Here is a 72,089-nt window from a genome sequence, read left to right as displayed (position 1 = left end):
AGTGTATAAGTCCTGCTAAGGTTTGCTTTGCCAAAATGCAGCACCTCACATTTGTGTAAAGTAAACTCCATCTGCCACTTCTCAGCCCATTGGCCCAAATGATCAAGATCCCATTGAAATCTGTGGTAACCTTCTTGCTGCCTATTGCTCCTCCAATTTTGGTGTCATCTGCAAACTTACTAACTATACTCTTATGCTCACATCCAAATCATTTATATAAATGATGAAAAGTAGTGGACCCAGCACCGATCCTTGTGGCACTCCATTGGTCACAGGCCTCCAGTCTGAAAAACAAGCCTCCACCACCTCCCACTGTTCTCTACCTTTGTGCCACTTCTGTATCCAAATGGCTAGTTCTCCCTGTATCCCATCAGGTCTAACCTTGGTAACCAGTCTCCCATGGGGAACCTTGTCGAACACCTTACTGAAGTCCATATAAATCACATCTACCACTCTGCCCTCATCAATCCTCTTTGTTACTTCTTCAAAAATCTCAATCAAGTTTGTGAGACATGATTTCCGATACACAAAGCCATGTTAAGTATCCCTAATTAGTCCTTGCCTTTCCAAATACATGTACATCCTGTCCCTCAGGATTCCCTCCAAAAACTTGCCCACCCCCAATGTCAGGCTCAGTGGTCAGTATATCTCTCCATGTTCCCAAATGTTTCTGCAATGCTGAACTCTCAACCTTGGGGCAGATTGACGAACATCTCTTGGAATGTTCAATTCATGAAACTCTCCTGGTGCTTGCAGCAGTGTCTCCAGCTGCCCCTCATGATAGGAACTCCTGAGGAGCAGCTGAAGCAGCCTGTGACACTTCCTACACTTGGAGTCTACCAAGACACATGACCTGTCCTGAGGGTTCCACACAGTACAGGAATTATTACATGTCTCCGCTGTCCAATCATAATGTTGGAAGTAACATCTCGATTCCATGACTCAATTTGAATCTAGCTAATACCTAAAATACATAAACTGTTGATTTTAATTCATATCTTTCAATCTGTTCTGTCGGAACACTCTTGGTATTTATTCCTTTCCTGTTCCATCTCCCTTATTAAATTTTAATTGGTAATTGAACTAGTTAAGCCAGAGATGCAGTGCAATAGTTTTCAATTTCTCAGTCGGAATTTAACACGAGCCTAAGTTTCGGAAACCAACTCCTAATACTCCCCAATCAATCACCTACTTCACTTTGTGTTGGCAGTTTTCCGTCATTTTAAAATTATAATCACTGTTCAGATGCACTATTGTTTGATTAAAATGGTGAATCCCTATTAGACTTATTAGTGTTTTACCAGAATTGACTGTAAAGTGATGTACAAATGAAGCAAGGGTGATATGAAAACCCTTTATCACACAGTGAGTAATGAGGGTATGGGATGCACTGCCTGGAAATATGATGAAGTGGGTTGAATTGAAACATTGAAAAGTGAATCGGATGATTATTTGGTGTATATGGATATGGGAAAAAGGCAGGAGATTGGTGCTGGGTAAGAGAAATGAGAGGCTGATTGGCTTCTGAACTGTTACAAATCTGTGATCCCTGTAAATAATTTGTAATTTTCAGTGTGATCACCTTTCAGTCGCTAAAACGTTTGGGAATACAGGCCTGCTTTGCACATTTCATCTTCATTGGATAGTCCCATCATCCACTTCAATGGGACATGCCAATCCTGCACTATTTTTAACCTTTCTTTTAAAGCCTCCCAAATATCAAATGTGGACTTGCCTGCAAACAGCTGTGTCGAATCCACATTTCCCAGCTCCTGCCTAATTTTGATATAATTGGCCTTGGCCGGGTTCAGTACTCTTCCCTCAGGATCACTCTTATCTTTGTCCAGAAGTATTCTGAAACTTACAGATTTGTGGTCACTGTTCCCAAAGAAATCCCCCATCGCAACTTCTACCACCTGGCCTGGTATTCCGAAGTACACCAGGATACGAACAAGATTACATAGAGAAAACAGATAGGAGCTGATCGCTAATTACACAGTTTGGCATGCTTTTAAGTTGGTACCAAATTAGAGGTTAGTCATTGAGTTCAAAACTAAAGCATTATTATGCATTCTCCAAGTGGACAGAACAAATAGTATCACCACCTGTGCTAGTTACACAGATTGCTAACTCTAAGCAGAGATATCCCTAATTAACTGAATAACCGTGAAGTGGCAATAACTTGTGAAGGAAGTGGGACTAATTGGAAAGTCTATGTCAGCTTTCTAACCCTGCGCTGATCATTTCGCAAAGGGAGGAAACACTGTCTTGGCACCTTAGGAAGATGAGGCCTACCGTTCACATTACCTCATAGTAAGGAATGCACAGCCAGCAAAGTTCTCGCTGGGGACACAAAATGGTTTCTCGGGCAGATTAGGAAAATGGCTTCCAGGCAAATAATGTCAACTTTTCCCCAACACTTCCAGCTTCTCATCGAGTCATAGAGATGTACAGCACAGAAACAGACCGTTCGGTCCAACCTGTCCATGCTGACCAGATATCCCAACCCAATCTAGTCCCATCTGCCAGCATCTGGCCCATATCCTTCCAAACTCTTCCTATTCATATACCCATCCAGGTGCCTTTTAAATTTTACAATTATACCAGCCTCACCACTTCCTCTGGCAGCTCATTCCATACATGTACCACCCTCTGTGTGAACATGTTGCCCCTTAGGTCCCTTTTATATCTTTCCCCTCTCACCCAAAACTTATGCCCTCCAGTTCTGGACTCCCCCACCCCAGGGAAAAGACTTTGTCTATTTATCCTATCCATGGCCCTCATGATTTTATAAACCTCTATAAGGTCACCTCTCAGCCCCCGATGCTCCTAGCCTATCCAACCTCACCCTAAGCTCAAATCCTCCAACCTTGGCAACATCCTTGTAAATCTTTTCTGAATCTTTTCGAGTTTCACAACATCTTTCCAATAGGGAGGAAATCAGAATTGAACGCCATATTCCAAAAATATTTTAAATTGCTGTACAGCCGCAACATGACCTCCCAACTCCTCAATACTCTGACCAATAAAGGAAAGCATACCAAATGCCGCCTTCACTATCCTATCTACCTGCGATTCTACTTTCAAGGAGCTATGAACCTGCATTCCAAGGTCTCTTTGCTCAGCAACACTCCTGAGGACCTTAGCATTAAGTGTATAAGTTCTGCTAAGAATTGCTTTCCCAAAATGCAGCACCTCTCTTTAATCTAAATTAAACTCCATCTGCCACTCCTGAGCCCATTGACTCATCTGATCGAGATCCTGTTGTAATCTGAGGTAACCTTTGCTGTCCACAACACCTCCAATTTTGCTGTCATCTACAAACTTACTAACTGTACCTCTAATGCTCGCATCCAAATCATTTATATAAATGATAAAAAGTAGTGGACACAGCACCAAACCTTGTGTTACTCCACTGGTCACAGGCCTCCAGTCTGAAAAACAACCCTTCACCATCACCCTTTGTCTTCTACCTTTGAGCCAGTTCTGTATCCAAACGGCTAGTTCTCCCTGTATTCCATGAGATCTAACCTTGCTAATCAGTCTTCCATGGGGAACCTTGTCGAACACCTTCCTGAAGTTCATATAGATCACATCTACCGCTCTGCCCTCATCAATACTCTTTGTTACTTCTTCAAAAAACTCAATCAAGTCATGATTTACCATGCACAAAGCCATGTTGACTATCCCTAATCAGTCCTTTCCTTTCCAAATACATTTACAAGATGTCCCTCAGGATTCCCTTGAACAACTTGCCCACCACCGACCTCCGGCTCACTGGTCTATACATCTCTCCATGTTCCCAGATGTTTCTGCAATGCTTAACTCTCTCGACCTTGGAGCAGATTGGTGAGCAACTCTTGGAATGTACAATTTGTGAAACAGTCCTGTTGCCTGCAGCAATGTTTCCAGCTTCCCCTCATGATAGGAACTCCTGAGGAGCAGCTGAAGCGGCCTGAGACACTTCCTACACTTAGAGTCTCCCAAGATACATGACCGGTCCTGAGGTTCCCACACAGTACAGGAATTACATGTCTCTGCTTTCTAATCATAATTTTGGAAATAAAATCCCGATTTCCGGACTCATTTTAAATATAGCCATACATAAACTGTTAATTTTAATTCATGTCTTTCAATCTGTTCTGTAGGAACACTCTTGGTATTTATTCCTTTCCTGAAACAGAAAGTAGTAGTGCATGATTGCATGTTCATAGTCATTATAATCTATATGCATGTCATAGAGTACTTACAGTTTAAGATGAAGGTCTCTTAACCTACTCCAACCCCTACACCCATAGAGCATTGAACATTACAGCGCAGTACAGCCTTTCAGCCCTCAATGTTGCGCCGACCTGTGGAACCAATCTGAAGCCTATCCAACCGACACTATTCCATTCTTGTCCATATGCCTATCCAATGACCATTTAAATGCCCTTAAGGATGGAGAGTCTACTACTGTTGCTGGCAGTACATTCCACTCCCTACTACTCTCTGAGTAAAGAAAACACCTCTGACATCTGTGCTATATCTATCACCCCTCGTTTTAAAGCTATGTCCCCTCATGCTAGCCATCACTGTGCAACCTATCTAACCCTCTGATTATCTTGTATATCTCAATTAAGTCACTTCTCAACCTTCTTCTCTCTAATGAAAACAGCGTCAAGTCCATCAGCCTTTCCTCGTAAGACCTTCCCTCCATATCAGGCAACATCTTAGTAAGTCTCCTCTCAGCCCTTTCCAAAGCTTTCACATCCTTCCTATAATGCGGTGACCAGAACTGTTCGCAAAACTCCAAGTGCAGCTGCACTACAGTTTGTACGGCTGCAGCATGATCTCATGGTCCTTTTATCAATAAAAGTTAACACACCATATGTCTTCTTAATAATCCTATCAACCTGGATGGCAACTTTCAAGGACCTGGACCCTGAGATCCCTCTGCCCATCTTACACTACCAAGAATCATACCATTAGCCCAGTACTCTGCATTCCTGTGACTCCTTCCAAAGTGAATCACCGCACATATTTTTGCATTAAACTCCATTTGCCACCTCTCAGCCCAGCTCTGCAGCTTATCTATGTCCCTCTGTAACCGACAACATTCTTCATCACTATCCACAACTCTACCAACCTTAGTGTCATCCACAAATTTATTAACCCATCCTTCTACACCCTCATCCAGGTCATTTATATAAATGACAAACCTGATTCCAGATCAGAAGGCTGTGTGTTCAAATCATGTCAGGTTCATGGTGCTTTATGAAAGCTGAACACCCTGGGTTTTTATGGGCAGCACGGAGGCTGTGGTTGGCACTGCTGCCTCACAGTGCCGGGGCCTAGGTTCGATTCCAGCCTCATGCGCTTGTGTGGAGTTTGCACATTCTCCCCGAGTCTGCGTGGATTTCCTCCCACAGTCCACAGATGTGCAGGTTAGGGTGGATTAGCCATGCTAAATTGCCCACAGTGTTCAGGGATGTGCAGGTTAGGTGCATTAGAGGGTCAGTATGGATTCGTTGGGCCGAAGGGCCAGTTTTCACATTGTCAGGATTCTCTGTAATCTCCTCCAGCCCGTACACTCCTCCCTAACTTTGTAACCTCCTCCAGCCCCTACTCCCCCTCCTGAGTCTATAACTCTCCAGCCTCCACAATGATTTCACATACTTTCTTTCTTAAATTAGCTCTGGCTAGTATCCTTGAGTGTTATTACTTCTTCACTGATGCCTCCCTAAATCTGTCTTTGACCCTCACCTCTGGCATTCCCTTCCTGTCTTTTCCTGGTTATCTACTACAGTCCTGATGGAAAGTTTGAACCTGACTCCCTTTCTCCTCTGATGCTGTCTGACCTGCTGTTCTTTTTCCATCTGAAGTCTTTTTCCACTCTGACGCACCAGCATCTGCAGCTTTCACGATCTCCATTTCCTACCTTTGCTCAGCATGTGACCTTGTCACAGGGAATTGAGATGGCGTGGTGTGGTCTGGCACACGTAGTTAACACCTGTGATACATTGTGGATGAATGATTGCAAGATTCCCCCATGGAACCCCAGTGCCTTGTGGAAGGATCTCACTGCATCAAAGTTCACTGCAGCTGTCACTTTGACAGTTACTTGGATAGTAACTCCTTCAGGGCTGAAATCCCATTCCAGCAGTAGCACCATTCTGTGATAGGGTCCCAGGATATCCTCAAACTGCACCATCACTGTACTTCACTCATGTGGAGGAACCAGTAATGGGAATGAGAGTTATCCACTTTGGAAGTAAAAATGGTAGATCAGAGTAATATTTAAATGCTGAAAGATTGCAGCATGCTGTTGTGCTGAGGGACTTAGGAGTGCTCGTACATGAAATGCTAAAAGTTGAGTTGCAGGTGCAACATGTAATCAGGGATGCAAAACGAATATTGACCTTCATTGCTATGGGGATTGAAGTTAAGAGCAGGGAAGTTCCGCTGCGATTGTACAAGGTATTGGTGAGGCCGTACCTGGGGTCTTGTGTGCAGTTCTGGTCTACATACTTGAAGAAGGATATATTGGCTATGGAGGCAGTGCAGAGGAGGGTCACCAGATTGATTCCAGAGATGAGGGAGTTACCCTGTGAGGAGAGGTTGAGCCGCCTGGGAATGTATTTGCTAGAATTTAGAAGAATGTGAGGGGAATCTAATAAAAACATATAAAATTATGAAAGGGATAGATAAGACAGAGGCAGGCAAGTTGTTTCCGCTGGTGGGTGAGACTACGGTTAGGGGACATGTTGTCAAGATTAGGGGGAGGAGATTTAGGAAAGCGATGAGGAGGAACTGCTTTTCCCAGAGAATAGTGAATCTATGGAATTTGCTGCCTCAGGAAGTAGTAGAGACAGCTTTATTCAATATATTCAAAACACAGTTGGAAGGGGTCTTGCATGTTAGGGTAATTAAGGGTTATGGGGATAATGCAGTGAGCAGGAGCTGAGACGATGGATGTGATCTTAATGAATAACTGAGCAGGCTTGATGGGCCAAATGGCCTACTCCTGCTTCTGTTACTATAAAATTCTGAAAGCTTCAGGTCCTTCTGTATATCTGAAGGGGGACCTACATCTGCGACCTTCCTATGTGGGTGCTGTCATCTGCTGAAGGTTATTGCTTGTCTAGATCTGTTCCTCTTCCATTTCTCTGCACCTTTGTTGTATCACACCAACAATGTCGATAAGCATTGCTGGATCCATCAGTCTTGCTCCCTGTGTGGGGAGTATGAGAAAGAGAACAGTTCCTAAGTAACATGAACAGTCAGCATTCATGTTACTACAAATGACAGTTTAGCAAACTCCTCCACACAAAGGGACATATGTGAATGATTTAGAGAGGCATAGAGTCCTACAGCAAGGAGACAGGCCCTTCGCCCCAAACTGGTCCATGCTGATCAAAATATCCATCTACGCTAACTCCATTTCCCTACACTGGGCCCATATCCTTCTAATCCTTTCCTATCCATGTATATGTCCAAATGCCTTTGAAATATTGTTAATGTACCCACCTCAATCACTTCCACTAGCAACTCATTCCATATGCATACCACCCTCTGTATAAAAAAAGTTGGGCCTCAGGTTCCCTTTTATTCTTTCCCCTCTAACCTTAAACTGATGCCCTCTAATCCCCAATTACTCAACCCTGGGATAAAGACTGAGTGCATTCACCCTACCCATGCCACTCATGATCTTAAATACTTCTATAAGATCCCCCCTCAGTCTCCTACACTCTAAAGAAAGTAGTCCAAGCTTGTCCAACCTCTCCCAACCTCCTTGACTCCTGGCAACATCCTTGTAAATTTCTTCTGCACTCTTTCCTGTTTAATGACATCCTTCCTATAGCAAGGTGAACAAAATGGAATACAATACTCCAAGTGTGGCCTCACAAATGTCCTGTACAACTGCAACATAACTTCCCAACTTCTGTACTCAATGCCCTGACTGATGAAGGACAGTGTGCCAAAAGCCATATTCACTGCCCTGTCTACCTGGAACTCCATTTTCAGAGAACTGTGCACCTGAACTCCAAGGTCCCTTTGTTCCACTATACTCCTTAAGGCTCTATCATTCACCATGAAACTCCTACCTTGATTTCACTTTCCAAAATACAGTACCTCACACTTACTTATATTAAACTCCATTTGCCATTTATTGGCCCCATTTCCCCAGCTGATCAAGATTCTGCTGCAATTTCTGATAACCTTCCTCACTGTCCACATTACCTTCTGTTTTAGTGTCATCTCCAAACTTACTAATCACGCCTCGTACATTCTCATCTGAACATTGATGTCAATAACATTCAGCAATAGGTCCAGCACTGACCCCTGAGGCACTCCATTAGTCACAGGCCTCCAGTCCGACAAGCATCCTTCCACTATTACCCTCTGCTTCCTACAATCAAGCCAACTGTGTATCTAATTTGCCAGCTCCCCCTGAATTGGCAGGTCTGATGTGGTGGGCATCACAGAGACATGGCTACAAGGGTATCAGGACTGGGAGCTGAATATTCAAGGGTATGCATCCTATCGAAAACACAGGCAGGTGGGCAGAGGGGTTGGCGTTATCTTATTAGGAAGAAATAAAATGAAATCAATTGTAAGAAACAAAGTCGGGTCAGATGGTGTAGAATTCAGGAAACACAAGATTTTAAAAAACCCATAGTTGGAGTTATGTACAGGCCTTCAAACAGTAGTCAGGAGCTGGGTTGCAAGACACACCAGGAGATAGAAAAGGTGTAGGAGAGGCAAAGTTACAGAGATCACGGGGGATTTCAATATGCAGGTGGACTGGGAAAATCAGGTTGGTAGCAGATTGCAACAAAGGAATTTGTGGAATGTTTATGAAATGATGTTTTGGAGCAGCTTGTGGTGGAGCCCCCTAGGGATCAGGCAATACTGGATTTAGTGTTGTGCAATGAGGCAGATTGATAAGGGAGCTTAAGGTGAAGGAACCCTGAGGAGGCAGTGATTATAATACCATTGAATTACCTCTGCAATTGAAATGGACAAGATAGAATCAGAGGGAATGGTTATACAGCTGAATAAAGACAACTATAGAGGCATGAGGGAGGAGCTGGGTAGAATTGACTGGGAGAGGAATGTTGTAGGAAAGAGAGTGGAACAGCAATGGCAAGAGTTTCTGGGAGAAATTCAGGAGACAGAGCAGGGATTCATCCCGAGGAAAAAGAAGCATGGTACTGGGAGGATGAGGCAACCATGGCTGACCAGGGAAGTCAGGGATAGCATCAAAACAAAAGAGAAAGCATATAATGTGGGGAAGGGCACTGGGAAACCAGAGGATTGGGAAGCTTACAAAGACCAACAGAGGGCAAACAAAAAAATAAGGAGCGAGAAGTTTAAATATGAGGGTCAGCTGGCCAATAATATAAAGCAATACTGTCAGAGCTGCTTTAGTCATAGAGATAGATATTGGGCAAAAGAGAGGCAAAAGTGGGCACTGGGACGCTGGAAAATGTCACTGGAGAGATAATAGTGGGGAACAAGGAAATGAGTCAAGATTGGACAGATGCTGGAAACGCACAGCAAGTCAGGCAGCATCCGAGGATTAGGGAAAACTGACGTTTCGGGCAAAAGCCCTTCATTAGGAACAAGTAAATGGCTGAGGAACTGAATAATTATTTCATGTTAATCTTCCTAGTGGAAGAAAAATATTCCAAAAATTCAAGAGAATGAGTGGGGGGAGGGGAGGCAGAGCTGAGCATGGTGGCCATCACCAAAGAGACAGTACTAGATAAACTGAATGGCCTGAAGTGGATAAGTCACCTGGACCAGATGGACTACTCCCCAGAGTTCTAAAGGAGATAGCTGAAGAGATAGTGGAGGTGTTAGTGGTGATCTTTTAGGAATTGCCAGAATGAGGGAGGGTCCCAGAGGTCTGGAAAATGGCTAATGTGACACCCCTGTTTAAAAAGGGAGTAAGGCAGAAGGTGAAAAATTACAGGCCAATTAGTCTAACCCTCGGTTGTGGGTAAGATCCTGGAATCCGTTGTGAAGAATGAGATTTTTGAATAATTGGAAGTCTAGTGTAAAATAGGGCATGGTTTCATCAAGGGAGGTCATGCCTGACAAATCTGCTAGAATTCTTTGAGGAAGTAACGCTGATTCGATCAAAAAGAGCCAATGGACGTTCTCTACTTGGACTTCAAGAAGGCCTTTGACAAGGTGCCACACAGGAGGCTGCTGGGTAAGATAAAGGCCCATGGTGTCAGAGACAAGGTGCTAGCATGGATAGAAGCTTGGCTGTCTGACAGAAAGTAGAGAGTAGGGATAAAAGGGTCCTTCTCAGGATGGCAGCCGGTGACAAGTGGTGTTCCGCAAGGCTCAGTGTTGGGACCACAACTTTTCACTTTACACATTAACAATCTAGATGAAGGAACTGAGGGCATTCTGGCTAAGTTTGCAGATAATAGGAAGTTAGGTAGAGGGACAGTAGAGGGACAGGTAGCATTGAGGAGGCAGGGAGGCTGCAGAAGGATTTGGACAGGTCAGGATAGTGGGCAAGAAGTTGCAGATGGAGTACAAGGGGGGAAAGTGTGAGGTCATGTACATTGATCAGAAGAACAGAGGCATGGACTCTTTTGTAAATGGGGAGAAAATTCAGAGTCTGAAGTGCAAAGAGACTTGGGAGTTCTAGTCCAGGATTCTTTCAAGGTAAACTTGTAGGTTGAGTCAGTAGCTAGGAAGGCACATGGAATAATGGCAGTTATTTTGAGAGGACTTGAGTATAAAAGCAGAGATATACTTCTGAGGAACTGTAAGGCTCTGGTCAGGCCACATTTGGAGTATTGTGCACAGTTTTGGGCGCCATATCATTAGGAAGGATGTCCTAGCCATGGAGCATGTTCAGAGGAGGTTCACGAGAATAGTCCCAGGAATGAACAGCTTAACATATGAGGAATGTTTGAGGAGTCTGGATCTATACTCGATGGAGTTGAGAAGAATGAGGGAGAATCTAATTGAAACTTATAGAATACTGCATGGCCTGGACAGAGTGGATGTTGGGAAGATGTTTCCTTTGGTGGGAAAGACTAGGACCTGAGGGCAGAGCATACTCGATGGGCTGAATGGTCTAATTTCTGCTCCTGTGTCTTATGGTCTCTTGTAATAAGTCTTATGGATTCCATGCAATCTAACCTTCCAGAGCAGTCTTCCATGTGGAACCTTGTCAAAGGCCTTACTGAAATCCATACACAGAGGTAAAAATCACACAACAGTAGGTTATAGCTGCTGAAGGAGCAGCGCTCGAAAGCTAGTGTGTTTCCAATTAAACCTGTTGGACCATAACCTAGTGTTGTGTGATTTTTAACTTTGTACACCCCAGTCAAACACCAGCATCTCCAAATCATCATATACAGAGAAACCTCGATTATCCAAACAAGATGGGCAGGCACTATTTTGTTCGGATAACTGATTATTTGGATAATCGATTTTAGCTTAAACAGGGGAAGCCATACCGAACTAACGCTGCGCTCTACCAGAGAAATTGTTTAAATCTATAATTTTAATGAGTGTGCCATTTAAACAAACTTATCGTTGCAGTCTGCAAATTACGGGTTAAAATGAGAAGAACTAAACCCTTAGCATGAAATTCCAGCATTTAACAAGGTCCCAAACAACTTCTACAATCGCAAGACCATTTGCAGTATCAGTGTCTGGGCACTCAGTCTCGTGCGAGAAAGACGGAAACCTGCCTCGTGCATGTGTTTATGATCTCAGCCTTTTTTCAAAAATGAATGGCCTGGTAAAGTGCCGGGAAAACTGTAAAACACTTTTTAGATTAGATTGGATTCCCTACGGTACAGAAACAGGCCCTTCAACCCAACAAGTCCGCACCAACCCTCAGAAGAGCAACCCACCCACACACATTTCTCTAACCTATATTTACCCCTGCCTTTTGCAAAGGGATGTGTAACAACCTTGACTTAAAAAATGTACAGTCGCTGATTCTTGAGCTGCTTTTGTTTCCTTGTTTTTGCCAGCATTTTCACATGTTCTTCAGTACAGGTAAGTCAAATACACTTACCTCTTTCATATAACATTTTTGCAGGACCTTGAAATCTTCGGATAACCCGATGTTCGGATAATCGAGGCTCCTCTGTCGATTATGTCCACGTCCTTATCAACATTCCTGGTCACTTTATCAAAGAACTCTAATAAATTTGTGAGGCATGATCTCCTATATGCAAAGCTATGCAGTGCGGTGCGGTGGCTCACAGAGCAAGGGACCTGGGTTCGAATCCTGCCTCAGGCAACTGTTTGTGTGGAGTTTGCAAATTCTCCCCATGTCTGCATGGGTTTCCTCTTGGTGCTCTGGCTTCCTCCCACAATCCAAAGATGTGGAGGTCAGGCAAATTGACATGCTAAATTGCCCATCATATTCAGGGATGTATTCGTCAGGGGTAAATGTAGAGTAGTAGGGGAATGGGTCTGGATGGGTTATTCTTTGGAGGGTCGATGTGGACCTGTTGGGCCTATTTCCGCGCTTTTGTGATTCAATGATGATGCTGACTAGTCCTAATCAAACCCTGCTTTTCCAAGTGCATGTGTACTTAGGCCTCAGAATCTTCCCAAGTAACTTCCCTCTCAGTCATTAGGCTATTTTTGTTATAATAAATTATCCTAGCAGCATTGCTGAATATTCTTTAGTGATTTAGCAAAGACAATTGCTTGAACCAAATAGTACCCTCCTCAGCTTTTGAGTTTAAGGTAGACAAAGTCAAGAATCACACGACACTAGGTTACAGTCCAACGTTTACTAAAAACCGCAAACTTTTGAAGTCCCCGCTCCTTTCCCAGAAAGCTTGTGAGAGAGAGAATACATCATGCACAAAATTTACAGTAAAAGATCAAAGGGTCATACAACTTATAGGAATGTGCGAAACACACTCACACAGACACGCTCTTATACACATCCTCTCACACGCATATGCTTCCTCACACACAGACACACACACAAACACACAATACTCACACAAAGGCTCTCTCATAGACACACACCCTCTCACATTCATATACTCCCTCACACTCTCACACAGTGTCTCACACAAATACACACACTCACACAAACCCTCTCTCATACACTTGTAATCTCTCTCACACATACTCTCACAAACATTTCCTCTCTCAGACTCTCTGAGACACACTGTCTCACAAACACACACCGGACCCTCTCTTATACACACTCTCTCACACACATGCACTCTCACATGCATATACTCTCATACACTCTCTCAAGCACAACACTCTCGCACACACTCACACACATATATCCCTCACACACACTCCCTCTCAAGCACATGCATGCAAACGCACACCGACGTACACACAACCACCCACACTCTCTCCCTCACACATGCTTACATACACACACCCTCATGCACACATGCATTCTCTCTCTCTCTCTCCCTCACATACACACACATATAAATCTATGGTGTGAATTTAATTTTGCAGATACATTCTATTTTCTTCAAAAACCATACAATCTGTAGACAGTCAATGTGGCATTTTATAAATTCCTACTTTGGAAATAAAAACAGTCTGGCTCCAGGATGATGTACAAACAGACTTGAAACATGGTCTCACATGTAAAACGCATTGTCTGACCTTTATTTTGAGAAAACTTTAAATTATCTTAAGGCAGGGATTTACATATTAATCAATTGAAGCCTGCGCCTCCACTCTAACTGATTAAAGACTTAATAGCCATCTGAGTTGTTCAATACGTTTGCGTAAGTTGTATGACCCTTTGATCTTTTACTGTAAATTCTGTGCCCAATGTATCCTCTCTCTCACTAGCTGTTTGGGGAAGGAGTGGGGACTCTAAAAGCTTGTGGTTTTAAATAAAACTGTTTGACTATAACCCAGTGTGGTTTTTGACTTTGTCGACTCTAGTCCAACACAGACACCTCCACTTCATGAGTTCACAGTGATCAGTCCACAGTGATGTGTAGCGAGGGCACTCTTCAGTAAGGTACAGCACTGTGTGTGTCTCTTAGTAACTGCATACAGAGTCTGTATTGAGGCCCCACCTCAGGATGCTGGTTTCACAGGGGCTAATCCTGAAAGTAGAACAGTGCTGGACAAGCACAGCAGGTCAGGCAGCATCCGAGGAGCAGGAAAATCGACGTTTCGGGCAAAAGCCCTTCATCAGGAATCTGCAGTACCCACTTCCGCCTGGGGGTCATCCTGAAGCTGTTGAGCAAGGCCCTTTCCCTGTGGTCATTTGAAACTTGCCTGCTGAACAGTGAAGTTCCCCAGTCTAACAGTAAAAACCCATTCATCTCATTCACTCTTAATAAAAGCAAAATACTGCAGATGCTGGAAATCAAAAATAAAAACAGAAGGTGTTGGGGGAACTGAGCAGGTGGAGATCGAGAGACCTAACATTTTGAGTTCACTTACAGGACACTTTGGGACTTTGACTCTGCCTGGACTGACAACTATCCTTGTAATACTCTAACAGGAACACTGTGTGCTCAGGGACACATAACCAGTTCATGGACTGCAACAGAATCCAGGCTCTTCATTCACTGTCATTGCACTCAGTCACGTTGAGCTGACCTGGGTGCTCTCATCATTCCTGCCTCGCATTGCCTTTTTGTGTTTTGCCCTCTCAGCCTGAGATACCAGGCCCATAAACTGCTGCCTTGCTATTCCATTTAGCACAGCCACAAAGACAGGAAGCTTGCCTCTGTTGTCATTCTCTGCAGGCCTCAGTCCGGTTTAGGAGAATAGCCTTCCCTCAGGGGATCTCAGCACAGGAAGTCAGGGACAGCCTGTAGGATTACTCCAGGGTTTACTCAGAGTGGTCAGGGTCAGGATCCGAGGAGCTGAATGACAGGGAGCACAATAACCCTCCTGATTCTTTCTGCCCCATTGTGGTATGCGTGTGGTGTCCCAGACACAGAGGGCATGTAGGGTTAGTGGGGTTGTAGATTGGGTTGAGTGAGGGTGATGGGGAGTGGGAAGATACTGAAGATGCCTGCAATAGAGCATGAGCCTTGGTGGGAGGTGATTACAGAGGAACAGATAATGAGGAAACAGTGAAGATAGTGACATTTAGATTGACACAGCAGAGAAGGTCATTGATCTTCCTAAAGTGTTGAGCATTCCTCCAGTCAGCGAAGACAGCTTCAACTGGGACGGCAAGCTCGGATCTGGAGTGATTGTAACAAGGTAGGATGAGTGGATCTCAAAGAATATGACTTCCTTGTTTGGGGCTGTTAATGTGGTCCAAAAAAGGAACCCTGACTGACAGATAGAAACAGGAGTGTGTTTCTTTTCTTCCTGGTGGTCGAAACTGAGTAAAGATTTGTGCACCTTGTGTCTTTCACTGTGTTTCACACCTGCACACACAACATGGGTGCTGGGAAAGAAATAAGCACTACTGCAGTTAGGCAGTAGTGTGGGGGTAATAAAAAAAAGGAGTGTCAAAGGTTCTGCTCACTCTGAGAGCTTGAAAAAAAAAGAAAAAATAAATAAATAAGCAGGTGTCAGAGATTCTGGTGGGCGGCACAGTGGTTAGCACTGCTGCCTCACAGCGCCAGAGACCCGGGTTCAATTCCCGCCTCAGGCAACTGACTGTGTTGAGTTTGCACGTTCTCCCCGTGTCGGCGTGGGTTTCCTCCGGGTGCTCCGGTTTCCTCCTACAATCCAAAGATGTGCAGGTCAGGTAAATTGTCCATGCTAAATTGCCCGTAGTGTTGGGTATGGGTGGGTTGCGGTTCGGCGGGGCGGTGTGGACTTGTTGGGCCAAAGGGCCTGTTTCCACACTGTAAGTAATCTAATCTAATCTAATTCTGTTCACTCAGAGATGGCTCTGAGGGAGCTGGACCAGTATCAAGTACTATAAAAATAAGAAACAGGATTGTCTCATGCAGCATTGCCCTTTGAGAAGGGCACTGCTTATCACTGGTCACTTGGGTGTTTCCTTTCTCCCTGGTGGTGGAAACTGAATAAAGATTCATGCACCTTGTGACTTTCACTGTGTCTCACATCTGCACACACACGACATGGGTGCTGGGGAAAAAATAAGCACTACCGCAGTTAGGCGGTAATGTGGGGGTAAAAAATAAGGAGCTTACTCCGAGAGCTGGCTCTGAGGGATCTAGATCAGTGTCAAGGACTCTCCACATGTAAATAAAGGGTGACTGGGTGATGGGATGCTGGTCTCTGTGGAACTATTTCAGTGGCAATGAGAGAAAAACATGTTGCTAAAGAGATTTGCTCGTAACAGCGGTCTTTGAGTTGGGGGTCAGCATTTCTGGAATCATACCATTATTTGGGAAGCTTGACTTATTCAATCCTGTCATCGAAGACTGGGCCCAGTATATGGGAAGAATATTTTATTTTTTCCCAGGTAAATTAAATTGGGGTGAATGAAGAGCAACAGGTAATTCTCCTAACAGCTTGTGAACATGTTGCTTTTCTCAGTTATTAGGAGCCTAACTCTCCCTGAGGCACTAGATACTAAAACCAAGAAAGAAAGAAAAAAAAGAAACAGGAGTGTCTCACGCAGCATTGCCCTTTGAGGAGGGCACTACTTGTCACTGGCCATTCGAGTGCTTCCTGGTGGTGGAATATCAATAAAGATTTATACACTTCTTGTTTTTCATTGTGTCCGACACCTACACACACACAACATGGGGCTGGGGAAAATAAGCACTACTGCAGTGTTAAGGGTTCTGTAGAAAATAAAAAGAAACAGGAGCGTCAGAGGTTCTGTTGACTCTGCGAGCTGGATCAGTGTCCAGATCTCTCCACTTGTGTCAGGGAGGGGACTGACTCGGAGCTGGCTGCCGACACAGTCAGTGTGTTATTGCTGCTGTTGGTTTCTGCTCTTTTCGGGGGAGAAACCTGATACCTGAACTGGCTGAATTATTTAGCCAGTTTGTTAACTGGTATTCCTTTTTTAGAAAGGACTGATTTCTAAACTGCCTAATCCACACAATCAATATGTTTCAGGTATACCTCAGTTCGCATTAAGGGATTATTGTTTCACTGACTGGTTACAGCATGTGTGTTTATCTTTTTCTCTTTTACTTTGAGAAAAAGATAATGTGGATTTTGTGGAAGGGCTTAGCCCTTTCACTTGAATTTTGTTTTTTATATGTGTTTTCACTGTTTTTTGGTGTTTCGACTGAGCCCTTGTGAGAAAACACAACTTTCCAGATGAGTTATTCCTGTGGGTAGGCCTGAACGTAGGACTAGGCCTTTGCAAAGACTGAATACCTGTGTTCGTGCTGGGAGGTGAGCACTTGCTGTATCCTGGAGTTTGGGAATAGACCCTGCCTTCGGGACTGGATCAAACCCCTGAGTTAACTGCACCTTTACAATGTACTGTGTTCCTGTTAGTGGGTCTAATTCTCTATGGATGGGCCAGGATTCTATGGAGGCTGAACATCTGTGTGCTATGGGGTGTGCATTTGCTGCCTTCAGAAGTGGACTCCGCCCTCGGTTGTGGTCTATTTTAAACAATGGACTCTGCAGTTTGGAGTGGACTCTTTTTCTGACAATGTACTTTGTATACTGGAATGGACTCTATACTTTGAAGAGAACTGTTTATCATAATGAACTCTGCACTAGAAAGGACTCTGTTTGTTGGTTATTGACTTTGTCTTGTTGATTCTTGGGTTTATCATCTGCACTGTCTTGTGTCCCTGGGTCTGGGAGGCACATGGGTCATCCTGAAAGCTGTCACCCTGAGCTGGAGGGTGGGTAGGTAGGCCGTACTATGAACCTGAAGGTTGGTAGGCTGTCCCAAAAGCCAGAGGGTGGGTAGGCCGTTCAGAGTGCTGTCATCCCGAGAAGGGGTGATCAGGACAGGCTGTCCTAGAAGTGGTTGGAAGCTGTGTCAGAGTGGCTGAGAGCCAGAAGGTGTGTAGGGACAGGCAGATTCAGAAGGCTTGTGGGTTGCCCTGCACGCTGTACTCCCAGGGAAGGGGACGGGCTGCTCGGGAGGTGGCTGGAAGGTGTGTCAGGGCAGTCCACAGACCAGATGGCATCTTGGGGGCGGGCTAGAGTCTGATGGTACATAGGGGTAGACCGAGAGCCAGAAGGCGGGTAGGCGATCCTCAGTGCTGTCACCCCGGGTGGGTACTGGGGCAAGCAGTCCTAGAGGTGGCCGGAAGGTGCAAATGGCGGTTAGGGAAGCAGGAAGGTGGGTAGGCCGCCCTGACTATCGTTCGGGGGGGTGGGGGGGGGGGGCGGGGTTGGGGATGCAGGATGGGCTGTCCTCGAGGTGCTCGGAAGGTGTGTCATGGTGGACTGAGAACTGGAAGGGGCATGGGGTGGACTGAGAACTGGAAGGGGTGCAGGAGTGGGCTGCCTTTCAAGTGGCTAGAAGGTGGGAGGGACAGGTGGCTTGCTGGGTTGCTTGGGGGTCTGTATTTTGAGCACTTTTTTTCTGTAATTGGACTGTTATGTACATGTCATTGCTAATGTTTTATGATTGAAAATGGAATTTGATTTATCCTCATTTCCCTGAAAACTGGTTGTGCGGTAGGGTTTGGGGCTTGTCTTTGCTGCTCCTCTCCCTTGTAAAATTGCTGTTTCTTTGTCTACATGTTAATGTTAACTGTTTTCTTGTAAACTGTATTGTTTAATAAAATTTATAACCAGGACATTTAGAAAAACAAGAAAGACAAACCAGAGTGTCAGAACTTCTGTTCACTCTGAGGGAGCTGGCTCAATGTGTGATGGACTTTACACTGTGTTAAGGAGGGGGGACTGACCTCTGAACACACAGTGTTTATTACTGCTGTTGGGTTTCCTACTGAGGAGGGAGTTTTCTTTTTAATCCCTTCCCCCCTTCTTCAGGTGGATTTTGTTGTGATTTTTTTGGTTTTCTTTATTGATTATTGTGATTTTGTTTTCTGGGTTTTCTTTGTTTTATTTCTGTTAACTTGAAACTTGTACTCAGTTGCACAGGCAGCTATTACCATAACTGCTGCTACTACAGCCTGGGCCTTGCCCACACCTACTTACACCTCAGCCAGCTTCCACTGCTGCTGCCTGGGCCCTACCCAAACCTGGGACTGCTGTCTGAGCCCCACCTAGACCTAGGACTGCTGCTGCTGCCACCTTGGCCCTACCCAAACCTGGGACTGCTGCCTGGGCCCCACCCAGACCTGGGACTGATGCCTGGATCTACCTTCACTGCTGCTGTCTGGGCCCCACCTAGACCCGGGGCAGCTACTGCTGCCACTGCCTGGGCCCCACCCAGACCAGGTACTGCTGCTGTCTGAGCCTCACTCAGACCTGAGACTGCTGCTGTTGTCCCCTGGGCTTATTTCCACTGCTGCTGCCTAGGCTGCACCTACACCTGGCCTATAAGCCAATCAGTTGAAGGGTAGCTAGGTGAGAAATAAATGCTGGCCAGCCAGCAACACTCCTGTCCCACAAGGGAATAGAAAAAAAAAGTCCATGCACAACAGAATAGAAATCGTGAAATTCATTATTATACAATTAAGGGGCAGACTAGTAACTTTTTATTCGTTTTTGCTGAGATCATTTCCCTGTCAGAGCAAATCACCATTTAAAAAAAACTGGAATGATACAGTACAGGAGGGCATTTAGCTCAAAGTGTCTCTGCTGGATATTTGACAACCAAACATCAGTGCATCATACAAAGAGCAAAAAAATAGAATGCGATGCATCTTTAGTGAGATAATTTTGATGGTGTACAGCCTGGATTTGTAATGCTTACAAGTGCGTATCTCACTTGTAAGTATCGTAGCAACTGTATACACATTTAATGGGCAATGAAACATAGCTTGCCTTTATGGACTCTGGGCTCTTTTCTAGGACTGGATAGGTTCACCGTGTTAATAACAATTATTCCCTGACAAAACAGAACTGATGAGCAGAAACACCATTTTAAGCCATTGAAAATGCAGCAGATTCTCAGTGATTGAGTGGTCCATGCTATAATTGGCGTCTTCCTGTCTGATATTCCCTTTGGTATAAAACACAAAGAGTTCATTGAGCTGTGAACATGTCAAAATATGTCACTTGAAACAGCAATGACTGACTGCAAGAGCATTGCAGCTTTCAGCAAAAGCAGATAAATCTCCCACTAATGAGCATTTGCCACCCAACTTGTTTTCCACCACTGGTTCTCCCATTTCTCAACTATCTACTTTGGCTCACAAACCACCAATACCATCGATTGAAAATTCTCGTCAGTGTTCAAATGCATGGTTTTACCTTTCTCTGTGCTATAACCATCTCTATCTGGATAATGCTTCAAAGTCTCTGAACTCCTCAAGTTCTAGCCACTTGTACATCCTCAGTTTTCAGTATTGGTGGATGTCCTGTAAGATACCTCAGCCTCATGCTTTAAGATTCTGTGAAGTTCTCTCCTTCTTCACATTGTTAAAGGAAGACATACTCCTTGAAAGCTACCTCACTAAGGCTTTGATCACCTGTCCTGTGTTGTGAAACAACACATTTAATTTGATGATAAATCCTGCTAAGTACCATATGTCTTGCCACTCTTGGCTGCTGTCGGATTAGAAACTGCTGTAATTTGTAATAGAATTAATTCTACCACTTTCTCACACTCCCTCTAGATTTTTATCATGATAATGCCTGTCCTAATTGTAATTCTGTAATACTGATCAGACAGCTTTTCTATTAGAAGGGAGTACAGTGTGAAAGAGGCACATGGCTGGGACTGGGGATGACTACTTACCACATTCCCCCTCTGCCACCTCCAATTATGAGGGAGATGTCTCTAATGAGGAGGAGGTGCATTTCTCCTTTAAACAACTATTTTTAAATTCTGGCAGTGACTCCTGCAGCAGGTTTGAAATGCAATGGAATCAACGTTGGAGTAAGCGATATTGCATGTCTACTGCGTATTTTAATCTAAGGAAAACTTCTAAACTGACTCCTTCCCAAGGAGTTGAGATCTGATCACCAAGAGAATTTATATGCAAGCTTGATGGGACTGCCAAATTTAAAGTATGGGACAGAAGAACAAAGCTATAAAAAGGAAACAAAGGGTTCATTTTTAGAAAGATAGAATTGAGAAACAGCGAAGTTATGTTCATATATAGAATCTTAGTTCGACAATACATGCACTATGAACAGTAAGATCCCCACATTAAAGGCTCAAGAGGCACTGTCGAAGGTGCAATAAAGTTTTGTTGGGATGATACCACATATGAGAGGTTGTTATCGATCAGGAAAAATTGGATACACTAAGAAAAAAACAAAGTGCGATCTCATTGGGGTCTTTAGGGATCAACACAGATGTGTTTCCATTTATGAATAGGGGTAGTTTAAAAAGTTACAGGTTGGGGGGGGGGGCAAAGAGTGAAGAAAAGAAAAAGGAAAAGGAACTGTCGAGTAGAGAACTTCTAGTTGGAATCTGCTGTGTTAGAGGAATTTGCCTGATAAATTAGAGATCACAAAGCACAATTCAAAGTGAAATTGACTAATAGTTTATTAGTACCGCAATATTGTGGAAGAGAAATTGACTAAGCTGAAACAGCACAGACAGTCTGTCCAGGTAGCCGAGAATTTCTCTTCCTTGAGCTGAGAAAGAAGCCAGTTTTTTATTATAATCTTGTACAATAAGGCTAATTAGAAATGGGGAAAATACAATGCATCTGGAAATGGAGTAATCTAGTTACAATGATGCTAATCGGAAAAGAGTGATCGGATGAGTGTCCTGATTCTCTGTACAATGCAACATCCTAGCAGTATCACTGGGTTCGGAGCTTCCATTCCTCTTTGCAGGTAGGTGCTAATGTCTCCTCTGAAACAGTATGGTGCTTCCATTGTCTTGTCCTGGGAGTAATGAGTTTGCTGGTGCCTCTCTGTCTGACCTGTTCTTTGTGTGGCTTTGGTATTGCTGGGTTGTGAAACTGCCCTCGGGCTTTGGGATAGCTGTGTTGATCTGACATTGTTAGTGGGTGCTGGGAAGTGTATTCCCTCGTCTGCGAGTGCTGTCTGGTTTCACTCAACAGCCTGCTTGGTCACTGCTGAGGCATTCTGGGTGTTGTTGGTATAGTTTGGCCAAGTTTGCTTTCCTATGTTCTGTGTGGGCTTCTGGATTGGCAGGGTAGCAGATCTTTTTCCACAGCTGCCATCTTCAACATCTCACAACAGTTACCTTCACTTTTTTTGTTCCCAATCCCTGATGCTCTGAATGACTTTCCTCATCGCTTTCTGGTATCCAGGCCCCTTCTGAATTTTCCTAGGAAAAAGGAACCACTTTTCTTTCCAGAGAATTCGCACAACCACAGTTTTATAATCAAAAATGCCTTGATGATTTACATCGATCTGCCTATTCCGTGCATTCGATGCATTTTCCAATAGGATCACAGCACATATGTCTTTCTTTTTCAATGTTTGCTTCTCTGCTATGAAATTAATAAGGATTAGTCATTTCTCTTTTTAGTGTTTGTATTGCAATTATTTTTGTCTCAGATTGTTTACTCATAATCAGATGACAATACAATGCAAGGGGTTATTCGGCCCATCATGTATGTGTCAGCTCTTTTGAAAAGCTGTGAAATTAATCTTCCATCTATTTCCTCCCAAATGCCAGGTAAATTTAGCCCATTCAGTATTTATTTAATTCTTTTTAGAAATTTATGATTGAATCTGCTTCCACTGCCTTCGAAGACTGAATTACAGATAATCCATGAGAAAAATCTTCCTCATGGAAGCTTGCACCAAAAGGAAGTCAATTCTATCTGCTGTGCCTTTATTGGCTCTTTGAAACGGCAATCCTCTTGAGACTATAATACCAGCTCACTCCCTGACAACCTGCAAATTAGAAAGATCCTTACGTGTTCAAGATCTTAAGCAATGTTTTTCCTCATTTCCTCTTGTTCTTTTACTTTTCCTTTGTTCTACGATCCCTAACATTTCACATGTACAGAGGAACCACTATCTGCCAACTATAGGAACAGGCCCTTCGGCCCATCAAGCCTGCGCTGACGCATGATACCTTTCAAATGAAAAACCTTTGGTGCTTAATGTGGTCCAAATCCCTCCGTTTCCTGCCTCTTGGTGTATCTGTTAATTTGCCTACTAAATAATTTTGCCATCATATCTGCCTTTACCACCTCCTTTGACAGCACATTCCAGGCTCTGTATTAAAAAAAATGCCTCTCACATCTCCTTTAAACTTTTCCACTTTTAGCTTAAACCTATGTCTCATAGTAATTGACATTTCTACCCTGGGAAAAAGACTCTGACTGTCCATTCTATCATAATTTTATAAACTTCCATCAGGTTGCCCCTCAGCCTCCAATGTTCAAGTGAAAACAAACCAAGTTTGCCCAATTTCCCATCATACCTAATACTCTCAAAACCATCCTGGTACATTTTTTCTGTACTCTTTCCAAAGCCTCCTCATCATTCTGGTAGTGCAGTAAGCAGGATTGTACACAATATTCCACATATGGCCTAACAAAAGTTCAACACAGCTGTAACATGACTTGCTAATTTTTATACTCTGTGCCCCAAGCAAGGAAGGCAAGCATGTTATATGCACTATCCACTTGTGTGCCACTTTCAGGGAACTGTGGACCTCTATGCACAGATCACACAATGGCAATGCTTCCAAGGGTTCTGCCATTTACTGTACACTTCCCTCCTGCATTAAACTTTTCAAAATACATCACCTCACATTTGTGCAGATTAAATTCCATCTGCCTCAGTCTCCAACCTATCTATATGCAGTTGAATCCTCTGGCAATCCTCCACACTATCCACAACTTCCCCAGTCATTCTGTTGTCTGCAAACTTACCGATCAGATCACCCACATTCTCTTCCAAATTGTTTATAACAGTGGCCCCAGAAGGTGATCCCTGTGAAATACCACTGGCAAAAAAATCTCCTGTCAGAATAACACACTTCCATTAATATTCTCTGCTTTTTGTGACTAAGACAGTTCTATATCCATCTTAGCAGCTCACTGACTTAGCAGCCATCTGACTTTACTACTTGTGTCAGCCTGCCATGAGTGACCTTGTCAAGGGTCTTGCTAAATTAACAAAGACAACATCCACTCCCTGTCCTCATCAATCCTTGTCACTTCCACAAAAAGACTCAATCAAGTTTGTGAGACATGGCCTCCAGTGCACAAAGCCGCATTGCCTATTACTAAGAAGTCCATAACTTCCCAAATGTGAGCAAATCCTGTCCCTAAGAATCTCCACCAAAGATTTCCCTGCCATGGATATGGTAGGGATCCCAACATCTCCAGCCTCTCAAACTAATAAATAGTGCAAGAAATGCAGATGATTCAGTCCTTATGGTAGACACAGAGAAAAGTCTACAAATCTGAAACACACATTAACAGAGATGGATCATTATTATACTGTAACAAGATAATATGTAATGTTTTTCATTGATATTACCACATCTGGACAAAACAGCAATATGATCAGAAGAAATTTAATAACCTCTCATCTGAACAGGACAGGAATAGTGATCAAGGTACATCATGCTTGCCAGACCTCTTGGGAAACAAGAATGTGTTTACTAAGTAGAATAACTTAGTGAAATGTTGCATTTAATAGATCTTACTGTATGACTGTGAAAGTTGAAATGCAACCAAGAAGTTCCAAGTGCACTTTATCTAAAGGCTACTGCCTCATTGAGCATCTTTCTCAGCAGTTTTACTCGTGATGCTTCTCCAGGGAAGGAGGAAGTCTACCACAACCAGAATAGGAATCGAACTTATGCTGTTGGCATTATTTGGAACCAAGCGCAGATTATCTGTACAACCGAGATAACAAACCACAAAGTCTGGTACTGGAAAAGCACAGCTGGTCAGGCAGCATCCGAGGAGCAGAACAGTCTATGTTTCGAGCATAAGCTCTTCATCAGGAATGACCTAAAACATCAACTCTCCTGCTCCTTGGATGCTGCCTAACTGGTTGTGCTTTTCCAGCATCACATTTTTTGACTCTGATCTCCAGCATCTGCAGTTCTCACCTTATCCAGAAATAATAAGCCTCCTTATGAGCAAGATAACGGAATACAAATAAAAGACAACATTGAACTGGGTTCAGAGACACACTCATGAGTATGTTTTGTGAAAAAAAAAACAGGCAAACAAGAACAACTTTTCAAGATGAAGACCAATGGCCAACTCCAATTTCTTGACAAACACTTAAGAGTGAGTAATTAGAACACCTAATAGTGAGCGGCAAAACTGAGGGTAGCAGAGTGAGCGAGACAAGGCAGAAATACGGAAATAGTTTAAGTAGCAGAACACATTCAAGATTTGAAAACAACAAGATGATTATGGCCAAAGACCGTGGAAGTTGGAGAGCCAGTAATATGGAGAACTAAAGTCCATTATCTTCCTTGTAAAATGTCTCCATCCTCTCCAGAGCATTTCCACTAAAATGTGGTGCCCAGAGTTGGCATAATAAAGCTAAGGCTTATCTAGATTTATAAAAGTTAGCATGGCTTCTATTTTTTACTATTCCAATCCTTTTATGCAAAGCCAAGAATCCATAAAGATAATAGCTTATCAATTACCCTGCCACTCATGAATTTGTGAATGTGCACCAGCACGACCATCAGATCCTACACCCTTTTAATATCACATCAAGGATTATGATAGTAAAAGGAATTAGGGAACAGAACTTACACAGAAGGGATCTTCCATGAGGATGGCAATGAGGAGAGTTTTTTTTCTTTCTGGGAGTTAAGAGTTTTGGAATTCTGAGAGAATGGTGAAAACAAGTTCATCAAAAAATTTTAAGTCAGAGGTAGATAGGTCCTTGGCCAACAATGGAGTTAAAGATCATCAGGTATAGACAGGAATGTGAAGATGAGGCCAAAATTAGATCAGTGATTATCTCACTGAATGGTGGAGCAAGCTGGAGTAGCCAAATGGCTGACTCCTGCTCCTGATTCATATGTAACATTTGGGTGATGTCGAATCACTGCACTGTTTCTCCCAGGGCCTCCCTTCATATTTATGAGCATTCAATGCTATTTGCCATTTGTGCATTACCATCCTCTTCACTTCCTCAGAATGTTAGCATTTTTTGTCATATTCTCTCTTTACTTATAGGACGTTGACATCACTAAATATGCCACCCATCCTTAGTTGCCCTTGAATTGAGTGGCTTGCTTGGCCATTTCAATTTACAGTTAAGAAACACCACATCGCTGTGTGTCTGCAAGCACATGTAGACCAGACTGGTTCTCAGTATCGTAGATGCCCACCTTCAGCCAATTCAATGCATTCCATGGGAATCAGAAGCATTGGATACCAGAAAGGCTATGGCTCCGACAACATTCTATCAATCGTCCTAAGATATTTGCTTCAACTTGTGATAATCCTTGCAAAGCTGTTCCAGTACAGCTACAACACTGGCTTCTATGCAATAATGTGCAAAATTGTCCTGCACATAAACAGCAGGATACATCCAATTCAGCCAATTACTATTTCCGTCAGTCTTTCTCACTATCCAACACAGTGAAGTGCTATCAAGCAGTACTGCTCAGCAATAACCTGCTCACTGATGCTCAGTTTTGTTTCCACCAGGCCCACTTAGCTCCTGACCTCATTACAACCTTAGTTCAAACATGGACAACAGAGCTGAATACGAGAACTAAGGTGAGGGTGACAGCCCTTGATGTAAAGGTAGCATTTCAGAGAGTATGGCATCAATGGGAATCAGGGGAGAAAATTCTCCACTGGTTAATCATACTTGGCATTAAGGAAATTGGTAGTGGCTGTTGGATGTCAGTCATCCCAGCTCAAGGACATTTGTGCAGGACTTCCTCAGGGAAATGTGCTTTGTGCAATCATTTTCAGTTGCTAAATCAATAACCTTCTTGCCATCATATGGCCAGAGGTGGGGATGGTTGCTGATGATTGCACAATGTTCACCACCATTTGCAACTCCTCAGATCCTGAAGCAGTCTTTTTCTAAATGTAGCAAGATTGAACAATATTTAGGTTTGGTCTGGCAAGTGCTCACTAACTTTCATGCCACTTAAGTGGCAAATAACTAATATCTCCAACAACACAGAATCCAGTCATCTCCCCTTGAAATTCATTTGTATAACTATCACTAAGTCCTGTACTATCAACATCCTGAGCTTTAACATTGACCAAAATAACTGAACTGGGCTAGTCATATAAATAACACAATTTAGATTCGATTCCTTACAGTATGGAAACAGGCCCTTAGGCCCAACAAGTCCACACCGACCCTCCAAAGAGTAACTCACCTAGACCCATTTCCTTACCCTATATTTACCCCTGACTAATGCACCTAACACTATGGGCAATTGAGCATGGCCAATTCACCTGGCCTGCACATCTTTGGATTGTGGGAGGAAACCTACGCAGACACGTGGAAAATGTGCAAACTCCACACAGACAGTCGCCCAAGGCAGGAATCAAACCACCAAGGCAGGTCCCTGGTGCTGTATGGCAGCAGTGCTAACCTAAGTTAAGGGCAGTTCAGAGGCTAGGAATCCCGCAACAACTAACTCACCTCCTGTCACCCCAAAGTCAGCCACCACAAGGCACAAATCAGGATGGCGGTGGAATAGTCCCCACTTGTCTAGATGGGTGCAGTTCCAACAAGACAAGAAACTTCACACCATCCACGACAAAATAACCCATTTGATTGGCACTATATCCACAAATATTTACTCTCTCTACAGACGGTCAGTAGCAGCAGTGTGAACCATCTTTAATAAGCCCATAATACATAGGAGCAGAAGTAGACCGTCAGCCCATTGAGTCTGCTCCACCATTCAGCATGGCTGATCTGAGAATCCTCAACTCTGCTTTCCTGCCTTTTCCCTATAACCCTCAATTCCCTGACTGATTAAAATTCTGCCCATCCTCAGCCAAGAATCTACTGAATGATCCAGCCCGAAAACCCCTCGGTTATAAGGAATTCCACAAGTTCCATAACTGAGAAGATAAATTCCTCCACTTCTCTGTCTGACTTGTGAGATTGTGTCTTCTGCTCAGAGTCTTCCAAAGGGGCAAACAACCTTTAAGTGAGAGGAGAAAGATTTAAAAGGGGCAGCGTTTTCACACAGAGGGTGGTGCGTGTATGGAATGAGCTGCCAGAGGAAGTGGTGGAGGCTGGTACAATTACAACATTTAAAAGGCACCTGGATGGGTGTATGAACAGGAAGGGTTTAGCGGGATAGGGGCCAAATGTTGGCAAATGGGACTAGACTACTTTAGGTTCTCTGGTTGCCACAGACAAGCTGGACTGAAGGGTCTGTTTCCATTCTGTCCACATCCCTCTGCAGATTCATCGTGTCATCCTCATCACTTGTATTCCCACTTATTTTTGTGTCATCTGCAAACTTGACTGTATTACATTCAATTTCCTCATCTAAGTTATTAATACATGTCTGAAATAATTTGGCCCTGATAATAATCCGAGCAACACACCACCTGTTACAGGTTACCGTCCTGAAACTGCCCACTTGTTGCAACTCTTTATCTTCTATTAGTTAGCAAATCCTCTATTCCTAAGAATATACTTGCTGCAATACCATGGGCTTTTGGCTTTATAAGTAGCCTCATGTGTGGTAGTTTATCAAACGTCTTTTGAAAATCAAAATGTCACAGCCACTGCTTTCTACTCATTATTTTGGATTAGTTAGAATGGACTGTCTAACTTCAAACAATGCTACTATGTTGATCTTGCCTCACATACCTCCTGTGTGGTTTAACCTGCATGCCTTACGCTGTCGAAGTCTTTTTTTCATCCTATGATCTGCCTGTTCTGCTCGTAAACAAAACTTTTCACTGTACTTAGGTACACATGACAATAAATCAAATCAAATCATATCATAGGGTCAGGGATGTACAGCATGGAAACAGATCCTTCGACCCAACCCGACCATGCTGACCAGATATCCTAACCTAATCTAGTCCCATTTGCCAGCAGTTGGCCCATATCTCCCTCAACCCTTTCTATTCATATATCCATTCAGATGCCTTTTAAATGTTGCAATTGTATCAGCCTCCACCACTTTCTCTGGCAGCTTGTTCCATACACGTACCACCCTCTGTGTGAAAAAGTTGCCCCTTGGGTCCCTTTTACATCTTTCCTCTCACCATAAACCTACACCCTCTAGCTTTGGACTCCTCCACCCCAGGGAAAATGGCTTAGCTATTCAGCTGCCTTAGCAATCCATGCCTTCGGTCACCACTCAGTCTCCGAAGCTCCAGGAAAAATAGCCCCAGCCTTTTCATCCTCTCCCTATAATCCAAGCCCTCCAACCCTGGCTACATCCTTGTAAATTTTTTCTGCACCCTTTCAAGTTTCACAACCTCTTTCCCACAGCAGAGAGATCAGAAATACACACAGTATTCCAAAAGTGACCTAACTAATGCCCTGTATAGCCACATCATGACATCCCAATTCCTATACTCAATGCACTAACCAATAAAGGAATGAGTACCAAATGCCTGCTTGCTCAAAAAAATTTGAATAAGTTTGTCAGGTATAATTTCTCTTCATGAAGCATTCTCTGCTAAATTAATACATATTTTTTCAATGCTCTGCTATTAGATCTTTTATAATAGCAGACTAATATTTTCCCAATAACAGATATTAAGCTAACTGCATGCAGTTACCCCTTTTTTGTCTAGTCTTTTTGTATATCGTTGTTACAGAGGCAGTTTTCCAAGCCTCTGAAACTTTTCCTACATCTGAGAACTCCTGGAAGATTACTGTGACTTCGTCCACTATCCCTGTAGCTATTTCCTTTAGCATCCGATGCAGGGCACCTATCGTCTTTATCCTAATTTAGTTACCTCAGTACCTTTTCTCTTGAGATACTTGATGTATTTATTTCCTTTGATCCTATTACACCTTAAGAATTTACTAATTTTGGAATATGTTTGGAAGATACTGTGAAGACTGATCAAAGCACATATTCAACTCCTCTGCTAGTTCCCGGTTTCCACACTATTATTTCCTCAGTCTCATTTTCTCGGGGGCCATTGGTTTCTCTCTTCCTTTGTATATATTTAAAGATTATCTTGCTGTCCATCTTGATATTATTTGCAAGCTTGCCCTCAAATTTTATTTTCTCTCTCTTTCTTTCTTATTGGTCATCTTTTGTTAAGTTTCTAACCCTACCCTAGTCCTCTGACTTACAACTAACATTTGCCAGATATTATGTTTCATTTTCCTTTCAATTTGATGCTGTCTTTAACTTCCTCACTGAAATATATCTTTGCTGTGAACCACAAACTATTTTTTCAATGTCTGCAATAGTTCCTCAACCATCTTTGTTGCTAAACTCTTTTTCTAGTGCATTCCAGCCAGTTCCAATCTGTCTTTTGTAATTAGCCTTATGTAAAAATAGCACAAATGTTTTGACACAAGTTCGTCCCTCTCAAACTTTATGCTAAATTCTATTATATCATGGTCATTGTTCCAAGGTCTTCTATTCTGACATCATTCATTAAAATGTATACATCACCAGATCCACAACAGCTTGATCCATTTTTGGATCCCCAAGACATTGTTCTAGGAAACTGTCCCTAGTACATTCCATAATTCTCCCTTATGGCTTCCCCTGCCAATCTGACAACCTCAATCTAACATAAAATTAAAGTCAATTATGATTAATGTCCTGCTTTTGTCCTATATGACCTTACTATCTCCTGATTTATTCTCTGTCCCAACTTGTACTTAGAGTCAGGGGGCTTAGAGACTACTCCTATCAGTGGATTCTACATCTTCCGATCCAAGATCATTTCTATTAGGCTTATTCCATCCCATACTAACCATGCATCTCCCCCTCCATCATTTCCTTCCTGCCTATCCTTTTGAAAAGTCGCATACTCCTGAATATTTAGTTGCCAGCTTTGATCGTCTTATAACCACATCTCTGTAATGGCTATAATATCATAATATCAACCTGTTATGATGGCATTAATTTATCCACTTTGTTCTGAATACTATGTGCATTCAGTGAACAGCCATTACTTTTGCCTTTTCACCACTTTTTCCTCTTTTGACCCTATTTTCTGCTATTTTTCCATATTTGAACACTCCTTCCCCTCCTGTCTCCCTCTAGTCATTATTATCCAAATGACTGCCCTGTAATGCTGCCATATCAGTTTGCTTTGTAAGCCAACATTCTCCTCTCCTAATTTCTCACCCACTCTAATTAGTTTAAAGCTCTCTCTACAGATGTCGTTATTCAATTTGCAAGGACACTTCCCAGCAAGGTTTATTGAAACCCATCCCTTACAGCTCCCTTTTACCCCAGTCCTAGAGCCTGTGTCCATTCCATCAACACCAAACTGAGCCATGTAGGTAACTCCTTGAATTTAATTACCCAATGCCAATTTGCTTATGGGTCAGCTTGCAATCCAGAGATTACTACTTTGGATGTTCTTTATTTTCAGCATTAGTTTTGATTAAATATTTTTCATTTAGCTTCGAAGTGTACAAAGACTTTCAGCAAAATGTACTTTCTAGTCCTATCAAGTTGGTACAACCAACAGTGAATGGTGAATACTGGGTCCCTACTGTCCCCCTCAAAATTCTTTTCTAGCCTCGAACAGATATCCTTAATCCTTGTACCAGACATGCAACACGATCTTTGGTACTCCTGCTTACAGCTGATCAAAACTCCTGACCAAGACCTAGCCCAAAAAGGAATGCCTGGGTATTAAACATCTTATCGTGCACATATAATAGTGCACGAGCCCTTTCATCCTGTTTGGGAATGCCAGTTTCAAATATGTTTATATTTCCATTAAAACTGATAACAGGGTGTAAAACTATAAAGGAGAAAAACTGACAAGAAATTAAAAATATTACTTTCAGCATATTGCAGGGCATTTCGGAGATCTTCAATTTCACGAGAAACTTTGTAAACGTAGAAAACATAAGGAATTCTGGGATCGTCGTCATAGACAGAACTGTTCATCAGAATATCTTTGTGTATATCCCCTTTTCCGTAACATTCCACTAGGATAAAAAGAGATCACATAATGAATCAGTCATCGAGACACATGATGAGTATTTTACTCAAACTCAACAGGAACAAGATTATCACTGAAAGAGAAAAGGGTGAATTGAATTCAGAACAACAAGGACATTGTAAAAGACAGGTCAAAGACAACTGGCCTCCAACGAGGTGGTTGAACAATTCATCAACTTCACCAACACACTGGCCTTCATCAGTCAGGGCACTGAGTCTAGAAGTTGGAAATTATGTTCCAGTTATACAGGTCACACTTGGAGTATTCAGTTTGGGTCACCTTGTGATAGGAAGATTATTATTAAACCGGAAGGGAGTGCAGAAGAAATTTACAAGGATGTTGCCTGGATTCAATGGTCTGAGTTATAGGGAGAGGTTGGACAAGCTAGAACTATTTTCTTTAGAGCATAGGAGACTGAAAGGGGGGAACCTTATAGAAGTTTATCACATCATGAGAGACATGGATCGGGTGAATGCACTCGGTATTTTTTCCCAGGGTTGGGGGAACGAGGATGAGATGGCATCAGTTTCAAGTTAGAGGGGAAAGAATAAAAGGGAACCAGAAGGGCAATTTTTTTCCATAGAAGGTGCCACACATATGGAATGAGCAGCCAGTGGAAGTGGTTGAGGTGGGTACATTAACAACATTTAAAAGGCATTTGGACAAACATGGGTAGGAAAGATTTAGAAGGATATGGGTGCCAGGTGCAGGGAAATGGGGTTATCATGGACCAGTTTGGGCCAACTGGCCTTTTGCCATGCTGCATGACCCTATGGGACAATTTGGCATGGCCAATCCACCTAATCTACACAGTTTTGGACTGTGGGAGGACCCCACACAGACACAGGAGTGTGAAAACTCTACAAAGACAATCACCCAAAGGTGGAATCAAACTGGAATCCCCGGCGCTGTGAGGCAACAGAGCTAACCACTGACCAACCATACCACCCTTTCACTGTATCACTTGCCTCACCATCCCTGGGTTAAAATTGAGGAAAACCCTTCTGAATGATGGTTTGGGTACAGTCACATATATGGGCTTGTTCAAAGCAATGGCTCACCAACTTCACCAGTTGGGGATGGGCAGTAAACACTACACAAATACAGCATGAACACAAGTTCCCTGCCTATCATATACGCATTCCCTTCTCACAGGCCTCACTCTTCAGCCACCTCCTGTCCCATTCTGCCCACGCACTTCCTGCACTTACTCACTCTATCAACATCCCGCACTAACTCTCTTTTCCCCTCTCAAACCTCCTCGAAGTCCTTACTCCATCTCTCTGATCTCGCCTGAGGGCAACGAGGTGTCAGGACAAACTCCCTCTGCCCCTGATCACTAACCTCTGAACCTGAGGCGCAACTTCTTCCGGCGCTTTGAGCATCTGTACATTAAAATGATAAGAACTACGACTATAGCGATCCACACCAAGTATGAGCTCTGGTATTCCCAATATCCATCCACCGCTCCTTGAAATTGTGTCCCAACATCCAGCTCTGCCTTTGCTGGAAATTGTACTCCAGGATCCGACTCCTCCATCTCCTTGACTGGACAGTGTTCAGGATATTCGCACATTTCGTCAGCCGTTCCTGGAATTAGGATCACACGATTCGACTTGTTGCCCGTTTTCAGTTCGCCTTGTGCCTCTGGGTCCGACAGTTCCTTCGCCTTTTTTTTAAACTGAAAGTTACCTCCATGGACCCGACGGTCCTTCCGCTTTTACTGGAAGTCGGTTATTGATACCGGCGCATGCGTAAATGTCAGTTATTTTGGGGAGAAATGGAAAAGGGTGAGCGGGTGGGAGAGATGAAGGTGAAGATTGAGATGGATGTAGTTTGCGATCGTGGGGAGGAGCTCGTGGAGAGAAGAAAAACCCCAGGAGCCGGTTAAGGGTGAGTCCTTCTGGACCCTGGTCTTTCCTCTCCCTCCAGGAGTTGATGATGTGGAGATGCCAGTGTTGAACGGGGTGGGGGGAGTGGACAAAGTCAGAAGTCATGGGACGCCAGGTTACAGTCCGACGGGGTTATTTGCAAGCACTAGCTTTTGGAGCACTGACCCTTCATCGGGCGCTAGTGAGGGAAGAGGCTTCAGACACATAATTCATAAGTAAAGGATTCAGAGGGTTATTCAACAGCTGCGATTGTATTGAACAAACCCAAAATGGCTGACTCCCTCCTGTTAAACCTTGAGTCGGTTGAAAAAGGAGATGCAGGTTTCAATTGATTAAGATGCAAATCCCAGAATTTGCTTCAAGTCACTGACCCAGCATAGAGTTATAGAAATGTACAGCACGGAAACAAACCCTTCGGTCCAACTCGTCCACGCCAATCAGATATCCTAAATTCATGTAGTCTCATTTGCCAATACTTGGCCCATATCGATCTAAACCCTTCCTATTCATATACCCATCCAGGGGCCTTTTAAATGTTGTAACTGTACCAGCCTCCACTACTTCCTTTGGCAGCTCATTCCATACATGCACCACCCTCTGTATGAAAAAGTTGCCCCTTAGGTCTCTTTTAAATCTTTCTCCTCTTAGACCTATGTGCTCTAGTTCTAGACTCCCCCATGCTGGGGAAAAGACCTTGTTGACTCACCCTATCTATGCCCCTCATGATTTCATAAACCTCTATAAGGTCCCCCCTCAGCCTCTGATACTCCAAGGAAAACAGCCCCAACTGATGTGACTGCGTTGAACAAACCCAAAATGGGTGACTCCCTCCCATTAAATCTTGAATCAGTTGGAAAGGAGATGCAGGTTTCGATTGATTAAAATGCAAATCCCAGAATTTCTTTCATGTCACTGCCTTGACATAAACCTGTTGGACTATAACCTGGTGTTGTGTGATTTTTAACTAGTTAATTGGAAGCACACTAGCTTTCGGAGTGTCATTCCTTCATCAGGTGATAGTGGAGGGCTCAATCCTAACAGAATTTATAGCAAACATTTAGTGTAATGTAACTGAAATTATACATTGAAAAATTGATTGTCTGTTAAGTTTTTCATCTGTTAGAATACCATGATAGTTTCACTTTTTTCATGTGTAAATCACAAAACCTTTTTTTAAAAAGTTGCATTCTCAGGTTAGCAGTTAACAATAGCTTGACAATATGTTGAAGGTGTTAGCCCCTCTGTGTTCTCTGTCTATGCCGTGATGTTTAGATTGATTCTAATCTAAAAAGTGAGATGAGTTTTACATGAATTCATGCAGTTTTTGAGCAAAGTACAATGTAACCCTGCAAGTATAAATTCACCCCTCAAAATATATGTGTGCACGTAGGTCTTTGTGTGTGTGTGTGTGTCTGTGTCTGTCTGGGTTAGGGATTGTGAGTATGAGAAAGCGTATGTGTGTGTGTACTGAGTGTAGAGTGTCTTAAGTCTGTGAGGGGGTGCATGTGTGTCTGTAAGGGTGTGTGTGGGTGTCTGTGTGTGTGTGTGTCTGTGCATATGTGTGTATAGGAGTGCCTGTGTGGGTGTCTGTGTGTGTGTGTGAGAGTGTGTGTGTAGTGCAATGGTGGTCACCTGTAATGTGACATGAACCCAAGGTCCCGGTTGAGGCCCTCCCTATGGGTATCGAACTTAGCTATCAGCCTCTGCTCGGCCACTTTTCGCTGCTGTCAGTCCCAAAGTCCGCCTTGGAGGATGGTCACCCGAAGGTCCGAGGTCGAATGTCCTGGACCACTGAAGTGTTCCCCAACTGGGAGGGAACACTCATGTCTATTAATTGTTGTGCGGTGCCCATTCATCCGTTGTTGTAGCCTTTGCTCAGTTTCTCCAATGTAGCATGCCTCCGGGCATCCTTGCCTGCAACGTATAAGATAGACAACGTTGGCTGAGTCACACGAGTACCTGCCATGTACAAGGTGGGAGGTGTCCCCTGGCGGTCACCTGCAACACTATCAATGAGGATGAACACCTCAACAAGACTGTCCCCACACCTCCACTGCTTGCCTTTAAACAACCGCCAAACCTCAAACAGATCATTGTTCGTAGCAAACGGCCCGGCTCTTAGGACAACTCCATACAACCCTGTCACGGTAGGCGCTGCAAGACGTGTCAGAGTGAGGACATAGATACCACCATTATGCGTGGGGACACCTCCCAACTTTCTTCCTGAAGAAGGGCTTATGCCCGAAATGTCGATTCTCCTGCTCCTCGGATGCTGCCTGGCCTGCTGTGTTTTTCCAGCACCACATTTTTCAAACCTTCAACATATTGTCTAGCTATTACCATTGTTAACTGCTAACCTGAGAATGCAACTTTTAAAAAAAAGGTTTTGTGATTTACACATGAAAGAAGTGAAAATATCATGGTATTCTCACAGATGAAAGACTTAGCAGAAAATCAATTTTTCAATGTATAATTTCAGTTACATCACACTGTAAAGTTTTGCTATAAATTTTGTGTGTTAGGATTGAGCCCTCCACTTCACCTGATGAAGGAGCGACACTCCAAAAGCTAGTGTGCTTCCAATTAAACCTGTTGGACTATAACCTGGTGTTGTGTGATTTTTAACTTTGTACACCCCAGTCCAACACCGGCATCTCCAAATCTTGACATAACTAAGGGTTTTTATCAGACAATACATTTTAGGGGTGAGGCCTTGTTTCAAATCTGCCCTTGTTTTAACCTGGAGTCAGACTGGTTTTATTTCCAAAGCATGAATTTATAAAATGCCACATGACGGACTGACTGTGTCTTCAAATTGTACGCTTTTTGAACAAAATAAAATGTATCTGCAACTACAAATAACACAGAACAAACTGTGAAGGATTTGGTCATCGCTTTTACAAAAGGACCAAGAATCTGTCGAGAGTGAATATAAGTCTCAAAATACCATCGGCTCTGCATAAACATAAAACATCAAAACTTTGAAGACCAGCTCTGAGCAATACAAACATGACAGGGTTCGTGGTCTTGAGAATTTCTTATCGAAGAAAATAAGAAATAGGAGCAGGATTAGGTCTTCTGGCCCATCAAATCTATTCCGCCATTCAATAAAATCATGACAGATCTTTTTCTAGACTCAGCTCCACATACTCACCCACTCACTACAACTCTTAATTCCTTTGTTGTTCAATAATCTATCTATCTTCACCTTCAAAACATTCTTCCTGAACATAAAGTCCTTAAGGTAATAAAGTCATCAGAAGACGAGCTGCTGTCCAACTGCTTGTCTTGGGATTCAATGAAACATGACATGGCAGAAACATATACAGCATGAGACAAAACTGGTGAATTAAAATGGCAAGCAAATGGAAGCTAGTATCATTCTTTTCAAAAAGTGTCAGTCTTATCATCTGCTGCCTGTTGAGCAGTTTCAACTGTTTGGTTGTCAACATAAGATTGTTCATTGTTCTTGGTGAAAATAATCCGAAGAGGGGGACCCTTATCCATTCGATGAGATGGACCTCATGAGCCAATATTAACAGGTAAGAGGAGCGCGCTTATTAATGAAAATTGAATTGGTAAATGGAGGAATCTTGTACAATTAAAAGTATATGGAAACTAACAACCATCAAGTATGATGTTCTCTCTCTCACTCACACACACACACACACACACACAGACCACAGACACACTCATGAGCAACATCATCTGTACAGGACATTGGTTCGGTTTGGAATATTGCAATTCTGGTCTCCTTCCTATCAGAAGGATGTTGTGAAACTTGAAAGGGTTCAGAAAATATTTACAAGGATGTGCCAGGGTTGGAGGATTTGAGCTTTTGGGAGAGGCTGAATAGGCTGGGGCTGTTTTCCCTGGAGCGTCGGAGGATGAGGGGTGTCCTTATAGAGGTTTATAACATCATGAGGGGCATGGATAGGGTAAACAGACAAGGTCTTTTCCCTGGGATGGGGGAGTCCAGAACTAGAGGACATAGGTTCAGGGTGAGTAGGGAAAGCTATAAAAAGGGGCCAAAAAGGCAACTTTTAATGCAGAGGGTGATGTGAATGGAAAGAGCTGCCACCAGAAGTGGTGGAGGCTGGTACATTTACAACATTTAAAAGGCATCCGGATGGGTATATGAATAGGAAGGGCTTAGAGGGATATGGGCCAAAGTGCTAGCAAATGGGACTAGATTAGGTTAGGATATCTGGTCAGCATGGATGGGTTGGACCAAAGGGTCTGTTTCCATGTCCATCTCTATCCCAGAACTGAACCAACAATCAACATAACTCTGAGAACCTTTGAAAAACAGATTAGAACATAGAACATTACGGATTAGTATAAGCCCTTCGAGCCTCGATGTTGCACCGACCTGTGAAACCAATATGAAACCATCTAACCTACACTATTCAATTTTCATCCATATATTTATCCAGTTACCATTTAAATGCCCTTAAATTTGGTGAATCTACTACAGTTGCAGACAGTGTGTTTCACACCTCTACCACTCTGAGTAAAGAAACTACTTCTGACATCTGTCCTATATCTATCATATCTAGAAAGGAATAAGCTGATAAACAAAACAGTTTTGTGAAGGGTAGGTCGTGCCTCACAAACCTTATTGAGTTCTTTGAGAAGATGATCAAACAGATGGATGAGGGTATAGTGATTGATGTGGTGTATATGGATGTCAGTAAGGCATTTGATAAGGTTCCCCACGGTAGGCTATTGCACAAAACATGGAATTGAGTGCGATTTAGTGGTTTGGATTGGAAATTGGCTGGCTGAAAGAAGACAGAGGGTGGTGGTTGATGGGAAAGTTCATCCTGGAGTTCAATTAGTAGTGGGGCACTGCAAGGATCTGTTTTGGGTCCACAGCGTTTTGTTAGTTTTATAAATGACTTGGATGAGGGTGTAGAAGGATGGGTTCATACATTTGCAGATGACACTAAGATCAGTAGAGTATGGACAGTGCCGAAGAATGTTGTACAGAGGGACAAAGATAAGCTGCAGAGCTGGGCTGAGAGGTGGCAAATGGAGTTTAATGCAGAAAATTGTGAGATGATTCACTTTGGAAGGAGCAAAAAGAATGAAGAGTAATGAGTTAATGGCAAGATTCTTGGCAGTGTAGATGAGCAGAGGGATCTTAGTGTCCATGTACATAGATCCCTGAAAGTTGCCAACCAGGTTGATAGAGTTGTTAAGAAGCTTTCATTAGTAGAGGGATTGAGCCTTGGAATCATGAGGTCATGCTACAGCTGTACAAAACTCTGGTGCGGCCACACTTTGAGTATTGTGTACAGTTCTGTTCACTATTATACGAAGAATGTTGAAGTTTTGGAAAGGATTCAGAGGAGATTTTTACGAGGATGTTGCCTGGTATGGAGGGAAGCTCTTCGGAGGAATGATTGAGAGACTTGAGACTGTTTTCGTTAGAGAGAAGGTTGAAAGGTGACTTAACTCTGATGTAGATGCAGTTACATTGTGGTAATTGTAATTAATAATAAAACTGATAGTGACATAAGCATGAAAATGTTACCTGTCTATGGGCTCCTCTCTTTTGATCCCACTAGGAACAGATGGGCAAATGGTAAAATGGGAACGTATGTTAACACATTCGTAACATTTCGTATGCTTATGCCAAATGTATTAAAGTCTGCAGTCGCTGGGTTTGTTCACACATTCCCTTACATTCAAAGGGTGGTATTGTCTGAGACCTATTCTGTTTAATGCATCTGAAATGGCAGAATGGATCACTCATGAGATGGAGTCCCTAATAGTTGGGGTTCACAGAGCTGACAAATGCTTTGCAGAAAACATGTAATATTGGAGAGACATTACTGGTACCCGAGATAATTGGGAAACAGCAGCGTACAGCTTTTCTGCGTTTGAACATTTGTATCAAACCCAAATTAATACCTTTCATAAATTACCATTACCAACCCATCAAGGATAGGAAGACCAGTTGCCTCTATTTGCCTTATTAGATCTGAGCCAGTGGGTTGGTCTGCAGGTCAGAGTTGTTGCATTCAGTATTTAAATGTCAATTTAAATGTGATGCATATATGGAATGAGCTGCTAAAGGAAGTGGTGGAGGCTGGTACAATTACAGCATTTAAAAGGCATCTGGATGGGTATATGAATGGGATGGGTTTACATGGATATGGGCCAAGTGCTGCCAAACGGGGCTAGATTAGGTTAGGATATCTGGTCAGCATGGACGGGTTGGACCAAAGGGTCTGTTTCCATGCTGAATATCTCTATCCCTATCTATCTCCGACCTTCACCAATAATCAACATAACTCTAAATTTAATTTTACCAATCTCATGTCAGCAGGAAGTTTTAATCATGTCTGGTTTTCTTAATATATAGCTAAGTTTATTCCAGACAATGGCAATTACCTTGTGTTTGGACACAAAGCATACGTGTGGCTACTACCGTCTAGGACAGGAGGCGGAGGAGCCAGTATTGGAATAGGTCAACAAAGTTAAAAGTTACACAACTCCCAGATTATAGTCCAACAGGTTTATTTGAAACCACTAGCTTTTGGAGCACTGCTCTTTCATAGGTAGTTGTGGAGTGGGACCATAAGACACAGAATTTATAGCAAAAGTTTACAGTGTCATGCAACTGAAATGATATATTGAACAAACTCAATTGTTGTTAAGTCTTTCATCTTTTAGGATGGATTGCAGGTTTCAGTTCAGTAATATATAAATCCCAGAACTTCTTTTAGGTCACACACTCAAGATAACTTAAGGGTTTATAACAAAAGGTGACAACCAGCTTAGATAATGCATTAAAGGTGTAAGGTTATAGTCTATCTGTATCCCAATCTTGAGGCAGACTGCTTTTATTTCCACTTTTAATCTTGGACAGGGTTATGTTACCTCGGTTACATGATACCATTTGTATGTCATTTGTCATCTCTCCTAGAGGGATCACTGGGCCAGGACAAATGTGCCATACAGAAACAGAAAGCTTCTTCACCATCTTGTTATCCTGCTACTGTGTCGTCAAGTTAACCAGAGAACCTATCAATATGGCAGCTATCCTAGAACAGGTAGCAAATGATACCTCAAAAGTCCTTGAGAAGATTAATGCTGAAGTAGTCACCATACAAACTACAGCAAAAATAATGTTCAAACTGGAAATGAAAACTGTAGCAACTGTGAAAAAGAGGAAGCCAAAGATGATGAATGGGACATTTTAAGTTTCTTAGTAAGAGTAAGTTTAGAAGAGAAAAACAGAATGGATTAAAGACAGGGCAGTATTAGGAGCAGATGACATTTGGAGGAAGGACGGTAAGGTGTTAGCGCTCACATTCTGTTAACAGACAATATGCAATGTTTACCATGGACTAGCACACACATGGAGGGATAAAATGATACAACTGAAATCCAATTGCTGGAGGTGGAAAGAAATGGGAAGAGACAGAGCTACATTATTGTCAGAGATGCACAGCATGTGCACAGACACAACCAAGCCAGGGAATTAAAATTAAAATGAGCCACCAACACTATCCATGGGGATCATGGGAACACTTCCCAATGGACTTCTATCAGACCACTCCCACAATGTTAGAATTCAAATTTTTGCCGAGCCATGGTTGATCAGTTTCCTAAAATGTGGAAGCTGTCCCCATGAGGGATCGAATAGCAACCACAGTAGCATGAATATTTTCCATAGAAATAATGCCCAGATGAGGCGTTCCCCAACAACTGGACTCAGAGTGAGGGACCCATTTTACAAACAGATGCCAGAAGAAGATTGTAAACTCTTGGGAATAGCAGAGAAGTCCTCTCCCACCCAGAGAGTTTGGGGGTGGTAGAGAGGATGAATAGAACTCTGAAAAATGCTCCAAGCGAGGCAATGGAGAGAAGCAGTTAAATGGACCCTTGCCTCACCAGCCATTTTCATGGCCCAGAAAGCAACACCCCTGAGGGCCACAGGACTAACACTCTTTGAACTCATGATGGGATGGCAATTCATACTCTCCTAGGACCTGATCGCTGGGGGAAGCAGAACTCACTAACAGGAGTGGACAATCCTGAGATGACATGAAATTCCTCTGTAAATATTTTACATACACTTCATGGGCATGCAACCTGTGAAGGGTTGGGAGGCTAACAGATGCCCAGGACAAACAGGAATGTCAGCCCCAGTATGAAACATCCTGGTGCAAGTTTTACAAAGTTGAAGGTATGTATATTCACTTTTTAAAATAGAGAGTGTTTTCTGAATATTGAAGTCAGCGTAAAGTGCAGGCTCAGATGCCTGAATGGAAAGGCTGGGAGATGGGCTGTTCCAAAATAAGTACATGTAACAATTGGCTGTTAAATGGATACCAGAGGTTTGGTTACTATTTTGAAAACAATTTGAATTTAACTGGCTACTTTAAATTATGCTCAGGATACTAAAACCCAATCGAGTTTGAATTTTTGTTTTGACAACATCGGACCAATGACAGAGAATGAAGTTGGGTTGGGGGGATATTTAAAAGCAGGGCATTTTGAAAATTTGGTCAGAACAACTACCACCAAACAGCAGTTGAACTGTTGTAGAGCCAGAGAGCTAACTGCCCATCCAATATCTTGCTCTCAAAGAAATTAGAGGATACTCCTCATCAAAGGTACCTTTTCTTGTAAAACATATTTGCAGTAAAAAGAAAAAAAAAGACTCCGAGAGATCAGGAGATGTAGAATTGAGGATAGAGGAAAAGACAGAGACTAGACTTGAGATTAATTTAATGTAATGTTTAATAAGTGTGTCATTGGAACAGCATGGTAATAGGATTATGTTCAGTTAAGGGAAAGAGTGTTCAGTTTGTTAATAGTTTTGTTTAGTGTTCACTATTAGAGTTAGGAAATTGTTATTTTTCTTTAAATAGTGTAAATTAGGAGTTGTTTGTCACTCATTCACATTTTAACAGATTATAAGGTGAGGCAAACTGTTCTGGGTGTTTGGTTTTAATTAACAGAGGAGATCAACCTCTATGTCATAACAGTTTGGGGGCTTGTTGTCCATGATTTGGACATGTTTAGACAGATCCAGTTTGGGATCTTAACAGCTTTAGTTGGAGTTAGACAGTTTTGAGCAGATTTGGGTACAAAAGGTCCCAGCAAACTTGCCAATTAGCGTCCCAGATCCTTAACTAAAACTTAGGTGAGAAAATTTGTTTAATTTTGATTACTTGTGGTTGGTTAAATTAAAGCTGAGGGAAATGGCTCTTAACATTGGTAAAGAGATTCTGGGGTTTGAAAATGCCACCCAGATTTGCCAAGAAAGTTTAGAAAGATAGAGGAAGGATATACTTTTAGAGTTAGCAAACAAATTAGAACTGGGTTTAACCAGGTGCAAAAAGAAAGCTGAAATTGTAACGTAGTTGGTCAAGCACTTAGAGCTATCAGAGAAACAGACAAGTGCAGTGGACTTAGAAAAACGTAAATTGCAAATGAGGCAACTGGAGTTACAAGATAAAGAAAGGGAAACAAAAGTCATGGTAGAAGATAAAGAAAGGGAGAGAAGGCTCTCAGCTGAACAAAAAGAAAACAAAGAGGAAGAGAGAAGGAAAGAAAGAGAAATAAAAAGGGAGAGAAGGTTCTTAGCTGAGCAAAAACAAAGAGAGAATTTGAATGTGAGAAGTTATGAATTAGTCAGGAAAGTTAACAGAATGGAAATGAAGGGAGAGGTAGAGATATTTACAAATATGTTAAAACATTGCCACATTTTGATGAGAAAGATGTTGAAGCTTTTTTATTTCATTTGAAAAATTGGCTAGGCAGATGGAGTGGCCAGAGTACTTGTGGATAATGCCTGTACAGACTAAGCTGGTAGGCAGAGTAGTGAGGTATTTGCAGCTCTGTGAGATGAGGGGGTCAAGAGATTATGCAGATGTCAAAAAGGCTCTTTTGTGTGCTAATTAATTGGTACCAGTAGCATTCAGAAACATAAAGAAAGAACTAGTTCAGATTCTTATGTTGAGGTTGAAAGAATTAATCATAGCAAGTTTGATAGATGGGTATGGGCCTTAGAGACATTTGAGGCTCGAAGAGAGATTATTCTGCTGGAGGAGTTTAAAAACTCAGTTCTGAAGATGATAAGAATTAATGTGGATGAACAGAAAGTTCAACAAGTAAGAAGAGTGGCAAGAGATGGCAGATGAGTATGCACTACAAAACAAAGAGTAGATCACACTGAGAATAGTTTACCTCAAGTGAGAAAAGAAACCCAAGCAGCGAAAGGGAGTTGAAAGGGTGTTTCCATTGTGTTAAGGTGGGACAGGTAAAGACCCAGTGTTGGTCGATTAAAGAAAGGCACTTTGGGAAAGATTTGGTAAGAGAGGCTAAGCCAGTGTGGTTAGTGGAACTGGTAAAGAAAATCCTAAGGAAAGTCAAGGAGCTGCAGGGGAATGCACAGCCTAGGCAGGGGCTGGGTATTGAGTTAGTGCCCAATCCCCATTTACTCAGGAAGAACAGACAGAGAAGTGAAAGAAGTTATGATTTTAGGAGATATGGGATCTGGTCAGTCTCTAATAGTAAGAGATGAAAGTATTTGCACTCTTCCTGACTAGTTACCCGAGAGGGTGATAATTTGTGGAATAGATGGACAGAAATTTAATATTCCACTGTATTAGATCAGGTTGGAGAGTCAAATCAAGATTGGGGAAGTAACAGTGTGAGTGATTGACAGAGTTGAGAGTGTGGTGCTAGAAAAGCACAGCTGGTCAGGCAGCATCTGAGGAGCAGGAGAATCGATATTTTGAGCATAAGCTCTTCCTCAGTAATGAGGTTGGTGGCCCAAGGGGGCTGAGAGATAAACTGGAGGGCAGTGGGGCTGGAGGGAAGATAGCTGAGAATGCGATAGATGAAGGTGGGCGTGAAGGTGATAGGTCAAAGAGGAGGATTGAGCAGATAGGTGGGAAGGAAGATGGACAGAAGATTTGAATGGAGCTGTTTTTGTAAGGTGTGTTCAGAAGGGTTTCCTAACTTAGTACGTTGACAGGCCGACGAGGGGAGAGGCCATTCTAGACTTGGTGCTCGGAAAAGAGCCGGGGCAGATATCGGATCTTGTGGTGGGAGAGCATTTTGGTGATCGTGACCATAACTGCCTCACATTCCACACAGCTATGGAGAAGGAGAGGATTAGGCAAAATGGGAGGATATTTAATTGGGGAAGAGGAAACTATGATGCAATTAGACATGAGTTAAGAAGCATGGACTGGGAGCAGTTGTTCCATGGTAAAGGCACTATAGACATGTCGAGACTGGTTAAGGAACAGTTGTTGCAAGTGATGAATAAATATGTCCCTCTAAGACAAGCAAGAAGGGGGTAAGATAAAGGAACCTTGGATGACAACAGCGGTGGAGCTTCTCATCAAAAGGAAGAAGGTAGCTTACATAAGGTGGAGGAAGCTAGGGTCAAGCTCAGCCCTAGAGGATTACAGGCAGGCGAGGAAGGAGCTCAAAAATGGTCTGAGGAGAGCCAGGAGGGAGCACAAGAAAGGCTTGGCAGAACGGATTAGGGAGAACACAAAGGCATTTTATACTTATGTGAGGAATAAGAGAATGGTCAAAGAAAGAGTAGGGCTGATCAGGGATAGCATAGGGAACTTGTGTGTGGAGTCGGAGGAGGTAGGGGAAGCCCTAAATGAGTTTTTTGCTTCTGTCTTTATGAAAGAAACAAACTTTGGAGTGAATGAAATCTTTGAAGAGCAGGTGTGCATGCTGGAATGGATAGAGATAGAGGAAGCTGATGTACTGAAAATTTAGTCAAACATTAAGATTGACAAGTCGCCAGGCCCGGACCAGATTTGTCCTCAGCTGCTTTGGGAAACGAGAAATGCAATTGCTTCACCACTTGTGAAGATCTTTGCATCCTCGCTCTCCACTGGAGTCGTACCTGAGGACTAGAGAGAGGCAAATGTAATTCCTCTCTTCAAGAAAGGAAATAGGGAAATCCCTGGCAATTACAGACCAGTAAGTCTCATGTCGGTTGCCTGCAAGGTGTTCGAAAGGATTCTGAGGGATAGGATTTATGACCATCTGGAAGAGCATAGCTTGATTAAATGCAGTCAACATGGCTTTGTGAGGGGCAGGTCATGCCTCAAAAACCTTATCGAGTTCGTTGAGGATGTGACTAGAAAAGTTGATGAGGGTCAAGCTGTGGATGTGATGTATATGGACTTCAGCAAGGCATTTAATAAGATTCCCCATGGTAGGCTCCTTCAGAAGGTCAGGAGGAATGGATTACAGGGGAACTTAGCTGTCTGGATACAGAATTGGCTGGCCAACAGAAGACAGCGAGTGATAGTAGAAGGAAACTATTCTGCCTGGAAGTCAGTGGTGAGTGGTGTTCCACAGGGCTCTGTCCTTGGGCCTCTACTGTTTGTAATTTTTATTAATGACTTGGATGAGGGGATTGAAGGATGGGTCAGCAAGTTTGCAGACAACACAAGGGTTAGAGGTGTCGTTGACAGTATAGAGGGCTGTTGTAGGCTGCAGCGGGACATTGACAGGATGCAGAGATGGGCTGAGAGGTGGCAGAAGGAGTTCAACCTGGATAAATGCAAGGTGATGCATTTTGGAAGATTGAATGTGAAAGCTGAGTACAGGATAGGATTGTTGGCAGTGTGGAGGAACAGAGGGATCTTGGTGTACAGATACATAGATCCCTTAAAATGACCACCCAAGTGGACAGGGTTGTTATGGTGTTTTGGCTTTCATTAACAGGGGGATTGAGTTTAAGAGTCGTGAGATCTTGCTGAAGCTCTATAAAACTTTGATTAGACTGCACTTGGAATACTGCGTACAGTTCTGGTCGCCCTATTATAGGAAAGATGTGGATACTTTGGAGAGGGTTCAGAGGAGGTTTACCAGGATGCTGCCTGGACTGGAGGGCTTATCTTATGAAGAGAGGTTGACTGAGCTCGGACTTTTTTCATTGGAGATAAGGAGATGGGAACTTGATTGAGGTATTCAAGATAACGAGAGGCATAGATAGAGTTGATAGCCAGAGACTATTTCCCAGGGCAGAAATGGCTAACACGAGGGGTCATAGTTTTAAGCTGGTTGGAGGAAAGTATAGAGGGAATGTCAGAGGCGGGTTCTTTACACAGAGAGTTGTGAGATCATGGAATGCGTTGCCAGCAGCAGTTGTGGAAGCAAGGTCATTGGGGACATTTAAGAGACTGCTGGATATGCATATGGTCACAGAAGTTTGAGGGTGCATACTTGAGGATCAATGGTCGGCACAACATCGTAGGCTGAAGGGCCTGTTCTGTGCTGTACTGTTCTGTGCTATAGGTCAAGAGGGCACTGCCGAGTTGGAAGGTTGGATCTGGGATAAAGTGGAGGCAGGAGAAATGAGGAAACTGGTGAAATCCACATTGATCCCATGTGGTTGGAGGGTCCCAAGGCAGAAGATGAGGCATTCTTCCTCCAGGCTTTGGGTGGCGAGGATTTGGCGATGGAGGAGGTCCAGGACCTGTATGTTTTTGGGGGAGTGAGAGGAGGAGTTCGTGTGTTTGGCCATGGAACAGTCTGGGTGCTGAGGAAGGAGATGTAGATGTGATAGCGAGTCTGCTTCAGGACGTGGCTGAAGAGCTTGAGGGCAGAGGAGATGACTTGGGGTTTGACAGAGTATCCATTCTGGAAATACAGTTTGTGTTTGGGAACAACCTAGCAGGATCCAAGGTGAGAGTGAGGCCCCTTATGGTGGAGTGCCAAAGGAAAACCAGGGAACTGAGGAGTTAAAAGAAAAATACCCTGAGTTTTTTTTCCAGACTGTGTAGTAACAAGGACCCACTGTCATTAGTTTTTCTCTCTTGGTGTAACTTCAGAGAGAGACAGAGAGAGTTGAGGTTCTGTTAGCAGGCACCCTGTTTCATGTAATGGTGCAGGAAAATACCTGAACAGGCAGAGGGTCAGACAGAAGTACTTAGTCCTGAAAGGCTAATGGACTGAACCAAAAGATGAGACAATAAAAGATATATATTATGATGCATACTCCGAAAACGAATCAGAATCCCTTGGGTTATTATCTTAAAGATAAAATCCTAAAACGAAAATGAAGACCATGGCAGATTAGTGCAGAGGAGAAATGGCTGGAAGATCACCAGATTGTGAGTGCAGAGGAGAAATGGCTGGAAGATCACCAGATTGTGTTACCAGTAGCATACAGACAGGAAGTATTATGGATAGCACATGAATTACCAGTAGGAGGTCATAAGGAAGACTCAGGCTAAGGTACAAAAGCACTTATCTTGCCCTGGACTGCATAAAGATGTGGTTAGATTTTGCCATACATGTCAAATGGTAGGTAAGTCACAGGCAGTAATGAAACCACCACCTCTGGAGCCAGTTCCCGCATTCGATGAACCTTTCACATGGGTTTTGATAGATTATGTAGGTCCCCTCCCAGAAACTAAAGGTGGGAACCAATATTTGCTAACCATTGTGGATGTGTCTAACAGATTTCCGGAGACAACTCCATTATGGACTATTAAGGCAAAACGTGTGATGGAGAAGTTGGAGCTTTCTTCACCAGTATGGGCTATCCAGGGAGATTCAGTCAGACCGCGGGTCTAATTTTACAGCTAGGTTGTTTAAGGAAAGCATGGATGGCTTAGGCATACAGCATTTTAAACCAACTTCATACTATCCTGAATCCCAGGGAGCCTCGGAAAAGTGGTGTCAGATCATATTAAGAGCATACTGTCAGGATTACCCAAATGATTGGGATAAAAGTTTGCTTGTTTGTCATTAGAGATGCACAAAACAAATCTAGTCAATTTACTCTCTGAATGAATATCCAGGTATGAAGTTATAGGGCCTTTGAAACTAATTTTAAAAAGATGACAGGACCAAAGTCAGAGATCTCACACTTGGATTATGTATCTGAGGTGAAGGAGAGATTAAACCGGGTATCTGGATTAGCTGCATATCACCTGAAGAGGACACAGCATAGAATGAATAAGGTGGTAGATAAAAACTGAAAGTTCAGATGTTTGCCCGTGGGGGTGATGTATTAGTATTGTTAAAGTGGAAGGGGATCCCTTCAAAGCCAGGTTTAGTGATTGCTATCAAATGGAAAAAAAGTTGAATCAGGTAAACTATCTGGTAAAAATGTCAGATAGAAAAAAACTGTCAGGTATGTCATATGAGTATGTTGAAACCTTACTATAATAGAGGCAGGGAACTGAAGAGATGTTAGTTACTGCCCCACAGAGTGGGGAATCAAATCCAGATGGTGTGGATTTTGATGTGTCTCAAAATACATTAAATAATTAGGAAGTCCTTGCGGAATGGTATAAGATAGTGAGCTATCTGTCTCAGGAGAAAAAAACCGAGTTGAAAGGCTTGTTGCAGCTGTATGAGGACATAGGCAGGAATAAGATGGGGAGGACTAATACTATTGTGCATAAGTTGGAAGTACGGAATGCTGTTCTGATAAAACAACACCCCTATAGGCTTAATCTTCTCAAAGCCGCACAGGTCCAGAAGCAAGTGGATGTGATGCTCAATGAAGATATCATTGAACCAAGTCAGAGTGAGTGAAGTTCACCCATCGTGTTAGTTCCCAAACTTGATGTGACTCCCTAATTTTGTGTGGACTATCGGAAGGTAAACACCGTAACTAAATTGGACTCCCGCCCAATACCCAAGGTTGGAAGACTATATGGAGAAAGTTGTACAAGCCACTTACATCTCAAAGTCGGACTTACTGCGTGATGATTGGCAGGTACCATTATCAGAGAAAGTAAAAGAAGTTTCTGTGTTTGTAACCCCAATTGGGCTATATCAATTCAAAGTGATAGCCTTTGGAATGAAGAACACACCAATAACTTATGAACAGAGCTGTGGTCAGATTACAAAACTGTCATATATCTTGATGACGTAGTGATCTTTAGCGACTCATAGAAAAATGACTTGGTACAGTTGGCAGAGCTTGTTGAACGATTACAGGAAGCAAAACTGGTAATAAGCTTAAAGAAGACAGAATTTGTGATGGTAGAGGTGATGTTGTCGGTACATAACACATATTGAAGACTGATCCCAAGAAACATGAGGACAAAGGCCATCAAGGAATGTCTAAGACAATCCTCGAAGAAAGAGGTGCTTTTATTTTTGAGACTGAGTGGATTCTACTGGAAATTTGTTCCAAACTTCAGCAGCATGGTGGCACCACTCATGGATTTACAAAAGAAGAGCCCAAAATTTCGCTGGACAGAACAATGACAGGAAGCATTTGAGAATTTAAAATCCATATTAACCACTACACCAATTTTTTTGAAATCCTTCAAAGTTGCAATTGATGCTAGCGATATAGGAGTTGGAGCTGTACTGCTACAGGAAGATGATGATGGAATTGAACGGCCAATTGGCTACTTTTCAAGGAAACCCAACACCCACCAGAGAAAATACTCCACCATCGAAAAAAATTATTGAGTTTGGTACTGGCCTCACAACATTTTAATGTTTATGTGACAAACAGTGTGTTGGAGACAATTATGTATATGGAGTATAATCCTCTTACATTTTTGGAAAGATTTAAAGACAAAAATATGACACTATTTCATTGGAGTCTTATGTTACTGACTTTTAATTTACAAATTGTATGTGCTGCTTGTTGTAAAAATGTATTAGCAAGTGCATTATTGTGGATTTAAAGGAATGTGTAGATAAGATTTGACTGATTCCAATGTTATATATATGTGCAGAAATTAATAGGAAAAGAATGGCTTAGATTAATGACATATGTATTTCATAGTAATAGTATTAAGAATTAGTGAAAATATGTTTTTTTAACTATGGTGGTTCATTTTTTTCTTAAGGGGAAGGTGTTATGAAGTTGAAGGTGTGCACTGTACCTTTTATGACAGAGTGAATGCTGTTCTGAACTGAGAGATGATAAGCACCTGTGTCTCTGACTGGCAGTCCCAGAGTGTACTGGAAAATTGAAAATATGTTATATTTGGCTGTGAAATAGATACCAGAGTTTTAATTGCTGTTTTGACAACAATTCAAATTTAATAAATCAGTTTAAATTATGTCCCAGGATACTAATACCCAATCGAGTTTAAATTTATTGTTTTGTCAACATCGAGCCAATGAAATGATCCAATGTTTAGGGGATATAAAAATGTGGATATTTTAAAAATTGGTCAGAGAGCAACTGCCATGGAGAGAGAAACTGCCGGAGAGTTAAAAAGCCATCCAACATTGTGCTCTTAAAGAAATCAGAAATATAAACCCTCTGTATCAAAAGATACCTTTTCAAGTAAAGCCAATTTTTCAGTGAAAAGAAAGAAGATAACCCAGGGAGATCATCAACTAGAAGAGTGAAGACAAGGAAGAAAACAGAGACTGTGTGGTTTTGAGATTAAGTTCATGTTAATTTTAATAAGTGTCTTATTAGAACAGCATTCGTTATAGAGTTGGATTCAGAGAGTAAGTAATTTAGAGAAAAGGGGACTTCGATTTATGACATTGTTGTTTAATGTCCACTTTTAGAGTTAGAAATTGATGTTATTTTCCTTAAATAGTGGAATTTAGGAGTGCTTGGTCACTCATATTTTATCAGATTTTGAGGTGAGGTGAGCTTTTCTGGGTGTTTAGTTTGATAAACAGAAAAGGTTCACCACCATGTCATAAGAATATCTACAAAACCACAAGAGTTCAACCTACAGCAAAACTTAAAAAAATGTGACCAGTACCATTGGCAGGATTCAAAGAATATATTGTTCACTACTCCCAACTTCTCTTCCCTCCTACATGCCATCCTTAAATGCTTGGCAATGCATCCACATTTACACTTACGTTAGTTTTAAATGAAAACTGTTTTGTTTGAATTTTTTTGCACAAATACTGTTGTTCTACTGTTAATTTAGATGTTTCAATTTGTTAGTCAAGTGATTGATTTCATCTGACCATCACTAATGCATTTTGCCAGTTCATTTTCATTAATCAAATTTTTTTTGTGCATAAGTTAGTTCACTTCCTAATCAGCACTTTACTTTTTCTGAACCTCTAATAATTACTGAGTGTCCTACAAATCTAATTGTGGTCATAACTTAGTTCAAAACAATAGAAAAACAGCAGGCAGGAGGCCTGGAGTGGAGCTGAGTGGGATGACCAACAGATTGGAGGCCTGGAGCCGAGTGGCACGGCCAACAGATTGGAAGCTTGGAGCTGAGCAGAACGACCAGCAGATTGGAAGCCTGAAGCTGAGCAGAACAGCCAGCCATTTGGAGGCCTGGAGCTGAGCTGAGCAAGATGGTCAGCAGTTTGGAGGTTTTGTGCTGAGCGGTATGACCAGCAGTATGGAGGTCTGGAACAGTGTTGAGTGGGATGGCCAGCAGATTGGAGGCTTGAAGCTGAGCGGAACGACCAGCAGATTGGAGGCCTGAAGCTGAGCAGGACAGACAGCAGATTGGAGGCCCGGAGCTGAGCGGGATGACCACAAGATTAGAGGCCCAGAGCTAAGCATGATGGCAAGCAGGCTGGTAGCCTGAAGCTGAGGGGGATGACCAGCAGATTGGAGGCCCGCAACTGAGCAGGACGGCCAGCAGATTGGAGGCTGGAAGCTGAGCAGGACGGCCGAAAGGCTGGATGCCTTGAGTGGAGCTGAGCGTGACAGCTGTCAGGTTGGAGGTTCAAAGCAGAGCTGAGGGGGATGGCCAGCAGATTGGAGACCAGGAGCTGAGTGGTGCGGCCAGCAAATAGGAGGCTTGGAGCTGAGCTGAGCAGTGTGGCCAGCAAATTGAAGCTTGGAGCTAAGTTGAGCGGTGCGGCCAGCAAATTGGAGGCCTGGAGCTGAGTGGGACGGCCTGAAGGCTGAAGGCCCAGAAAGGAGCTGAACGGGATGGCCCACAGATTGGAGGCCAGGAGCTGAGGGGTACAGCCAGCAGATTGGAAGCCTAGAGCTAAGCGGTACAGCCAGCAGATTGGAAGCCCACAGCTAAGCAGGACAGCCAGCAGGCTGGAGGCCCAGAGTTAAGCAGAACAGCCAGCAGATTGGAGACCTGGAGATGAAAGGATGACCAGCAGGCTGGTGGCCTGGAGCTGTGTGTGACAACCAGCAGGCTGGAAGCCTGGAACTAAGCAGGATGGCCAGCAAATTGGAGACTTAGAGCTGAATGGGATGACCACACAAAGAGTGAACACTAATTACACTTATGATAATGCTCTTTCAATAATGAACTTAAGAAATCCTTTGACTAACGTTGATGTGAATTGTTCATCAAAACACAATAGCACAAAAAAAATCATTTCCTAGTCCTAATATTTGTGTACAAAATTATACCTTGAATCACACAATGTACACCTGATGTCTGTGAAGGACTCGGGTCGACTTTTACAAGAGATATATGGTAAAGTCCAGATTTATTGGCCAAAAATAGGGGATCGACTTTTACTCGACTATATAGAGTACTTCTCGTGCTTTCCATCTGCCAAGGATGGCATCTCCCAGCACTCTCAGCATAGCAACTGATCTATGAAAGCAGCTGCCTCCTAAACAAAGACACTTACTTCAAGATCAAAATACCAGATGCTCCACCTCATAATTTGCCCCCATCCACCAACACAAAATTTCATTGCAATAAAAAAAGCCTTCAGCTCATGGCAAAATATTACATCAAAAAATTCATCAAATTCCACATGGATTGATCATAAGCATCCTGGATAGTGAAGAATCTTCTGATGACTTGTTAATCACAAGTGGAGAGAAGCAAGGCTATCTGTTCCATTTTGTCTTGTTCAGCAGGTTCATGGCTATGCATCTTACTGAGAAGTGGTTGATGTTTTCAGTATGTGTTACGAGCACAGGAACAGGTTATTCAGCTTGTCACCCTGCTCTACCATTCAATATAATAAAGCTTGATCATCTGCTTTAATTTTTTTTCCCCTCACATGATCTACATCTCCCATTACATTGCAAAATATAGAGTTCCAAATACTCGTAACAATTTTTGTGCACCAGCAGGCTGGTGGCCTGGAGTTGAGCAGGACATCCAGCAGATTGGAAGCCTGGAGCAGAGCAAGATGGCCAGCAGATTGGAGTCTTAAAGCTGAGTGGAATGACGTTACGAAGAGTTACTAATTACATAATGATAATGCTCTTTTGATAATGAACTTAACGTTGGTGTGAATTGTTCATCAGAACACATAATAGCACAAAAAATTCATTTCCTTGTCCCAATATTCGTGTACAAGATTATACCTTGACTCACTATTGTTCACCTGATATCTGTGGAGGACTTGGGTTGACTTTTGTACTGTGCACAAAAATTGCTGATAAATATAGATTTCTAAATACTCATAATGTGATAATTATAATTTCCAATTATCAGCACAAAAATTGCTGCAAAATACTTACTACTGTGTCACGTAAGAGTAATACATAAAGACGAGTACAGTAATTAGTTCAAGACTGGAAGGTATTGACAAAATTATCATACTCAGCAGCACTCCTTCACTAGAGTTATTCACAATGATCTGGATATCATGTCAGCATTCCTTCAGAGGCAACAGAATGCTAATGTGATTAACTAAGAATTGGCCTCTCAGAGTATTGAGTACAGGAGTTGGGAGAAGAAAGTGAGAACTGCAGATGCTGGAGATCAGAGCTGAAAACGTGTTGCTGGAAAAGCGCAGCAGGTCAGACAGCATCCAAGGAGCAGGAGAATTGCCGTTTCGGGCATGAGGCCTTCTTCAGGAATCTTCAGGATTCCAGCAACATATTTTCAGTACAGGAGTTGGGAAGTCATGTTGCGACTGTACAGGACATGGTTAGGCCTCTGTTGGAATATTGCGTGCAATTCTGGTCTCCTTCCTATCGGAAAGATGTTGTGAAACTTGAAAGGGTTCAGAAAAGATTTACAAGGATGTTGCCAGGGTTAGAGGATCTGAGCTACAGGGAGAGGCTGAACAGGCTGGGGCTCTATAAGGCTGAGGGGTGACCTTATAGAAATTTACAAAATTCTGAGGGGCATGGATAGGATAAGTAGACAAAGTCTTTTCCCTGGGGTTGGGGAGTCCAGAACTACAGGGCATAGGTTTAGGGTGAGAGGGTAAAGATATAAAAGAGACCTAAGGGGCAACTTTTTCACGCAGAGGATGGTACATGTATGGAATGAGCTGCCAGAGGATGTGGTGGAGGCTGATACAATTGCAACCTTTAAGAGGCATTTGGATGGGTATATAAATAGGAAGGGTTTGGAGGGATATGGGCTGGGTGCTGGTAGGTGGCACGAGATCAGGTTGGGATATCTGGTTGGCATAGACAGGCTGGTCCGAAGGGTCTGTTCCCATGCTGTACATCTCTATGACTCTATGCTGTTCAGACGTGTTACTGCACATTCTGGCTTCTGACTCAAAAGGTAGGGACAGTATCATTCTGTTCCGAGAACCCTTTCCTGTGATCTTGTAGGCTTATGAGGGACATGCATGTAAAAAAAAAAGTAACCTTTTGAGTATACCCCAGATCAGATGGCAATATTAGGTTCCTAAAAAATGAGTCTCTGATGCTGCTTGACATCCCCAACATCCACACAGTACTAATGAGAAATAAAAGAATGGAGACAGAATATTTTGCCAGATGAGGGCTTGCCATAAAAAGCTTTTCTACAGCAAGTTAATTGAAGAATGCTGACATGGAGAGACCACAGTAAAGTGCATCAAGGATGTCCTGAAGACTTCAGGGAAGAATGTTATCTTTATAACTGAGAAATGGCACAAACCTGGCAAAAGGTAAATCACGATATATACCTCATAAATTCTGAGTCAAGATGCTACCTTCAGTAAATACTGGCCTGGAGAAATAGTATGCGACAACTCCAGAGTCACAAGCATCTCTTTTGCACCAACAATACACATGCAATAGATGTTCTAGTGCAAAATTTCAACAGCGATTTTCAAATACATTGTACTGGAAGGTTCAACTCCATGCACTCAAGTTGATGTTTTGATCATGGTGGGCATTGAACGGCAAACAGCTAAACTAATGGTAGGTCACTCCAATGAGCTCTGAAGAAGAATCACTGGAATGGAAATGTTAATTTTTTTCTCTCCACAGATGCTGCCAGAACCGTTGAGCTTTTTCCCCCCAGGTATTTTTGCTTTTGTTTGTTGTAGCTCATTCTACTAATGTAGAAACTAGTGACTACCAGCTACAACAGTAACACATCGCATGTGCACCATTCATTCACTCCATATTTAGTTTGACTAATTTCAAGTAGAGAAACTGCATTTAATAATTATTTGTCGTCTTATGAAGTGGTCAAAATACCTGAACATCATACTTAAATCACCGAGGTTCAGGTTAAAAAATTTGCCCAGCTTGGAGTGAGACAGGAAGACAAATATATAAACACAACAATTTTGAAATGTGTCCAGGTTGTCTTCCTTGTCTCTCAATTCCTGTTGGTGCTTTCTAGTGTCAACACGGTCTGTTATGAAATAATGCGATGATTTTGTTCCCATGCAAACGTACATTATAAGAAAATCGTGTAATAGCTAATGGGACTGGAATTGCATTATAGCCAGTACAGGTAAGAAAAAGTTGCATTGTACAAATGATGGTCTAGAACATAGAACATAGAACAATACAGCACAGAACAGGCCCTTCGGCCCACGATGTTGTGCCGAACTTCTAACCTAGATTAAGCACCCATCCATGTACCTATCCAAATGCCGCTTAATGGTCGCCAATGATTCTGACTCTACCACTCCCACGGGCAGCGCATTCCATGCCCCCACCACTCTCTGGGTAAAGAACCCACCCCTGACATCTCCCCTATACCTTCCACCCTTCACCTTAAATTTATGTCCCCTTGTAACACTCTGTTGTACCCGGGGAAAAAGTTTCTGACTGTCTACTCTATCTATTCCTCTGATCATCTTATAAACCTCTATCAAGTCACCCCTCATCCTTCGCCGTTCCAACGAGAAAAGGCCGAGAACTCTCAACCTGTCCTCGTACGACCTACTCTCCATTCCAGGCAACATCCTGGTAAATCTTCTCTGCACCCTCTCCAAAGCTTCCACATCTTTCCTAAAGTGAGGCGACCAGAACTGCACACAGTACTCCAACTGTGGCCTAACCAAAGTCCTGTACAGCTGCAACATCACTTCACGACTCTTGAATTCAATCCCTCTGCTAATGAACGATAATACTCCATAGGCCTTCTTACAAACTCTATCCACCTGAGTGGCAACCTTCAAAGATCTATGTACATAGACCCCAAGATCCCTCTATTCCTCCACCTGACTAAGAACCCTACCATTAACCCTGTATTCCGCATTCTTATTTGTTCTTCCAAAATGGACAACCTCACACTTGGCAGGGTTGAACTCCATCTGCGACTCCTCAGCCCAGCTCTGCATCATATCTAAGTCCCTCTGCAGCCAACAACAGCCCTCCTCACTGTCCACAACTCCACCTATCTTCGTATCATCTGCAAATTTACTGACCCACCCTTCGACTCCCTCATCTAAGTCATTAATAAAAATTACAAACAGCAGAGGACCCAGAACTGATCCCTGCGGAACTCCACTTGTAACTGGGCTCCAGGCTGAATATTTACAATCTACCACCACTCTCTGCCTTTGACCGGTTAGCCAGTTTTCTATCCAATTGGCCAAATTTCCCTCTATCCCATGCCTCTTGACTTTCCGCATAAGCCTACCATGGGGAACCTTATCAAATGCCTTACTAAAATCCATGTACACTACATCCACTGCTCTACCCTCATCCACATGCTTGGTCACCTCCTCGAAGAATTCAATAAGACTTGTAAGGCAAGACCTACCCTTCACAAATCCGTGCTGGCTGTCCCTAATCAAGCAGTGTCTTTCCAGATACTCGTAAATCCTATCCCTCAGTACTCTTTCCATTACTTTGCCTACCACAGAAGTAAGACTAACTGGCCTGTAATTCCCGGGGTTATCCCTATTCCCTTTTTTGAACAGGGGCACAACATTCGCTACTCTCCAGTCCCCTGGTACCACCCCCGTTGCCAGTGAAGACGAGAAGATCATTGCCAACGGTACTGCAATTTCCTCTCTTGCTTCCCACATAATCCTAGGATATATCCTCAATTCCTCAATCTCATTATAGCCAATTTGCATTGGATAAACATGTATTACAGCAGAACTGACTGTAGAGCCATCTCCCTCAGCCTCACCTGTACCCAGAAACTTATGCTAATAAGGTAATTATGTTAATGAGATGATTCATATGTTAATTATACCACTCCACCCTTAGCCACTGGAGTGGAGTTTCCAAACACCCCCCACTGCTCCCCCCCCCCCCCCAACCCAGCTTCATTTACTGAACCCCAGTTCAGTCAGACATCAGTGCGAGAAATTCATTTCCTGAACCCCAATTTATCCAGGGACTGCATCCTCAGGATTTCATTTAGTGATTGCTGGCTTATCCAAGCATTTTAGTCCTGTCTCCTTCCTCTTGATTTTTGGATCTTTCAGTAGACCAAGATCAAGCCTTGTGATGTTAATCCTTCCTATGACAGACATTAATTGGCCAGGAGAGTTAGTCATGGATCCAACTGATTGAGACATGACTGCGCCCAATGGCATTGCAGCCACTGAGCATCAAATCTGACTTCCTGGTCGGTACAGGCAGATAAATTTGATTGCAAACTTTAACTGTGTATCTCTCTTCCCATTGATCTTGTCAACCTGCTGAATTCTTGCAACACTTTCTGTTTTCTCCTCATTGCTTCCACATTATAGGGCTAGAGGTACTGAGTGGCAAAGTTGCCATGGTTACTGCTTCTACCCAAGGGACTGGTGTGTCATCGCTGAGCACTGAACGGAGCACAAATTATGATCAGCAGCCACAAGAAAGCCAATGTAGATAGGGCCCTGAAACAGCTGCAGGCTGTGGTGTTTATGTTTAGGGCATGGTCTGCCATTATAATAAGATGGAAGACTGCAAGGCAACAGTCAATGGGATGCTGAGATGCCAAAAACTGTTGACATCCTGGAGTTCAATGCTGCAGTCCACCCTGTTATGGGAGGGTTTTGGATTGCTCAGAGGAAGGCGGGACAAAATTTTCAAGATTAACTTGAAAGCAGCTTTCCTCCTGGCTCAGCAAGTTGTGCCTTCTGTGGTGCAATGAAGCAGTGGCTCCTTTGTCTTGGTGAGCTCCCATATTGGCCATTCTGTACCATCAGCCCTACAGTGTTAGTAAGATGGCTCTAATGGGCCTAACCAACATACAGGCCAATAAACTGGCCTCTTCCAACATGAGTGTCAACTGTCTGGTTCAAGGTGGCATTAGGACCCAGTTCAGCTCTATTTTTTTGTCAGACAAGACTATTTGCAAGCAATTTGAGGTACCATACTCCAAATTGGTGAGTCAGAGGATGCAGCATACATCACTGGAGGTCAGAGCTTTCCACTGCTGACTTTGAGGTGATTGTAGGCTATGGGAATGCTTTCCTCAACTTTCAATCCAGTTGCCTTCTAGGAATATTCATGTTTACCTCAGCTTTTTAGACTTCTATTTGCCTTCTTACTGACTGACATAAATGCATTCTTTGTACTCTTACACATCTACCACTCTTTCACCCTCCACTATTTCCCAACCCTATAAGTCTCAGAGATTATGCATTCCTTTTGCTCTGAGCACTTGCATTTCCTTCACCTCCTCCATTGCTGGCTGTGTCTATAACGATCTAATATATATCTGGATGAATCACAGCTTGATATGGCAACTGCTCTGCCCAGGACTCTAAGAAACAATAGAGTTTCGAACACAGTGCAGTCCATCAGACAAGCCAATCTTCCATCTACTGACTCCATCTATACTTCTTGCTACCTCGGGAAGGCAGCCAACATAATCAAAGACTCCTCCCACCTTGGTTATGGTCTCTTCCAACTTCCTCATTCAGGCCGAAGATACAAAAGCTTAAATACATGTACCAACAGACTCAAGAACAGCTTCTTCCTCACTGTGTTTAGACTTATGAATGGACCTCTTGGATTTTAAATTTAATGTAGATGTTTGCATTGATTCGTCCCTCCCTCTATTACCCATGTTTAAAAAAAAGAGGATCCCCCGTGAACTAAAATCAAAACAAGGGCAAAGACTGCCTCGTCCTATCATCTGGAAAAAGGAGTGAGAAAAGTGGTGTAACCTGGTTTTTAGAAACTTCTAGTGGGTAAATAAAACCCCTGACACACTTTTTAAAAAAAATCAACAAGTAACAATTTAGGTATCGAACTGTAACAGTGAACAAACTGACTATTAACTATTCCCGAATAAAGCAAGATTCTAATGGTATGCTGTTCCAATAACTACATTCATGTCCAAAAAAGTCGAATTTAGTCTCTCAAAATTACAGCCATGTTACATCATTCAGAATGTTCTGCACCTCCTCTACCATTTTGTCTGTCAGGAGTGTCTTCGCCATTGGTTTCTTCTGTCAGTAACGTCTTTGCCATTGGTACTGTTATTGCTTAGACGGTGATTTCTCGAAGACGTCGATGATTGAGAGCCAGTGATTCTCTCTCAAAAGCTGAGGGCTGTTTGCTCTAGCAGATGGCAGTTAGCTCTGGGCTCTTTGTCCAACTGCCCCTTTCTTTTATACCCATGATGACATATCAATATTTCTTACAATAGGATTGGCCCAATGTTGTCAAACATGTTAGATTTAAATTTATTAGGTTTTTGGTATCTAAGTGCCTGGTTCAAACTGATTGACCAAATTCAAAGACCTGTTGCCTTAATAAGAACTGCTCCACGGCCTGCTAACTGTATAGCCTTTCGATATAAATGTTTCAGTTTGGGTGCTCTCTGTGCACCTGCATCCCCCAAACTACTGCTCACAGACACCTCGAAGCACTGACAAAGCATCATATTTTAAAGGGACCACACTGCTTTCCCCCCTAGCATTTTTTAAACTTTTTTTTTGCAATTTTACAAACATGAAGTTCTAACTTCCTGCCTCCCAATCCACAACCACTCTACCCAACTTTGTTTCTCCCTTATGCACTTTGTATGGTATGGTCTGCCTGTACTGCAAGTCAAAACTTTTCACTACACATGGATACATGTGACAATAATAAACCAAATCAAATACCAGCAATTCCCTCCCAAAAATGTTTATCTTTTGTTCCTTCATTAAGATGCTCATTAACATTTACTTCTGTGAACAAATTCTCCTGATATCAATTCGCAGGGTTCATTAATCCTGTCTGATATTTTCTCCTGTGAAATGTTGCCAGAGATTTTACACAGCAAAAGATGACATAAACATGTTCTGATGGGATTCTATTTTTACAATAGCATAGTTAGTATGTAATTGTTCTGAAAAAGCGAGACAAATTGATTGAAAACTTGAAACAATCTCTTGGGAGTATTCTGAAGTAAAGGGAATTTTGGAAGATCATAAGTGCATGCGTCCTTTTTGATTCTCAGGATGCAGATCATCAGATCCTGAGCAACTGTCAGCTCTAACATAAACATCAAACATATTCAGCTGAAGGTTTTCCATGACCTTATATTAAAATCTTGTTTCCACGCGGCAGAGATTGAAGAAGGTATTGTTGGAGGAATCTTGACTAATAAAGCATTTAAAATGCATTGTTGTATAAAATTCATTAGCTACAAAAGTTTACTGTAGAACCTCGATTATCCAAATACCAATTATCCGAAAATCAGATTATCTGAAGGAGATCTTGAGGTCCCGATAGAAACATTACATCAAAGATGTGTTTCCAACAGTGATTGTCTCTTTAGTTTACAATGATTAAACAGGCACCATCTCCAAATGACTGACCTCGCCCTCTCTCTCTCCCCACACTTTCTCTAGAGTTCTACACAGGGGTGTATACTCCAACCACCTCCCCCCCCCCCACCATCCCAGGAATAATCTCTCCAACACTGTCCTGTGCAGGGCAAAGGTGGAACCTGTCAAAAAACTGCAGTAAAAAGTTGTGAGAGTGTGTGCTATTTGGAGACTTACCCCACAAAGGCAGCTGCAGCAGCAGCAGTCTTGTTGGTGTACAGTCCGGAAGCCCTGGAAAGGCGGAGGGGGTAGACAGGGAGGTGGGGTGGCAAGGGCTGTTTCGGGGGCGCTATTGGACCAGGTTGGGGGGGGGTCGGGTTAGATGGGTTTAGGCGCGGTGTTTGACCGGGTTTGGGGAGGGGTCAGGTTTGGACCGGATTGGGAGTGTTGAGTGGGAGCAGGTTTGGACCAGTTTGAAGGCGGGGAGGTGGGTTTGGGCCTGGTTGGGGTGGGGGTTGGACCTGGTTGGGGTCACGGTTGGACCGGATTGGGGGCAGGGGGTGAGGTTGGACTGGTTGGGAGCGGGAGGCGGATTTGGGGTGTGGTTGGACTAGGTTGGGGGTGAGGGTGAACCTGGTTGGGGTGGGAGGTGGGGTTGGTCGTGGCTGGGGATGGGGCTCTGGGGGCGGGCAGGGGGTGTTGGGGGCGGGGTCTCACAAGCTTTGTGCTGGGGGTGCAGAGCAGTGTTGGGCCAGGTTATGGGGGCAGTGCTGGACTGGGGGGAAAGGGGAGGGGAGGCGGTGCCTCGCGCAATGTGTGCTGCCTCATCTCAAGATCGGGAAGCAGACTTTAAAACTCCGAGCCCCATAAAAAAAAGCATTTAATCAATTTTCCAAATAGTCGATTATCCAAACGAAATAGTGCCCGCCCACCTCGTTCAGATAATTGAGGTTCCACTGTCTTGTCAAAACACGTGGCACTGGAAAAGCATAGCTGAACAGACAGCATCCACAGAGTCATAGAGATGTACAGCATGAAAACAGACCCTTCGGTCCAATCTGTCCATGCTGACCAGATATCCCAACCCAATCTAGTCCCACCTGCCAGCACCCGGCCCATATCCCTCCAAACCCTTCCTATTCATACACCCATCCAGATGCTTCTTAAATGTTGCAATTGTACCAGCCTCCACCACTTCCACTGGCAGCTCATTCAATACACGTACTACCCTCTGCGTGAAAAAGTTGCCCCTTAGGTCTCTTTTATATCTTACCCTTCTCACCCTAAACCTATGCCCTCTAGTTCTGGACTCCCCAATCCCAGGGAAAAGACTTTACCTATTTACATTATCCATGCCCCTCATAATTTTGTAAACCTCTATAAGGTCACCCCTCTGCCTCTGATGCTCCAGGGAAAACAGCCCAGCCTGTTCAGCCTCTCTCTATAGCTCAAATCATCCAACCCTGGCAATATCCTTGTAAACCTTTTCTGAACCCTTTCAAGTTTCACAACATCTTTCCGATAGGAAGGAGACCAGAATTGCATGCAATCTTTCAACAATGGCCTATCCAATGTCCTGTACAGCCGCAACATTACCTCCCAACCCTTGCATTCAATACTCTGACCAATAAAGGAAAGCATACCAAATGCCTTCTTCACTATCCTATCTACCTGTGACTCCACTTTCAAGGAGCTATGAATCTGCACTCCAAGGTCTCTTTGTTCAGCAACACTCCCTAGGACCTGCTAAGATTTGCATTCCGAAAATGCAGCACCTTGCATTTATCTGAATTAAACTCTATCTGCCACATCTCAGCCCATTGGCCTATCTGGTCAAGATCCTGTCGTAATCTGAGGTAACCCTCTTCGCTCTCCATTACACCTCCAATTTTGGTGTCATCTACAAACTTATTAACTATACCTCTTATGCTCGCATTCAAATCATTTATGTAAATGACAAAAAGTAATGGAGCCAACACCGATCCTTGTGGCACTTCACTGGTCACAGGCCTCCAGTCTGAAAAACAACCCTCCACCACCACCCATTGTCTTCTACCTTTGAGTCAGTTCTGCATCCAAATGGCTAGTTCTCCCTGTATTCCGTGAGAGTTGATGTCTCAGGCATAAGCCCTTCATCAGATCATTCCCATTGCCACACGTTTTGATTCTGATCTCCAGCATCTGCAGCCCTCAATTTCTCCTACAAAAATTTAATGTTTACACCCATTGTGAATGAATACTCTATAATATGAAGAAACCTTTTTTTAATGTGAAAACAACTAATTTAGTCTAAGTTTAACTATACACAACTCACATCAGTGTTTTTCAGTACTGAAGCCTGATCACTCTCCCTCCAAGTCTCTGATACATCGGTTCTTTTGCATCATTCGTATAAGAGGTGTTGTCCACACAATCCTAAATATTAAACCTCTCAAACTCTCCTGCGACAGAATGTAATTTCAACTGAGGCAAGACCATTCCTAATTACTGCACTGATTTCAACCTGCATTAATAGAGCTATACACCTCTTTTGACTTTCTTCCTATCTTTCTGATTTGTCAAAAAACCTTGAATGTTTCGTTCAAAATCTTTACATCAGAGGAGGATGTCAGTCAGGTCACTGCATCTGGACCAGACTTCTGGATGATCAGTTTGCCTATTGACGTAACCCTATGCATTCTTCTTTATCAGATGATAATCTAATTTTCTCTTGAACACCTTTATTAATTCTGCTTCCACCATATTCTCAGGCAAGGCATTTCAGATCTTAATCACTCAATGTGTGAAAAAATTTCTATCAAATCTCCAATGCTTCTTTTGTCAATTCTTTTAAAGCTGTGCATTTTTCAACTCTTCCAGTTATGGGAGCAGATTTTCTTTTCTGACTGTGTTTAGACTGCTCATAATTTTGAATATCTAGATCAAGGTGTGGACAAAGGAGCCCTACCAAAATGGAAAACAATGGGTATCAGGGGGCAAACTCTCCGGTGGCTAGGGTCATATCTGACACATATGCAGATGGTTGTGTTTGTTGGAGGTCAGTCAGCTCAGCTCCAGGATATTTCTATACGAGTACCTCAGGGTAGTGTCCCAGGCCCAATCATCATCAGCTGCTTCAAAGAACATCCTTTTCTCATGATGTGCAAGACCATCAGCTGCTTCATTATAGGGTCAGAGGTGGAAATGGACTACCCAATATACCATACCTCAGGCCATCCTCGCCTGCAATATATGAGTTAGGCATTTGCCAAATCATATGAGTACCTGCTGTGTACGTGGTGGATAGTGTTCCCACATTTGATGGTAGCATCCATGCTGATGATCTGAAATGTCTTGCAGAGGTTGCCATGACAGGGTTGTGTGGTGTTGTTTTCGATGTTGTTCTAAAGGCTAGGTAGTTTGCTGTGAATAATGGTCTGTTTAAGATTTGAGTGCGAGATGTGGGGGTATAAGGATGATCCTGGCGAGATGTTCATCATCATCAATGATATGTTGAAGGCTGTGAAGAACGTGGCCTGGTTTGTCCACTCTAGGGAAGTGGTGGAGGATGAACTTTATCAGTTGTACCCTGCGTCCATCTTCTGAGGAGTCGTCACAGTTTTTCACTGTGGCATGTCGGAACTGGCGATCGGAGTTGAACATCGTCCTTATGGGGGCATCTTTCTGCATCTTTAGGTGTCTGTCGCATTCTGCTTCACCTGAGCAGATCCTGTGTACGCACAGGGCTTGTTTTCAGGGAATGGCTTCTTTAACATGTTTAGGGTGGAAACCAGAGACGTGTAGCATCATGATGTTAACGTCGGACTTGCAGTTGAGTGAGGCATTGAGGTGTCCATCTGTAATGGAGACATGTGTCGAAAGATGAGACTGATTCTGAAAAGTAATCCATTGTAAATCTGATGTGGCATGAAACCAGTTGAGATCATTGTGCAGTCACTTCAGTTATTCCTTGCTGTGAGTCCAGAGGAACAAAATGTATCTAGTGTATAGCACTGGTTGGAGGTCCTGCACAGCAAAGGAGTCTTGCTTGAACTTGTGCATGAAAATGTTGGGATATTAGGGTGCAAACTTTGTCCCCATGGAGATTCCATGTGTCTGGATAAAGAGCTGGTTGTTGAAGGTGAAGGCATTATGGTCGAAGATGAAGCAAATGAGTTGTTGGATGGTGTCTGGAAATTGACAGTTGTTATTGAATATTAAGACTGCAGCATCAATGTTGGGGGGTGCTGGTGTAATGTGCTGAAATGTCCACTGTGATGAGGAATGTTCCTGGTTCGACTAGTGAGCGGGTGCTGAGTTTCTGATAGAAGTCAATAGTGACAGAAGCTGGGGGTTCCTGATACAATGGGTTTCAAGATGCCCTTGACATAGCCAGACAAGTTCTCATCCAGGTCCCATTACCTGATATAATGGGATGTCCAGATATATTGATATTATGTGTCTTCAGAAGGCAGTAGAAGTTTCCTACACAAGTACGTGGGATGAGAGTGCTTAGAATACTCTGAAGGTCTGGATCAAAGGTCTTGATCAGTCTGTTGAGTTGACAGGTAGGTTCTTTGGCCAGATCAGCAAGTAGTTTTAATAGAGTCATAGAATCCCTGAAGTGTGAAAACAGGCTCTGCTGCCCAACAAGTCCACAATGACCCTCCAAAGAGTAACCCACCTAGACCCACTCCCCTACATTTACCCCTGACTAATGCACTCAACCAACAGATCCCTGAATACTATGCACAATTTAGCACGGCCAATTTATCTAATCCGCACATCTTTGGATTTGTGGAGGAAACCCACACAGACATGGGGAAAATGTGCAAACTCCATTTAGACAGTTGCCTGAGGTGGGAATCAAACTTGATTGTTCAGTTGTTGGTATGCTTCTTTCCGTTCTACTCCATTAGACAATGGCTCCTCTTTTATCTGTTGGTTTGATGACAATGTTGCGGTGGGTCTTGAGAGCATGATGGCATTGCATTGTTTTTGGGTAATGTTCTGCATTCTTTTGTGAGCATGGCTGATGAATCTGGTGTTATTGCATCTCCCGACGGGTTCAGCATACATGCTGAGCCTGGGACTGCAGCCTTCTGGAGGTGTCCAATTCGACTCATGTCTCACTGGGTTCACTGCTGACATTTTGGGGTTTGTGGAACAACTCCTCGAACCTCATTCTTCTGATAAGTTCCTCTGTGTCTGCTGTAAGATCAATGGGGTCCATTTTGGTGCTGGGACAGAAATTGAGCTCTCGGCTGAGAACTTTGATTTTGTCCAGTTGAAGGGTGTGGGCAGACAAACTGTTGACTGATTTCTTTGTGGTAGTACTGGTTTCAACTATGGTATGGGGGAGGCTTGGTTACTGCTGGTGGTGATACAAAGTTTCTCCAGTATCTTGTTCTTGGTGTGCACGTAGGTGGTGTAGTTCTGTTGCCTTGTCTGCTCGGAAGTGACTCATAGCTTGTTGGCGGTTTCCTGAGTGCAAGCTGCGAATATGGACTCTTATCGTGGAAATTAAACCGACTCGACTCAAATACTACCAAGAGCAAAGAAACAGTTTACTTTTAACCTCTGCTGGGAACCCGATACATTGGCAAGATGCCTCATGTAAGGGGCGTCTGATAGCTTTCACTTATTCACTTTATACTATAACTTGCTTCTCCTTATCAACACCTCAAGGCCAGGAGCCTGGAACATTCGAGTTCCTTTCCATATATGGAGTTGTTTTTCTCATTCCTTGAATGTTGATATTGTAGTTTACTGGCCTTGTAATTCTGCAGTTAGGCCGGTTTAACTTTACATTTTTTCTGTCTGTCTGCAATACTTTGCAAGGCCCTTACTTCTTTGTTTCCCTATGCTTTTATAGATTTCACAATAAATGTTAATTTTCCATTACATTTCCCCTCTTTTTGTCATTTTATGACAATAATGACATAAAAAAATATACAGAGCCAGATAGTTATACATCAAACTGCTTAGGGAGCACCAGGCCTTTCCTCAGACACTAACTACCTGTAACACAGCTTTCTGGTGGTGTCGTCACTTGCTCTGGTGTGCCCTGTCCATAGCCTATTTTCACACATCACACACTTCAAAATTATGGTATGGTGGGATCCATGCAATCAGAGTTTCCTGCTGTGGGGCCTCTGATTGTTTTACCATATGGTATCCCACTGTACTCATAAGCTAATGCCGTAGGCAGGTACACAAGCAGGTCCTATACAAAGCACTATGATTATTACCAGTTCTACAACTAGTAGAACGTGTAGGATCCAATAACCCCATCCTCCCCAAAGGAAGGTAAGCCATTGAAACCAGGAGTCATCTGCTGGGGGAGACGGTCTTATTGCCACCTTCATATAACTTATTACAGTAGTGATATTCTGGGACATATCAGGAATATGAAAACAGCATGAGGTACCTAACATTTTGCAAATGCCCCCTCTCTTGGCCGTCATATGTCTAGTACTAATCGATTTTGTATCACTGCTTCCCTTACCGCCATCAACTCAGTATTAATGAGTGTTAGATCTTCCTCTGTCTCATTTCCGAACAGTAATACACTATATGCAAGGCCATTAATCTTGTTTATTGCCACCGTTGTCCCTGTTCCCAAGAGAACAGACCACCCAATGTTCACTCCTGGTGTGGTCCAGAGGCCTGCGAGTGTGTACCCATTCCAATGCCGTGGGATGTCCCTTCGAGTTCACCCGTTACTGGCCTTTGGAATGAACACTGTCATGCCAGTGGACAGTACCATGGGGTAGCAGCACCCCTTCCATCCCAGGGGAGTACCCTTTCTCTCCACAGGCCCTTTTATACCTGCCATCATGGTCTGATTATTGATAAATGAACAAGTAATGTTGATGATTGTAACATTTGCATAGGTTGCTGAGCAAGAGTCATTGTTCAAGTACAGCGTCGTAGTTCTCTTGGAGATGCCTAAATGGAATCTCCCCTGATATGGAAGGCTGTGGTCAGCAGCATGTCCACTATATGGAAGGCTGTGGTCAGCAGTGTGACAGCATTTGGATTGCAGTTAGCCTTGAGTTCTGGTGGTGGCGTGAGATTTGCTCTAATTGCTCCCACTATCAAAGTCAGGGTAGTCGCTGCCCGCAGAAGCAGGCAGCTAGCATTTCTTGCCAGGCTCTCTGTAATTGGTTCGGCAGTCCACCATAGGGTTGTGTGCAAACATATCCAACAAGGACAGCCAACCTCTAATTTCTGATGTTGTATTAGGGCCAAAGCACATGCTCTTTTCCCTTCACATCTAGCAATGGCCCTTCGCACCTCCCAACCTACTGGCGTCGCATTTACGCCATTTATCTCATGAAGGGCCAATTCCACTACCGAGTTACACTCGCACCTGAGCCCCGGCCAACTCCCTCCAGATTCTGGCATGACATAAATGCCCTCTGCTCTGCTTGGCAACTGTACTACTATAGTCACCTGTCTATAGATGTCGGCGAAGGGTCTATCTATTCCACACCACCAGGCTCCCTCATCACGCTTCTGAGTCTTGGTTATTATTACCCGTACCCTGGCACCTCCTTCCTTGATAATAGAATACCAACTTCCTGTGCCAGGTGTCCCTATAGCCGTAGTGGCTACTATTAAGTGCCAGTCACTGAGACCACAATGATTTCTGCATAAATATTTATTGTCCCATTTATAGTCGTCCTGGTTACTAAACGGTCATGGGTCACATGTAAAGGTCCCCTTAGCACTCTCGGTTAAGATTATCTTCTGCAGCTGTATCCCAGACGGCCCTGCCCTTATGATGAGTCTTGCCAGGGCATTAACTGATAGTGTGAGCTGGGACAGCCCCACATTTATATGAGGTATGTAGCAACATTACAATCCCTACGTATATAAGTCCAATCTGGTTATCGGAGTTTCACTACTTGCACTTTTTAGTTCCAGAGCCGTCTGATGTCTCCTCAGGTCCAGCTACCCGTTTGCAATGGCTGGTGTGTATCCATGTGGCTCTTTCACGATCTTAACATCTGTCTGTGTTGTAAGGAGCACTTGAAATGGCCCCAGCCACCTCTTCGTCTTCCAGCTTTTCCTCCTGAAGTCTTTCACCACTATCCAGTTTCCAGGTTCTAGATCATGCAGCTTCCCTTTTGCCCTTCATGGTCCATGGCCGGTGGACCAACATCGAGTACCCTTCTGGTTCTACAACTTCAACCGATAGTGCTTGCAGAACTACCTGGTTGTGATCGTACATCAGTACTCTCACCATCCGACTCATCGTCTGTCGTGGAGTCATCACGGGCAGGCCCTGGATGCCTTTCCATCTTGCAGTGGACGTCCTTCTTTTGGGCTTCTTGCTTCTATGTTGCAGGTATGAAGTGCTACCAGTGATTCAGCAGACCCTAAGGCGGCAGCTACTGACTTGGGATCTTCACCACACAGATTCCATAGGGGGGCTGTTAGTCTTGGAGGGCAGCCATCAAGGTCAGGATCTGGAACAAACTTAAGATACTGTACAGCTTCATTAGGTTGGTTTCCACACACATCTGCATGTGCCCTAGTGTTTATACACATATTTGATCTATCTTTTACTTGAGATTTCCTTTCCGATATCAGCCTCAGTCTTCCACATGTTATAAGTACTCCAATTCACAGGTTCTACTTTTCCCTTCCGTCTCTCCTTCTCTCCTCCAACCGTTACCTCAGTATTTCCAACTGCCTTTTACACAAACTTCCTCCCTCTGGAAAACCATAATCCTTGATCCACAATTCTAACTGCTTTACATACTCTGGGCTGGAATTATTTAACATTTATTATATTGTTGGTTGACCATTCCAAGTCCTCTGTGGACCCGCTTTTTGTTTGCTCTTGCTGGAGCCCATTTTCAGTGTTATAGGAAAGGTGTTCAGCTCTCTCTCTCTCTTTCTCTCGCATGCGGTATCGTTATCTTATTTTTGCCAATATGACTTGCTTTTACCTCCAGAGATCCCCTCTCATTGGGCACGTCCACCTCACTGCCTTGGTTTTCGTAAACCAAGAAACCATATACCTGGAATGTCTTTGATGAGTCCAACTCAGCCAAATCTAAAACCACCCTTAAACTTGCTGTCTCTTAAATACTCTAGAGACGGCAATCCTTTCCTTTGAGTTTTACTTGACTACGGCGCGAGAGTTCACTGGACCCTCCTCCGATTTATTTATTCTCTTAGAACGAGTCTTTATGTAGGATTACTTAAGCCACGACTCTTACCCTGACCCTATTTGATTCGGACCCTGGTGCCGGGGTGATCCACAAATTCCCAGCCCTTTCGCGCAAAGCGGTCAATTTAGTGCTCAAGATGAAGTGAAAGTCCTTCAAGGCTCTGGCGCCTATGCCTCCTGGGAATCATCAGAATCTTACCCAGTCACGGGATCCTGGACGAGCCCCCAACTTTACTGTCATGAAAATTAAATTGACTCAACTCAAATGCTAGCAAGAGCAAAGAAAAAGTTCACTTATTCCCTTTATACTATAATTCGCTTCTCCTTGTCAACACCTCAAGGCCAGGAGCCTTTCCATATATGGAGTTGTTTTTCTCATTCCTTGACTGTTGTTATGATAATTTACTGGGCTTATATGTCTGCAGTTAGGCCGGTTTAACTTTACATTTTTTTCTGTCTGTAATACTTTGCAAAGTCAGGCCCTTACTTCTTTGTTTCCCTATGCTTTTATAGATTTCACAATAAATGTTAATTGTCCATTACACTATCTCAATTTCAAGGTTGTGGCGTCTGCTGTACAAAATAATTGAGGTGTGTGCAAGAGTGTGTGACTGCAGAATCTCTCAGTGTAGTATATGTTATAACTTGAATTGAGTGGGCTCCTCATCTGTAGTCATTTCCAGATTTTCTTTTCTTTCTTGCATCTGTGTCAGAAAATTGATGTCTGTGTCAATATGCTGATCTTCTTGGAGATCCTCTCCAATGTGAGCCAGCAGTTTGTGATGTCAATGGTAGCCAAGATGTGGCGGTATTGGTGTTGGACTGGGGTGGACAAGTTCAGAAGTCACACAACACTAGGTTATAGTCCAAAAAGTTTATTTGAAATCGCAAGCTTTCATCAGATGAAGTGAGAGAGAAACACTGAGAAAACACAATTTATGGGCAGAGACATCAAGGGCAAGCAAGATCAAAAGATCATACAAATGGTATGAGCAGATTACCAAATAATAAGTCTCTGAAGATGACCAAGAGTGTTAGACAGTGAGAGTAAAGTGTCAACAGCTGAATAACAAGTGAAGGGTTGACTTATAATCCAATTAAGTGAGGCAGAGAGATAATTTTGAAAAAAATTAAAAGTAAGGTGGCGCTGAAGATAAAGTAAATGACTGGAATAACATGGAACAAAAACAGAAGCTGCTGGAAAAGCCCAGCAGGTCCAGCAGCATCTGTGAAGAAAAAACAGAGGAATGGTCACTGAACCCAAAACAT

The 72,089-nt window shown here is 43.0% G+C and overlaps 1 protein-coding gene, 1 long non-coding RNA gene and 1 pseudogene across 5 annotated transcripts; 2 read left to right on the top strand and 1 right to left on the bottom strand.

The window, feature by feature from the left end:
• Positions 1–21,447: 21,447 nt before the first annotated feature.
• On the bottom strand, positions 21,448–33,742 carry LOC140458851 (uncharacterized). Of its 3 annotated transcripts, none has more exons than XM_072553537.1 (3): positions 33,348–33,742; positions 31,840–31,989; positions 21,448–22,391 (listed from the first exon to the last, which is right to left on the bottom strand). In XM_072553537.1, exons 1-3 carry the CDS (start codon positions 33,577–33,579, stop codon positions 22,147–22,149), a joined length of 627 nt encoding a protein of 208 aa, XP_072409638.1. In that variant the 5' UTR covers positions 33,580–33,742; the 3' UTR covers positions 21,448–22,146. The 3 variants fall into 3 exon arrangements, with proteins under 3 accessions (XP_072409638.1, XP_072409637.1, XP_072409639.1); XM_072553536.1 differs by having other exon boundaries at positions 21,448–22,394; positions 33,348–33,737; XM_072553538.1 differs by having other exon boundaries at positions 21,448–22,228; positions 33,348–33,737.
• Positions 33,743–33,752: 10 nt separating this feature from the next.
• Positions 33,753–51,360, top strand: LOC140458852 (uncharacterized). Of its 2 annotated transcripts, none has more exons than XR_011953725.1 (3): positions 33,753–33,896; positions 40,833–42,098; positions 49,383–51,360. It is a non-coding gene; the product is annotated as an uncharacterized lncRNA (long non-coding RNA). The 2 variants fall into 2 exon arrangements; XR_011953724.1 differs by having other exon boundaries at positions 49,366–51,360.
• A 7,128-nt stretch (positions 51,361–58,488) lies between these two features.
• LOC140458957 (dehydrogenase/reductase SDR family member 4 pseudogene) lies at positions 58,489–61,383 on the top strand (annotated as a pseudogene).
• Positions 61,384–72,089: the final 10,706 nt, after the last annotated feature.

The sequence above is a fragment of the Chiloscyllium punctatum genome, chromosome 34, assembly GCF_047496795.1.
Source record: "Chiloscyllium punctatum isolate Juve2018m chromosome 34, sChiPun1.3, whole genome shotgun sequence".
NCBI classification, from domain to species: Eukaryota; Metazoa; Chordata; class Chondrichthyes; order Orectolobiformes; family Hemiscylliidae; genus Chiloscyllium; species Chiloscyllium punctatum.
Note: the sequence above shows the minus strand (reverse complement) of the source record. Positions and strands in the feature narration are given on the sequence as shown.

Excerpts from the sequence above, each read along its gene's own strand:
- LOC140458851 (XM_072553536.1), bottom strand. The coding sequence starts at position 33,579 with ATGTGCGAATATCCTGAACACTGTCCAGTCAAGGAGATGGAGGAGTCG. Across the intron at positions 31,990-33,347 it reads GTTGCGCCTCAGGTTCAGAG|TGGAATGTTACGGAAAAGGG; the intron begins GTTAGTGATCAG and ends TTTTTATCCTAG. Across the intron at positions 22,395-31,839 it reads TGCCCTGCAATATGCTGAAA|CAGAGAAGCAAACATTGAAA; the intron begins GTAATATTTTTA and ends TTAATTTCATAG.